General features: G+C 43.5%; 1 protein-coding gene across 1 annotated transcript; it reads right to left on the bottom strand.

Moving 5' to 3' along the window:
- Positions 1–27,945: 27,945 nt before the first annotated feature.
- On the bottom strand, positions 27,946–68,667 carry Wnt2 (Wnt family member 2). Its single transcript, XM_050145957.1, has 5 exons — positions 68,196–68,667; positions 66,033–66,259; positions 60,807–61,084; positions 44,892–45,156; positions 27,946–28,755 (listed from the first exon to the last, which is right to left on the bottom strand). Exons 1-5 carry the CDS (start codon positions 68,276–68,278, stop codon positions 28,526–28,528), a joined length of 1,083 nt encoding a protein of 360 aa, XP_050001914.1. The 5' UTR covers positions 68,279–68,667; the 3' UTR covers positions 27,946–28,525.
- Positions 68,668–72,089: the final 3,422 nt, after the last annotated feature.

The raw sequence follows: 72,089 nt of genomic DNA, 5'->3' as shown, positions 1-72,089 counted from the left end.
GCTGATGGGACACGGAGGGAGGGGTGCCAGAAGCCATCATGGCGACTGACAGCAAGCTACAGACTCTTTCCTTCTGCAGTATTAGCGTCAGCAGGAGTTTCCGTCCGGCACAGACATGGAGGTTTCATCTCATGTGGTCAGCATACGCTTAAGCATCTGTGTTGGAACACCGTTTAGTGATGGTTTTGGGGATTTCACAGGATGTAATCTTTCTAGTCTCTTCAGTAAAGCCCACCACGACAACACAGTATTATTTGCCTTTACTGCGGAGCCACCACCTGCTTTCTTCACTTCCCCCAGGCAGCAGACATTGTGCACGGGGCTCCCTGCCGCTCTTGGAGTATCGCAGCAAAAAAAAAAAAAAAAAAAAAGTCAAGATATATGAGCTCACCACATGAGGCTAATGCTTCTTGGAAGCAAGTTGCCCAGTATTGGGATGCGGGTTTCGCAGCTGATGCCAGCGCCTTCCCTGCTGCTGTGGTTCTTCAGTGTGGTAAACAGGCAAAAACCAGAGAGCCCGCATCGTCCCCGAAGGGCCTTGTGTAATACTTCCCAGTGGGCTCCAAACACCTTCCAAAGGTGAACAAGTCAAGAGCCTCTTCTCTCTTGGGAAACTTTGCCAGTTCCGATCTCCCAGTATGCTTTCTTTCACATTACCCGACCGCTCCCCAACACAGTGATGAGCTGCAGGCACTACTTTCTTTCAAGATAAGCGGGGAATCTTCAGAGAAGTGCTCACGGTGGGACCGGGGCACAAGAGTCCCTGGAGCCCGCAGCAGTTTCCCTTGATTGCAGAGCTGAAGACCTGAGACCCTTGACAAATGAGAATCAGATTGCTTCCAAAATACATCACAGACTCTTGGGGCTTTCTGTCGCCATATAAGGAGTGGGTCAAGAGTTATTTATCAGAGGTTCTTGAGGGCAAAGAGAAGCTACAGGGCACTTCAATTAGCTGAGCAGTCCCCAGCTCTCACGTGCCTACAGCTGTCACCAGGAGGGGATATCAGCCATTCAGAGGGCTATTATTGCCATTCATATGCAAGAGCTGCAAAGGGCCCATCTTTTTTGGTCAACTCCTTTGAGTAACTTTGCCAATAATGTCTTGAACTTCTGAAACTATTAGAGTCTAGAAATAGCCAAGCTATTAGCAAATAGGTATCTTCACAAAAATGTCAATCAAGACTGTTCAGTGATAACTGGCCACCTCAGCCAAAGGCAAGTCAAAAGGTCATTGGGGAATCTGCCTGCCTTCTCCGATGATGCTAATAAGACAGCCAATCTGAGCCCCAACAGCTGTCCCAGGTTTTATTTCAGTACCATACTCAGCAGAGTTTACATCCACAAACAGTTCAAACCCAAGATTTCTAGCTTCCTAATGAGGCCGACACATTCCTGTTGGGTCACAGTTGGCAATGGGTTTACACAGAGGCCTTCTCAACCCATTAATATTTGCCTTCAAAATTCTCTTGAGATGCCTTCCATTCAGAAAGGGTTAACCAGGCATTTAAGAAACATATCTGAGTTGTTAAAAGTCAACAGCTTTACTTATCCCATAAACAGGTAAAGAAAACATGATACTGTAAACCTAGCCCACAGTTGGGAGTTGGAAAAGTCCTAGACCCTAGAGAAGAATGTGCTATTACTGCCCTTTTCTTAAACAAATACAGTTCATAACTGTATTTCAAATATTTTTCCTTATATCCACAGAAAAATATAGTTCTCACCCTTCATCAAAGGAAAAAAAATTTTGTGGATAGACACTATTACAGAAAACCACAAGTGGTCAAAATGAAGAGAATAACTGACCATGGGGTTCCCAGGCCAATTAATACACCTATATAATACATATAACTCCTGTACTTAAGACTTGGGGAACATCATTGTAGAAAAGGCAGAAATACTGTAAAAGCCAGACGACCAGGACCCCTGAATTAGATAGTGACTTCTAGACATGACAGGGCAGCTACACCCGTAACATCTCAACAGTAAAGCTACCGAAACAAGGCCTGCATAGTGACAATACCTATGACATGCCAGTTTGGATAGGGAAATTGCACAAGTCCTTGCTTCTAGTAAAGCAAGAGCTATTAGCAATCAAGGAATCAATGACTGCTAAGAGAGGACGAATCTGTCTTCTGCAGGAATAAGCTCTCTAAGGGTATCCAATTCCAAATATCACAAGAGTAACACTAAATAGAATAGACTAGATAACACACACACACACACACACACACACACGTTTCTCTAGTTGTAATTTTATCATGGTGTTTTTAGGTTTTGGTGGTAGATAAAAGTGGATAAAATATATTCAATACCGGAAATGCAAAATTTTCATGAAGCTCCACAGCTTCCTTTAATAATGCCTATTCTAACTGTATAAAAATTAATTGAGGCCGGGCAGTAGTGGTGCACACCTTTAATCCCAGCACTCGGGAGGCAGAGGCAGGCAGATCTCTGTGAGTTTGAGGCTAGCCTGGTCTATAAGAGCTAGTTCCAGGACAGCTAGGACTATTTCACAGAGAAACCCTGTCTCAGGAAAAAAAAAAGTTAATTGAGTTGTACATAATTAATTTTAGCATGCAACATGTTTTTGTTTATTTTATAGTTTCTCTTACAATAAAGTATATAAAAATTGAGGTATCTATTTTTATTTTAAAAAAGCAACAATAATTATAGACAGTCAGGTCATGAATTTAAGAGAAGATGGAAGAAGGGTCTGAAAGAGTTGGAGCAGTGAAAGCCTGGAAATAATGTAAATACAGTACTTGAGTATAAAATTCTCCATACTTGACACTATTAATAAGGTCAAGAACCTGAGACTATATAGGGCATGGCCACTAGGGAGAAAACCTGTTCTGTTTACTATTCTGTTAAAGAAACATGGCAATAAAATGATCCCTAATGACATATTGTTATACTCATGGATCAGTCTGTCATCCAACCATCACTGGAGAGCTTCTTCTCACAGTAAATGGCAGTTGGCAAGACCTACAGTTGGACAATGTGCAGAGGGTGAAAGCCTTTGAAGCACTCAACCATAAAGGGGATGCCTTTATCATACTTTCACTCAAGATTTGGGGAGCTAACAATTTATACATGGAACTCACAAAACCAAAAAACTTCTGTATGACATCGGGTGCCATCATTAGGACAGGCAACACCCTATAGAATGGGAAAATAATTTTTATCAACTACACATCTGATAAAGAGCAAATATGAAAAAATACATAGAGCCCAAAAATCTAGACAATAAGAAAAAATGTAAAAAATGGGACACAAATGTAAACAGAGAAATCTCAAATGCCTGAGAAACACTTAAATGTTCAACATCCTGAGCCACCAGGGAAATGCAAATCAAAATGACTATGAGATTTCATCTTACACCTATCAGAATGGTTAAGATCAGTAAAACAAATGATAGCTCAAGCTGGCAAGTATGTGGGGTTAGGGGAATATAATCTATTGTCGGTGAAAGTGCAAATTTGTATGATCACGATAGAAATTCATGTGGCAATTTTTCAAGAAGATAGGAATTGATCTACCTCAAGAAAAAGGTACACCACTCTTGGACATATACCCAAAAGATGCTTCATCCTACCATAGAGAAACTTGCTCAACCGTATTTATTGCTGCTCTAGTAACAATAGCCAGATATTGGAAACAACCTAGATATCACTCAACAGATGAAAGGATAAAGAAAATATGGTACAGGCTGGACAGTGGAAGCACACGCCTTTAATCCCAGCACTTGGGAGGCAGAGACAGGTGAATCTCTGTGAGTTGGAGGCCAGTCTGGTCTATAAGAACTAGATGGAGGGCAGCCAGGGCTATTACACAGAGGAACCCTATCTTGAAAAATTAAAAAGAAAAGAAAGAAAAGAAAAAAAGAAAAGAAAAATGTGATATATTTACACAATTGAGTATTACTCAGTTGTTAAAAAAGATGAAATCATTAAATAGACAAGTATATGGGTGGAGCTAAAAAAATCCAGTGCGAGGTATCCCAAACCCAGAAAGACAAATGTGGTATGTATTTGCTGATATGTATTTGCTTACACGATGACATTAGCTGTTAAGTCAACAATAGACAAGGTATAATCCATAGAAACATGGAGGTATGAAATAGAGTGAGGGACTAGGTAGGGCACATGGATCTCCATAGAAACAAGAACTAGAATAGACAATTATGAATGGTTATGGGATGATTGAGAGGGTAAAGGGAGAGAAGAGTGAGAGAGACAAAAATTAAGGTCTTTTTGAAAGACATAAAAATGTAATACAACAGAAGTTTTGTAAAATCTATACATATATGAAGGGGTTCTAAATAAAATTGCCCAATACCTGGGAGATGGAGCCGCACCGAATTATCTCTTGTCACCAAATGAAACTTTAGGTACCAAGACTGGGTTACATCTAATTGAGCTGTTGGCCACATGGCTCCTTGGGAACTCCTAAACATCTCAGTCTGTTGCCAAGACTGTAAGTTGCTCTCCATAAACTGATGCCAAGACCCCATGCTGAAGAAGACACCTACACCACTCATTGAATGTGGAGAAGTTAGCTGGTGCCTACATAGAACCTTTGCTCTGAGTCTTCATGGTGTGTGGAAATCAGGAGGAGACCCCATAGAGAGCACTGTTCCACACAGATTTTCTGATGTAATCGACAATGAGTACCAAGAATATAGACAGCATTCTTCATGTGTTTCTTCTGCGGGATAAGAGGGAGACCTTCGCCCTCAGCTGCTGGAACCTGTTTCTCCACATCTTCTCGCGGTGTCCTGTCCATAGGGAACTGTGCGTGTATCTGCTTGTCTCCACATCCTTTTCTGGTCCATTGGATATTTTACCCCTAAATTTTAAGGCTGGCAACTATTCAAAAGCAAGGGGTGTGGGGCATGGAAAGAAATTAAGACTCTTACTGACATGAGCCCCGAATCAAATTCCAGCGAAATTTCACGGTGAGAAAATGTAGTTAAGCAGCATGGGCCACAGTTAAATTCTAGCCCTCTTGTCTCAATCCCTGCTTGTCTGCCTTTGGTGAGGGCGCCCTACTTCTTAGAATTCTTCTCAAGCCTGTTTTTTTTCACTCTGGCGACTGCTCATTCACGTGACTTATTTTTGCTAATCTCTCCCAGGGCAGAACTCAGACAGACACTACAGTCTTGGGTAGAGAATCCGGGGTGCTTTGGAGAAGGGGAGAAATGTGTAAACAACCAGGTCACACACCCCGAATGCCCCTCACTGAAGGTGTAAGTCACAAACAATGCCACACCAGTTTGGAATTATGATTATTAGGGTAGTATTTATTTAAAGGGGAAAAAACTTACAGATAACCATCCCAGACAACAGCCCTCTGCGCAATCAGGAAGAAGTCTAGTCGCCCGGAACCGGAGCAGGAAGCAAAGAGAGCGAGAGGGAAGTAGCCGCTTTTTAAAAGGGAGAGAGACCACGCCCCAATGGGCTGGTATCTCAGCGGCTATTGGTTGGAGGAGCGGAAGGACCTCCCGCAACACCCCACTGTTCTTGTAGCAGGCTGTCACTGCCACACATTGCTCCCAAAACTTACCAGGAGGGAAAACTCAGCAGGTCAGTTGCCCCCCTTTGCACTATTCATGATTTTTCTATTACCGCCAAATTTACAGAAGGAAATTTGAAAAGTAGACTACCAGTTTAAAATATTTTGTTCCATTAAGATTTTATTTATGACTTTTAATATTGGATCCTGTCAATGTAGAAACATCACCTGATAAAACCGTGCTGTGAATTTGCATGCCCATCCCATGTAATGAGTAGAATCTGCATTCTGACCAAGTCCCAGGAAGCTTGCGTTTTGTTGCACTCTTAGGGAGCAAACAGCTCAGAAGGGCTTTCAGCATCTATGGAGCCATAAAATGACACATTCCCATTGTTATTGGACCCAGATGTTAGTCAGTGCTAACAGCCATCCAGAGTGACAAGGAAGTATGAGAAAAGGTATGCTTAAAGTTCTGGGTTATTGAATCATTCATTCATAAACTTTATATGGAGTCTTCTTTTCTCTGTGTGTCTACGCTTGCGGTGTTCTCAGTATATATCCAATGTTTCCACTCAAGTCCCTGAATCATGGTATAGTGGTCCCCAAGATAAGACCTGAAACAAAGTCAAGCAGTGTCCAGCAAATGAAAGCCTAGGAAGGAACGGAGACGGAGAGGATGCTGCTGGGCCTAAGGCAACTGGGCACTAAATACAGGTTTAGGCACAGTGCCTGCCCAGCACGAACCCACATCGTGCCTTTGATACACTGCGATTCATTGTCTCTAATTGTAAGAAATGAGGATCATTTCCCGAGGTTCCTCCTAGCTCTGTGGCAAGTACAAGAGTCTTCTGGGCCATAGGACAGGCAGCCATAAAGGTATTCTTGTAATGAGTATTCAGCCTGGAATGGAGAAGTTGTGGGACGGAAACACAGCAGACCAATTATGGTGACAAAGACAGATCAGGAGATGAAGAGGAGAAAGGGGGCATAGAGGTATGACAAAGACAGGACACACACGAGACAGCTGTCCCTGAGAGCGGTGAGAGACAGAGGGGAGGGAGGCTGAGACTACAGGAACGTGGAATGTGAATGTTTGGATGAGTCCCTTGTGGTGGCGCCGGTGCCACTAAGCGCCACGGGAGCTAGGATAGAGCGAGGAAGAAAAATGCAAACTGTTCCTCCTTGTCGTTGTGGGTGCCAAGGAAGAAACACTGCTATTCCTCTTCCTCCTCCAGTCTCACAGTCCCCTCCTGTTCCTTCTTCTTGAATAGTGGGGCCAAGGGCTGCTGTGTGCTGGTGTTTCCCCTCAGCAGCAGAGCCCAGCCCAGGGTGTGGTTCTGAGGAGAGGTCAGGTCAGTAAGTAGCATCAGAAGGACAGACATGGGGTATTTTAAAAGGTGCAAATCCTTTAAGTGAGGCAGTAATTACATCCATGACAGCCAAGTCTCTATTTTGTAGTTTTCTACCCGTTCATTCCTTAATCCTCACAGATGCTTTATAAAATCGGTATTGTTATTCACCTGTAGATCAGAGAGGTGAAATAACTCTTTGTCCTTACCCAGCACGCAGCAGGCAGAATGAGGTGTGAACTCAGGACTGTCTGATTTCAAAGCTCTTCTTAACTAAAAGGGTGCAGCGTATGCTGAATACATGCTTGATGCAAGGCCATACACAGTGCACAGTCCGAGTAGCAAACTGGGAGCAGTCGTAGCGAGTTTAAGCGAGATTGCTGGAGAGGGTATGTGGTGCCATTAGGACATTGGAAGCAGTGGTAGCTCCGGAAGATTACGGTGCAGTGGTTTAGAATGAGTTATGGGAAGATTGGACAGAAGAGAGGAGAGTTACATGAGTAAGTTCTCGTGAGCATCGGGTAGAGAGCCTCGGAAACAGCTGATAAGGGCCTTGCTTTGGATGCGATGCAAAGGAGGAAAGGGAGATGTACTTCGAGGAACAAGAGATGGGAAGGGTCAGACATGGCTATCGTATGGAATTTCTGAAGTTTGGGAGTGGAGATAGTGAGCAGGGTGATTCTTCCTTCAGGAAAATAAAACCCTAGGAGTCTTCTCTGTTTCCCCAACACACTGGGATGGCACAGGTTTTCCAATGCTTTTGTCTCCCCTTTGATGGGCTTCAGCAAGCTGACATCAGTAACTGCTGACCGTGTGGTCAGGAAAAGTACTAGGTTACATAAGAGAACTAGATTCTCCTGCCATGGATTCTCCTGCCAATCAAGAAACTTTGAAAATACGCCACTCCTTGGCCCGTCTTCAGAAAGTCTGATTTCACTAGTCTATAGACCTGGTTCTCCCCAGCATGGGTGGACTGTAGCTAGGCCTAGGCTTGCTAAGTTAGGGTAGTCAGAGGATGGGATGAGGTAGAGGATGTGGCTCAACCCCACTCTGCTTTTCCCTTCCTTCCTTCCTTCCTTCCTTCCTTCCTTCCTTCCTTCCTTTCTTTTTTTCTTTCTTTCTTATCAATGTTTCTGGTTATCTGCTTGAATACATTCTCGCATACATTTCCTAACAGCCCTAGACAGTTCCTCTCATGGACAGGGATGTTAGCATAGGAGAACTTGCCCAGACTGGTTTACTAGTGGCATCTTGTAGGATGTAGAGACCACAGAATGAGCAGTTTCTTCTCCACTGTAGAGTCCAGTAGAGTATTTTGAACTTGTATAATCTCAACATCAGACAAAGCATCCACAATTTTAATTGGATTTACAAGTAGAAAAAGAACTGACTTCACTCTCTTTCTGCTTGTGAGCGCCATGGCCTTTCTGTGAGTGAAGGAATGCTCCAGGCCACAATTTTTTAAAAATATTGCCCAAGCCTAGCAGAGTCTCAGTGAAAAGTTTTTGTACCCGATTAACCTCTCTGCCAACATATTAATCCAAATCAGAACAAATCAAATCAAATTAGAAAAAGCCCAGGCTTAATGGATGCCAGCACTTCCCGGTGGCCTTCCAGACCCTCAGAGAGGAGATGGGAAGGAAGACTGGGAAACCATGGAAAGGGGAAAGGAAGACCGAAAAACCACATGTTTGTTCTCTGGGAGGCAGTTTAAATACCCTGTGGGAGTGGTCTTGAGCATCTCTGGGAAGGGGTCACTGATTGGCTGCTTTTCTCCAAGGTGGAGTCTGAACTAAAGTCAGGGGAGGAGGCCAGGGATGGAACTTTGCACCCAAACATTCCAGACTCTTTGGATATAGGTATGCCAGGGCCTGGGGTGATGCTTCCAACCAAACACTCAGTTTACCCAGAAAGCAGACACTAAATTCTACACTAAAGGTATATTCAAACTACATCGAAAAGAAGCCTTGAACTTCCTTTACCATATGCAGACAGCAGAGGTCCCATGGGTCGACAGTATTTCTTCTCTCATTAAAATGTTTCCTGCTCTGCCCTGAACCTTGAAGGAGTAGTTGGTTTATGCCTTAAAAGGGCCATTTGTACCTAAAAACAACATCTTTAATATAAGATTCACACCCAGCGTATAGGAATGCTCAAGTTGAGAGGAAGACTGCCCAGGGGCAGGGGCACTGATTGTGGAAAGGCAGGTCCATTCCTGTCCCTCTCAGCATCCTTCCTGATGGAGCCAACAGCCTTCGTTTCCTAAGCCTTCATCTATACTCTCTCTCCTGGCTGTCTCTTAAGTGGCTTCCAGGCAGAAGCTTTCAAGGCCTTACTATTGGACAAGACTTCTCATAAGATGGTAGAGTGCTGGTTAGTGGTGGGTTGGGGCTAGTCACATCGATATACATGCCACAGGCTTGGTACACATGCTTTAGGGCTGGATCAGTATAGCTTTCTGGATATCAGGAAGCATGATGGGAGCACATGGAGCACGGAACATGTATAGCCATCCCTGTCTCCACCTACGCCACCTCTGCCTCATCACCAATCTACAATACATGTGTGTGTGTGAGAGAGAGAGAGAGACAGAGAGACAGAGAGACAGAGACAGAGAGACAGAGACAGAGAGAGAGAAGGGAGTGAGGAAGGGAGAGCCCCTATCACTGGTTTCAAGTCACCCCCTATTGTTAGCATGATATATTTAAATCTCAAATTCATCTGCGATCACTCTTTTTCTGGATTGCCAACCAGTGGAGAAAATGGATGTCAAGCAGACGATTTAGGAAAAATCAGTATTTTCCTGAAAAATCAGTATTTCTTCTCTTTGTTAATTCTAAAACCCATCAATGTTCTTTTGAAAACCCATTTTTGAGACTCACTCTTCTAGTTGATACCACAGAATTAGCTTAGTTACTAGCAGTGTGAACAGAGGAGGGCTGTCCGTGAGGAAAGTTCTCAGTGACAGTGTAGATGGTTTGTGCTTCGGGAACATGAGTCCTGGGTGACCATTAAGCTTCTGAGTTCCTTTTGATCATCTACAGGAAATTTACCAGAATTTCTGATGCCCATAGGTCATGCGGTATCTGACATGTTACGTGTATTTGTGTGTGTGTGCATGCACACATATATGTGTGTGGATGTGGAGGCCAGAGGTTAATGTTGAATGGCTTCTTTGATCACTCTCTACCATATTGCTTGTTTTTCAGTAGCTTGTCCATCTGACAAGAGTAGCAAGCCATTGGCCCCCAAGGATCCTTTTGTTTCTGCCTCCCTGGCACTGGGTTTACAGTTTGCTTTTCAGTAGGTGCTGGAGATCAAACTCAAACCTTCATGCTTGCTTTTCAAGCACTTTACCAACCACACAATCTCTCCAGCCCCTGGATTCATCCAGATAATTAAATATTGTCATCTATTTGAGTCTCTCAGAAAACTTTCTACAATGACTTTCCAATTGTAATCAACCATGCCAAGTTATTGACTTATACGGATGAATCAAAAACTGGGTACTACCTTCATACATAATGTTCATGACTGGTAGAAAGTAGTCTTTTAAGTTAAATCAAAATTGCTTGAAGAATAGTTAAAGCGCTCTTTTATTTATTCTTTTATTTTAAAATGACACTGGCTTATTAAGTGTCTACCAAGTGCCTACTTTCCCCCCTGAAACCAGGTTTCTCCATTGCTTTGGAGCCTGTCCTGGAACTAGCTCTTGTAGACCAGGCTAGCCTGAACTCAAGAGTTCTGCCTGTTTCTGCCTCCAAGCGTGCGCCACACCGCCAGGCTCAAATGCCTACTTCTTTGTTTGAAGAAATGCACCGCAAGGTGGAAAGGTTGGTAAGGTCTCCTAAGGGAAGCGGTGCTGATTGTTCCGTCTGGTCTTGTATTTGAAGGGTCACTAAAGAGGTAAATTTTAGCAAAAACTTGACATTTTATATTTCTTGTGGTATTCTTTCTATGTGTTCAAAGTCTTTATTTCTAATGCTAAAGTTTAATTGGTCTTTTGTTGGGATACTTTGCATTTAATACATTCCATAGGTTAACCACAGATACAGTCTTTGCTTTATGAACTATAGAACCACCTGTATAAAGTTGTCCTCTGACTGTAGTTGGCTGAGGCCATCAACCAGTTTAATCTACAGTTTTCTTGTTCTTTCTATGGCTATTGTTTTTCTCTGTAGCAATTCAATTGCTCTACTCTTTCCGTAGCTACTGCTGAAGCCAGAGCGTTATAGCCAGCTGTACTCTGCGGTTTAGCCTTTCCCATTCTAAGGATCAGAGCTCTGTCTTTATATGCTCCTGCTTTTCGAAGTTCAGAATTTAGAAGTTATCATGCTTGCTAAAGACCATAGATGTTTCTATCAACACACAAATTGTTATATTCTTGCCAAACACATCACAACTGCACTGGTTGGTTTTGTCAGTTTGACACAAACTAGAATCATCAAGGAAGAATGATCCTCAATTGGCAAATGGCCTCCCTCAGATTGACCTGTGGAGCCATTTTATAATTGGTACTTAGTATAGTAGGGCCAAGTCTATTGTGGACAGAGCTATTCCAAGGCAGGTAGCCCTGAGCTGGGTGAGAAAAGTAGCTGAGTGAGCCAGAGAAACAAACCAGTAAGCAGCATTCCTCCATGGTTTCTACCACTGCTTCTTCTTGAGCTCCTCCTCCGACTTCCCTTAATGATGGACTGTGGTCAGGATGGGTAAGCCAAATTATCTCCTTCCTCCTCGAGTTTGTTTTGGTCAGTGTTTTATCACATCAGAAAGTAACCAGGACAGAAATCAGTACTAGAGAGTTAGATGCCGTGATGGCGGACCTGACCACACTATTTAAAGGCAAGAAGGTTGAGTATTGTGGAACTTCCGGCAGGCAAAACTAGTGAGTATTCAGAACTTCATGGGCTGTGCCTTTAGAAACTAGAAGGCTTTAAGTGAGTGATAGATATCCAGCTATTTGTACTTCCAGATTTTGGTTTTGCTTTGATTTGACTGTAACTGTGGCTTGGTTTTTCCATTTTGGAATACGACCTACTTAATTTAATTTAGTAAGATCTATTTAATTAGATAATAAGATTAATTTGTTTTGATTCTATAGGAACCAACTGGTAAGAAATTAAATGTTTTAAAGAGACACTGAATTTCTAAGAGATGGAATTTTTTAATGACTTGGACTTCTAAAATTTGACTTGGGTTTGGGTTTATATTGTGATATTAACATGGTATCTTGGGTACAAACAAGGAAGGAAAAGTTATGTTTGAATAATGACATATTTGTGTCTCATGTTTACAACGGTCAGTTAATATAAGAGGGCCAGGCCCACTGTGGGCAGTGCTAGCCTAGTACAGATAGGCCTGGCCTGTATAAAAAAAGTAGACGAGCAAGTCAGGGGAAGAAAGCCAGTAAGCAGCATTACTCAATGATTTTGCTTCAGTTCCTCCTTCCAGGCTCCTGCCATGAGTTTCATCCATGATGGATGATGACCAGGAAGTTTCATGAGACATGGTGCTGGAGAAATAGCTGAGCCTTCTACATCTGGGTCCACAGGCAGCAGGAGGAGAGAGAGAGAGCCATGGGTCTGACTTAGGGTTTTAAAAGCTCAAAGGCCACACCCTGTGACATACTTCCTCCAGCAAGGCCATACTTCCTAATCCTTTCAGACAATGTACTCCCTGATTACCAAGCCTATGGGGCCATTCTCGTTCAAACCAACACATCTATGACGTGATGAATATCAAAAGCTACAGAAGCAAACTTATTTCTCCCACTCTGGTCAATAATGCTTTTCATTAGTTCAGTGTTCCTATATTTCTACAAATAAGTTCTTTCAGGTCTTCCTAATGCCATACATAAATATCATGTTTATAAGTAGCTATTTTGTTTTCAGTTGACAGATAAAAAAATCATATTTATGAGGTATAAGATGATGTTTGATAGGTGTATACATTATATAGTACTCAAATCATGTTAATTAGCATATCCATCATCCCCAATATTTATGAATTCTTTGCTTTGTGGTAAGAATATTTAATTCCTTGACTTACCATGAGATAGTTTCTGATGGACCAATCTTACCTTGAGAATATTGTAACTCAAAATACTCTGACAATATTCTACATACTAAACAGCTTGTCAGCGCAGTCCCCTACAGGGTAGGTATTAGGTGCTTGTCATGTTAACATGAAAGACTGAAAGCTACATTTGCGGCCAATCACATGATGCCCGGTCATCATGTGAAAGAGAATCCTTTGTATTGCTAGGCCAAGGAAATATCAAAATTGAAATCTGTAGTCTGATTCATACTGAAATTTTTTTTTAGTTTTACATTACAACGAAACCATTGTAAATTGTGGGGGCTTGTCAATTAACAGATCACTATTTCTAAAATCCATTCATCTGTTGATGGATACTGAAGTAGACTCTATATTTTGGCAAATATGCTGCAAAGACTATAGGAATGCAGACATATCTTCACATGTTGATTTTGATTTCTTTATATATGTATGTATGTATACACACATATACAGAAATAGGACTGCTTGATCATACGATAAGTCTGGATTTAATTTTTTAAAGAATTGCCACAGTTCCCAAAATGTCTGTACTAATTTAAAATACAACCATGAGAGAGTATTTAGTAGGCACTTCTTGAACATCTTTTTCAAGATCCTCTTTTCACGTCCCTACTTTTCTGCTTCCTATAGCCTTTTATTTATGATGGGTCTGCTTTGCCATGGTGGGATATGGAACTAATTCAAGAACTGGAATGTTTGGTGCTTAATTATCCTGTTCAAGATTTTAATGAAGAGTAATGTAACTTTAATATTTGATATTTTGGGAAGTCTAAATATATAATTTGTTTTGTCTTGTGATTATAGTGGCTTATTTTGGTCTGTATTTTGCAATTCTGGGCTATGAACTCAAGTTCCATTCAGTTTGATATGTGAGAATCCTCTTCTGCTTGGTTGGAAATGTCACCTTCGAGAAGGCTTTGCATCAGCTAGGCACCTCAGTCTAAAAATGTTTCCTTAAAGCTAATTTCTTGTCTAGACTACTCTTGAGACATACAAATTATACGAATTCCAACACTAACATTAGAAGAGGTGCTGTCTCTCAATGGCCAGCAGACAATTGTCTCCACCGCAATCCCATTTCACAACACACTAGTCATACACTCTATGATATTTTATGATATCGATGATGAATCCTTTGGAAGACAGTGATCTCACAGAATTCTATGACTCAATGGCATGTAGCAGTCTTAGCCTGTGCTAGCTACACTGTGTGGTGTTGGCACAAGGACAAAGCTGCCAGTGCCGCATTTCTCATGATGTATCTCCATTGCTCAGCAGTGCCTACCCACAGTTCCGTGTTGATGCCTTCCACTGCTCTCCAGAATTTCCCTTTCCTGCATATTTGGCCTTTGGAAGGTTCTGGCTATATGTACATTGCCTCCTAATTTCAATTCTTCTGCATTACAAAAGGCTATGTCTTTATTTCCTGCATCAATATGGTCTTTAAAACCTCAAATTCTGGGTGGAAAATTAGTAAACCACTACAAAGCCCCCAAGCCGGGTTTTCAATTTCTTCTTTTTCTGGCCTGAGAAACACCCTTGTGCCTGTTTGTGGGCGTTGGTAGAATCCCCATGCTGTTCTGAAGGAGGCTATTTCACCTGTGCCTGGTTGTGGGCGTTGGTAGAATCCCCATGCCATTCTGAAGGAGGCTTATTTCACCTGAATCGGGGGCCTTTTGCAGCAAGATTTCCAGGGGGGCAGGAAAGCAACATTTGGTTTGCAATATTAGTAGGAATCCTTATTCAATGATAGGTTCCAAATACTAGAGGAAATTGTAGACAGTTATGCCAGGTGGTTATTGAATAATGAATTAATAAAGCAGAAAATGTAGGTCTGGGGTTGTTGGGTTTCATAGCCTTGGGTTTAGTACCTGGCAAAAAGTAATATAAATAAATGCATAAAATAAAATCCATAAAAAAATAAAAATAAAACCCATGCATTTTCAAAAGAAATTTTTGGAAATAGTGTCTATACCAGGTAGCTTTGTTAATGGTGAAGTTTTTCTTAATTGAAAAAATTATTTTCAGGTAATATATATGATCACATTTTGTCCTCCCTTAACTTTTTCCAGGTTCTCCCCACATTTCCATTCACCCAGCTCCAGGATTTTTATTTTTCTTTCTTTATAAAACAAGCAGTTGGGAAAAGAAGCAAGTAAGCAAGCAAACAAACAAACAAAAAACCCAAAAACACGAACAAACCAGGATGAAGAAAAAAAAACCCACAAGAAAAACTCATAAAAACAAAACCCATAAAAACAAAATCAGAAACCATAATAAGCAAGCAAAGGACCATTAAGACAAACGAAACAAAACAAAATGCCCTAAATAAAACAATATAAGATGAAAAGTCTACAAAAATACTGTTGAGTTGATTTTGTGTTGGTTATCCTCTGCTGTACATGAGGCCTAGCCTTCAGTATGGGTGAGATTTTTAAAGCTCCATTGAAAAGTAATAAAAAGGAAATGACCAGGAGGGGGCTCATGCTTGGGAGGAGCTAATTTTTCTCCCTCCTAGCGTCACTAGCTGCCTATAGTTCTTTGTGTAGGGGTGTGACTCTGTGAAGTGTCCCCTCCACTTCAGCATGTCAATTGGCAATGCCCTTCTTCCTATCTTGTTGACGCCGCCATTTCTAGGAGGGGATGTTTCACGGAAGCCTTCTGGTTTTCTGGCTCTTACCATGTTTTCTCCCCCTCATCTGAGACGTTCACTGAACCTTCCATGTAGGAGCTGTGATGTAGATGGTCAGCTGAGAAACCACGTACACACAATCACCAAGCCAGAATGAGCAGGCTGTATCTACATATGTGTGCACATGTCTACATAATATATATAATGCATGGAAGAAAAAGAATGGGAGCGGGGGAACATGTGGGGCTTGAAAAGAGAGTACTGGAGGGGCTGAAGAAGGAAAGGGAGGGGGAAAGTGAGGCAATTGTGTTTCAATAAAAATGTATTAAAAATAAATAAATGAATAAATAAATAAATAAAACGACACTTGGGGTGAGTTTCCTCCCATGGGTGTCAATATAATCTTTGAAAGACTATGCTATAGTTATAAGGAAAATTGCTCATGTGTCCAATAAGTGGAAAAATTGCTTTTGGATATCATTGCACTGTTTATTGCTCCAAAGCAATGAATCATGTTCTAACCGGGATTAAATTTCTTATATTTTATTTGCTTATTTGTTTATGTGTTTCTTTGTGTGTGTGTGTATAGTACTACCTTCTCCATGACCTCACACTGCTTAGCAGTTTTCTCACAAGTCAACATGCATGTCCGTGGGCAGTTTTTCGACATTATAAATAAACATGAGTGTCAATCTGTTCCATACACTTTTAGGAAAATTGTAATAAAACTCCTCCACCCTGTCCCTTGACCCCTCGTTTAAGATTCCATTAGACAGGATTGGCTCCCTGGCTCTCACTAGGCTCCTCACATATTCAAGTCAGGACTTGCCCCAGGCTTCCTCCATTTCTGAAGAGACTTAGCTCCGAGGAATTTGGCCACCCTCAGAATAATCCCAGCCACAGGTTAAACGGGTCAACTAGGGGTCAATTAAAGGTCACTACTGGAAACCTACCTTATTCTTCCAAGCTTGCTGGATGAAAGGGGGGGGGGGGGACCTGTTGTTCCTAGGACCCTTGTCCTGGTATTATAAACATTTTCCCAATTTTCCTTATGGAGACAAGAGTACCCACATTTTATGTCAAGCAAAGTAAAAATGTTATTGCAAACGCATGCCAGATTAGGCGTATATGCACTTTGTGCCTTTAAAAGTATTCAAAAATACATCATTACATTTGAAGACAATTCCGAAAAGTATTTCTTAGGCAGGCATTCTTGCTAAGAAAATTCTGTCCCCCCCCTTTTTTTTTTTTTTTTTGGTGCGAGAAGGAAGACTACTATGAAAGAATATATATATTTGCAAGTTCATTTCACCTAATCCTTGAGGCATTAGGAAAGAGCCCAGGGAAAATTTAAATATATCATAACTCAGGCTACTTTCACATCGATAAGTGATGTTTTAGAAGCATCTTCATCTATAGATTGAATCTCCACATCCAAGTAGATTTCTCCTGACTGTAATCTAGGTTTTTCTAGGCGTACCTCATTTGAGTTTGAACAAAAGCATCTTTTAAAATATGTGGTGAGAAGTGACCTATTTCCTGGTAGAGCTCTGTTCATTGTGGCTCTATGAAGGATTTTGTTGTCTTATAAATTGAATTAAAAATCATATTGATTCTTTGGTTATACGCCTGTTTCCAAGATTTTGAGTTCTTTATGCCTTTAAGCCAATTCCTAAATCTGTCTGAAATTTGCCTCAGCTCAAATCTGAGGATAATTATATCCAGATCTAAGAATGGTTCTAAGCATTAAGCCCAAGCATGCTCCTGAACAAACTCATACAGTAATAAGTTCTTGGTGTTGGCAGTGCCTGCAGACACTCCAGGTCTGCCTCGGTCTCTGCTGATCTCTCGTAGGTAGTACACAGTCTGACTCACAGGGGATGCTCAATACAGAATCACTTAGTGAGTAATTACTGTCTTTTCTGAGTATGAGCAAGCGCGTGTCCTTCTCACTCCCCGCTGTGTATTTAGAATGTAACACACTGGCTGACTCACAGGGGATGCTCAACGCAGACTCACGGAGTGATTAACAAATGTTCTTTCTAAACATGATTCACAGTCTCTTGCTAACATCATACTTCAAACCATGGAGTTTCTTTTGTTTCACATTAATGAGATGTAAAGGTTGGAACAAATGATCTGCGAAGTTCCTCACAAATGTGACACTCTGTGATCCCAGAAATCCTCACTCTCGGGATCCCGAAAGTACCCTGTGATCTCACTGCACCTATGTGTCATCTCCATGATAGAACAATCCAGTTTTCCGAAAATATTGAGTGATCAGTCTATAATATGCGAAGTAGAGACTATCTTGACTCCGTCATCCACTCAGTTTGAGAAAAAGTAAAAGGTTTGTTAATGAAGAGTTACCAGGAGGACTGTCCAAATTCATTTGTGTAGACGATCTACTGAGTGATTCTCGTGCCAATTACTAAACCCTGTAGAAGAGGAAAATTTCTCATCTGTGAATCATGATTCTGAGAAAATCTCCAAGGGCTGGTGTAAATACTTTCAAAAACACCAGAGCTTATTATTTCGTGAGAACTTTTGCGATGATAAGGCATTGTTTATAGTTACAGCAACGTATAGGAAAATGAAACCTACACTCCCTTCTCTGTCTAGGGCTACTTTGGCTGGGAATATTGTCTTTTTAAATCACAATTCCAAAATAAGGACTCAGAGTTCAAGGCCTCCATTGCTGTTGGAGGACAAGGAGTGAGGGGCAGGTGCCAATGCGTCTGCGGAAGGGTAGGTTTTGGGAGACTCCGGTTTAGATTTGTCTGTTTCACCTGAGAGTGATTTGGGTGGCAAATGACCTCCACCTGTAACCCCAAGTCCCCAAATATTTACAGATGGCTTGGTGAGGGTCTGCTAACTTGACTGTTGAGAGCAACTAGCTGAGGGGATACCAGAGGCATTCCTGTCATTTGATTATGTGAATTGGGTTTGCAGACAGTAATGTGATTCCTCTGAGAACTTAAGAAAGCCCATGATGCTATTAAAATAGGAATGGGTGGACTGTCTGGGGAAATCCAGAGACTGTAATTCAATTACAAAGGCGTTCACAGGGCCAACTGGTACTCAGAAATGCAAAATCAAGTGGAGTCCAAACACAGCCCAAATGTGAACTGATTACATTGATCAGATTTTAAAATCTGTTTTTTTTTTATTTTTTGAAATTAAAACATAATTACATCAGTTTCTCCCTTCTCTTTCCTCCCTACAACCCCTCCCGTGCACACCTCTCCCCTACTTTCTTTCAAGTTCATGGGCTCTTTTTCTTTAGCTTGTTCTTACAAATGTTAATTTTAATTATACTATTATCTAGAACTAGATGATAACATGAGGGAACGGACTGTGAACTATTTGTTGATTCAAGTGGTTCTCACTGTTCATTACTTTTTTGGGCAGCATTAAGTAGGAATTTAATTTGGTCCATGAAAAAAAGATGATCAAATCAAAAAGTTAGGCCTGCCCCAAGTTCTCTCGTTCACAGGGCTAGGGGTTCTGTCATCACCAACTGAGCTCTTCTTTGCGGTCCCTTATCTTCTCTGGGCCTCTCATCTACATCACACCTTGCTATCCGAATATCACTAAGGTAAGGTTAGGCTCAGCAATTCTTATCCAGCTATCTGAAGGCCCTCTCCACTACTTGAGTAGAAATTGTGAGCGGGAGACAGGAAGCTGTGTTCATCCTGGAAAACCTAGGTCTCAGAGTGCCTCTGATCTAAAGGCTGTTTAACTCTTCCTGCAGCAGAGAGTTCAGGGCCTACTGCTCTAGGCTTTAGGATCCAGAGTCAAGCAACTCAGGTTGGAGTCTTCTTGTTCTGGGCTTTGAAACCTAGTGGTGCCCAGAACTCAGCAGCTGTTGTAATTCTCGGCTCACAGCAGCAGTAGGTGTTAGCAGCAAGTGGCAGCAGGCGGTGTCTCCCACTGCCATAGCTTTCATGGCCTTCCAGAGCAACAAGTGTTAGAGCTCTCGGGCCCAGCGAGTTTAGGATCCTTAGCTCCTTATAACATCTAATACGATAACGCTTCATACACTGTCATGGCTATTATAAACGGTTGCTAGGACCGAGGTCTTTGACATTTAAGACTTAGTAGCCCTCTGGACCTCTTCTGTGAGCAGGGTCCACAGTTTCTCCTCTTCAGCTCTTCACAGCTTCATCTTCTTTGTTGTGTCTCCTTCTAGCCCCTGTAGCTCGCTGGAACTTTCCAGGTAGTCTCTCATTGTTTCTCTTGTCATTGATGCTGCTACTTCCGCTTCATCGCCGAGGTTGCACTACCGTTTCCATCTGTGTTATCTATCCGTTTAAGCTGATCTAGTGAGGAGGAAAGTAAAAAGTAGACAAGAAAAGACCACTCAAGAGGAGGGCATCTCTCAGCTGGCTTACAAAGGAGTCGAACCTCTTTTTTTATACAGCCAGGAAGAGGATGCAAAAAGGTCACCTGCGCCAATTACGGCAGGCTTCCATGGAAATGAAGTACCATGCTTCTACCAATCCCAGGCCTTGTCCTGGAAGCAGCCCTGGGTGAAAATGTCTGCAGAGCAAGAGAGTTACTTTTTCATACAGTGACATTTGTAACGGCAAAAATCAAGTGTGTGCTGTTTGAAATAGTCATGTCTGGGACAGTGTCTTTTAGGAGCCGGATCAGTGTTTCAGTAGCAGGCAGCTATGGTTGCCATGTAGCTTCTTCAACGCTTCTGTAGCATGTCCATGTTAGCCAATGCTGGCACAAGTAGTCTAGCTGGCTGATACCTCTATCAGTACAGCAAGGACACCAAGAGCTAAGAGCTGTCTGGGAGGTAAGTAGTCCAAACTCCAAGCACCTTACCTCATTAAAAGAAAAAAATAAGCATTTAATGGCATACTTATAAAAAAGTATTTTTGTTGACATTAGCAGTGATTTAAAAGTATTTTATAGTGCTGTGATGGTTTAATTTTGATTGTCAACCTAATTGGATCAAAAACATCAGATGATACATAAAGTCCATCCCTAGAAGAGTGTGGGCTAATATTTCCAGAGGTAACGGATCATGAGGACTCTTACCCAATGAGTGATTAGACCCCTGAAGGAATCATATCCTCACGTTAGTAGAAGGAGGTAGTAAGGGTAAGAGGTGGGGCCTCGCTGGAATAAATATATTACTGGGTGTGTCTTTCGAGGCTGTATCTTGTCCTGGCACCTTGGTTAGACCCTGTTCTTTGCTTACCGACTGCTATGAAGCAAGAAGCTTCCTGCATCACGTGCTCACACTGCCATGTTCTAACCAAACACCTAAAGCCAAGTCACCATTGACTAAACATTCTGAAACCATAAACTACAATAACGTATTCTTCCCTAAGTCACTTATGTAAGGCACCTTGGTCAAAAGAAGGATAAAATCTCTAATACAAGTGCTTTAATGATGGTTGGCTACTGCCAGTGGGGGGGGGCAGGCTCCCTGCAATCTACAGCTATAGTAAGAGCAGCTAGCACTGTAGCCTTGACTGGGAACCCAGCTCTCCTTACTTGAAAGTCAGACCTTTCGTGTTCTGCAGTTTCTCCTTTGTTCTACCCTCCTCATGAGTGCCCCGAGGAACTCAAAATTACTCAACTAGCTGATGCTAAGGTCTAATGCTCTTACTCCCCTGCCTTCCGGGACACATCTTGTGGATTTTGTTTTTTTGCTTAAAAAGAAAACAAAAATGAAACATTGTGAAGTTGAAGAATTCCTAAGAATTATGCTTCCAGCTGCTAAAAACCAAGACACTTTGTGCTTTCTTAGACCCCTGGGACATGTAGCATAGGCCTTGGTGAGCTTCCATGCATAGCCCCATTTCTGTGTGCTATGATAGGCTGAGGGTTCTAAGACTGCACATTTCCAAGAGGATTCTTTCTCAGCCTGTCTGATAGACCAATACTGAGAGTCCTAGGGTAGGGAAAGGGAAGAGAATTCCTAACTGAAATCTTATGAGGACTAGTTCAAAATGTTAGACCACCGGCACTTAACAAAGAACCGTTTATACCACCGTCTCCCTTCCTATTCCATCAGGGGACATCTTCTTAACATCTGGATGTCCTTGGTTGTCACAATTAGAAGTGAAGGACCTTGCTTCTGGCACCTTCTAGCTATAGACCAGACTATCTTCTGCCTACCCTGTATAGATCATTTCCCTTACAAAAAGGGTTTAAGAACAGGGAAATTCTATTGACAGCTTTTGGTTTAAAATATTTTGTTGAAATGTCCTTAGATAGCTGGGCAGTGGTGGTACATGCTTTTAGTCCCAGCACCTGGAATTAATCCCAGCAGGCAGATCTCTGTGAGTTCCAGGACAGCCTGTTTTACAAAGCAAGTTCCAGAATAGCCAGGATAATATAGAGAAATTGTCTCAAAAAACAAAAACAAAAACAAAACAAAAACAAAAAACCAAACAAACAAATAACAAAAAAAACTTAAAAAAAATAAAGAAGAAAAGAAAGAGAAAGAAAGAAATGTCTTTATGCAAATCATCTCCTTTCCAGATAATCTGGAAGAGACAACTGAGTTCTAGAAGGCTAGTGATCATCTCTACTGTGGAGTCCCACCTTGAGATGCTTAAAGTTTAGGAATGTTATTGCCAAGTCTTATCATGATGTGGAAGTGATTTCTTATTAATAAAGAAACTGCCTAGGCCCCTTGATAGGCCAACCCTTAGGTAGGTGGAGTAAACAGAACAGAATGCTGGGAGAAAGAAGCTGAGTCAAGGAGTCGCTATGATTCTCCCACTCCAGACAGACACAGGTTAAGATCTTCTCTGGTAAGCCACCTCGTGGGCTACACAGATTATTAGAAATGGGTTAGATTAATATGTAAGAGCTATCCAATAAGAAACTGGAACTAGCCGGGCCAGGCAGTGTTTAAAAGAATACAGTTTCCGTGTAATTATTTCGGGGCATAAGCTAGAGCTAGCTGGCGGCCGGGAGCTGGGGCAGCAGGGAAGCGGTCCGCAGCTCCTCTCAACATTATCATCCTTAGAACATAGGCTAGCAGGGACGAGAAAATGGAAGAATGGATTGCCTTTGCTGGGGGAGTATCCATGCAACAGACTTTTCCTGCTTGAACTAGCCTACATTATGGGCAAATTGCAATGAAAGGTCGTATGGTCTCACCTTTCTGATCAAGGTGAGAAGATGACATTTCAGTATCCATGCAGAGCAGTGATCGGGAGGCTGCTGAGTGTGCAGTAGGTACCACAAAGAGACACTCTGTTGATGCTGCCTTTACATAGCAGCCATAGTGAAACACAGGAAAGAAAAAAATAATATTCCAATCCTGAACGTAGTCTTATTTCTTATTTATTCACTCCCACGAAACAGCCATGAGTAAAGTGAGTCGGGTGTTTTCCTGGAACTCTTTATAAACATGAAAGATGTCTCTTGATCATGGTCTTGAGAAAAGACGAGAGAAGAGTTCACATAACCTGATTTCTGAGCAGAGGTTTGGCAAGATTGCCAAGAGTCTAAAATAACAAAGTTAACACCAAAAATTCACTTTATTGTGTTTTGATTACACAGAAAATGCCGACTTCTAAATAACAATAGTTCTTACTAACAACCTACGTGACACTTTTATTAGCTTATGGAAGTGGGAGTTTGGTTAAACAGGAATTCATGGGAATATCGGGGCAAAAGAAAAAACAAAACAAACCGCCAGGGCTGGAATAACTATGACTTAGAAAACTCATGATCAGGTTGGATTTTGCAAACTACTTCTCATGTTGCTGATTTCTAGAAAATTGTCAAGACCATCCTAATGGGTGAGAGAAACTTTCCTTTACCATGAAGAATGTCAAAGTCGACTTGCCTTACCTGTCAGCTTACAGCATGTTCAACACATGCCTGGCAGAGGCCATGGAAGTGGTAGAATACACTCACTCTGCTGAGCACAATCCTCACTCTTCAGATAAAGAAGCCCAGATGGAAATGCAGTAACTAGGCACAAAACGGAATTCTGGTCCATGGGACACATCTCTGAGCCTTTATTTTGAAAGTGAGCAAGAGGTAGTGGAGGTGGTGGAGGTGGTGGTGGAGGTGGTGGAGGTGGAGGTGGTGGAGGTGGTGGTGGAGGTGGTGGAGGTGGAGGTGGAGGTAGTGGAGGAGGAGGTGGAGGTAGTGGAGGTGGAGGTGGTGGTGGAGGTAGTGGAGGTGGTGGTGGAGGTAGTGGTGGAGGTGGTGGTGGAGGTGGTGGTAGTGGAGGAGGAGGTGGAGGTAGTGGAGGTGGAGGTGGTGGTGGAGGTAGTGGAGGTGGAGGTGGTGGTGGAGGTAGTGGAGGTGGAGGTAGTGGAGGAGGAGGTGTGGGGGTAGAGGTGGTGAGGTTGGTAGTGGTTGTGGTGAGGTGGTGGTGGTACTGTTGGTGCTGGTGAAGTGAATGTATTTCAACTGTGTGAGACATCAGCCACAGACCATCCTCTAAAAGGATGTAGAAGCACAGTCATGCAGGGGCTTCAGGTCTGCTACAGTCTCCCAAGGATGATAAGGGGTCTGCTGTAAGTTAACAGGACCCAGGATAGTCACTGGAAGGTTTGGTTTTTTTTTTTTCTTTAAAGATACTTTTTTTTTTTTTTTTTTTTTTTTTTTTTTTTTTTTTTTTTTTTTTTTTTGCAAAAGCAACGTAATGCCTGGGTTTAACATAATAGTAATAATTTTAAGATGAAGGAATAACAGTGACAATTTAGAAACCATCTTGAAATGAATGTTTCAAGTATGGAGAGCTATCCAGTGAGTGAGGAGAACTTGAGTTCTGGCCAAGGGCCTCTAACCCTCAGGAAGAAGGTGCTTGGTGCTAGGGACAGGGGAGCTACAGCAACAGCAGGACATGCCCAGCAAGAATGGAGAACGCCACTGCCTGTGATTACAGAGCTCACCAGTTACATGGCCGAAGCAAGTCGGTTCTGATATTCATGCTGCTTTCCATCATCTGAGGTCACTCGTCACTCACACTGCGCCACTTCTGACAGGCCTCACCGCTCCGGGACCTGTTAACCTGCTGACCCCCAGGAAGGAACTGTTCTGGGGAGCGAGCACTCCGCCCCTCCCACTTCCCCCAGGAATCTCCTGGAGAGCTAAGACGCTGAGAGGGAACTGAGCAAGGCTATGGCTCTGGGGTTTCTCAGCTTAGGCTGTAGACGTTTGAGGAGAAGCCTGACCTCAAGTTAGAGCATTGGTTTCAGACTCAAAGGGGCGGTGTGAGGGTAGTGTAACTGGAGGATCACTTGGCAAAGCATGTGTCGGGACGATAGACAACTCTCGGTCAGCAACACAAACAAGTTTAGTGAAAATAATCTGTTGAAAAAAGTCTCTCATAGACTGTTAGGATCATGTTAAGCTTATTCTGTGGAAAGCCCTAATAAACTAGCTAAGATGTATTGTCGACATGTACTCAGATAGTGAGGAAAATTAATTAAAATTGACCAAGGCCTATGGAATCAATTTATAGTAAGACTTTTTCCTTACAGGGGATTTGACCTGAGCAGACTTCTTCCTTATTTTGGATAATTAGCATCATATATTTTCCTTAAAAGCCCAAGAACTTAGTGTATTTCAGTCGTCTTGAATAACAACTCTCTACTAAGCCCTAAAGTGGGTTCAAAATGACTTTTACTGGTTTTAATTCTTTTCAAATATAAATGTTCTCTTTCCTAAATAAAATCCAATGAGAGCATTTCAGTTGCTTCTTTCCCTCCCCTCAGTGAAGACCACTGCCCTCTGCAGGGACTGCTACCATGTCCTCACAAAGCAGAGCACCTTCTACAGGCTTCATATAAACAGGCCGTATATCCTTGATGCTCATCAGGGGGACAAATCTCAACAAAAAAAGAAATTTAGATCTAAATGTCTCAGAAATAATAATAATAGCAACAACAACAACAACAATAATAATTATCTACTAGAGGCTAAAACGATTTCAGACCCTGCTCAGTTCATCTGTGAGAAACTTGTTCCATTGAATGGACAGACTAACTTTTTTCAGGTTCTCTCCTGTCCTCCTTATGTGGAACCCTGGGGTTCAGCCCATATTTATGGGGATCCCTTCACTTCTCTTGATTTTAGTTTGCTTGAACTGAAAGGAGCTGGTATCCTCTCTAGGAATCTTCCCCACCCTAAATATACCAAGGATTTAAGATTTCACCATTCCAGCCTGGTCTACAGAGCTAGGTCCAGGACAGACTCCAAAGCCACAGAGAAACCCTGTCTCGAAAAACCAAAAAAAAAAAAAAAAAAATTTCACCATTCCTCTAGTAGCCAGAAGTGCTAGTGGAGTTGGGCCTCTCATGAAAGCTTCCCAGGGACCCTGGACACTGGGATCTCTGAGCTAGCCTGATCCCCATGCGAACCCCAGAAGAGCCACTTTCCTGATCCGTTATTCCTGTTTACTGTGTCTGTGACATACAAAGAGGGGGATGAGAAGAATGGGATGGTCAAGTTGGGGGAGGGAAGGAGAGGGAGAGCAATGAAGGAGATATCTTGATGGAGGGAGCCATTGTGGGGTTGGGGAGACTCCTGGCACTAGGGACATTCCCAAGAATTCACAAGGATGACCCAGGGCAAGACTCCTAGCAATAGTGGGGAGAGAGCCTGAACTGGCCTTGCCCTGTAATCAGATTGATGACTACCTTAATTGTCATCATAGACCTGTCATCCAGTAACTGATGGAAGCAGATGCAGAGGTCCATAGCTAAGCACTGGGATGAGCTCCCAGGAGTCCAGTCAGAGAGAGGGAGGAGAGATAACATGAGCAAGTGGGGTCAAGATCATGTTGGGGAAAACCACAGAGACGGCTGACCCAAGCTTGTGGGAGCTCACGAACTCTGCACCAACAGCTGGGGAGCCTGTATAGGACCAAACTAGGCTCTTTGCCTGTGGGTGACAGTTGTGTGGCTTGGCCGGTTTCTGGGACCCCTGGCAGTGGGACCAGAAGCTATCCCTGGTGTATAAGTTGGCCTTTTGGAGCCCATTTCCAATGGTGGGATGCCATGCTCAGCCTTGATACAGGGGGAAAGGGCTTGGCGCTGCCTCAATTTAATGTCCCAGGCTTTGATGACTCCCCATGGGAGACCTTGTCCTTTCTGAGGAATGGTTGGAGGGCAGAGTGGGGGGAGTTGGGGAGAGTGGGAGGAGGAGAGGGAGGGGGAACTGTGCTTGGTATGTAAAATGAATAAAAAATTTAAGATAAAAATAGAGGAAGGCTGTAGACGTGGCTCGGGGGCACAGCACTTACTTGGCAATGACAAGGCCTGGTTTCACCCCAATCACTAGAACGGTTGTTGAGAACGGGAGGTGGGGAGGGGAGAACTCGAGTCAAGTCCTTTCTAAGAAGGCTAGGAGACTAATATCAGATCTGACAAATAATACCTGCAGTTCGCTTCCCATGAGCCTCAGGCTGAATGACTTAGACAAGGATGGAAAGATGAAGCCCAAAGCTTGAAGCAATGAGCAAGCGGCAGTTTGATGCTGGGTACAACAGGAGACATCCTGTTAGTTAGTGTAGCTCTAGGGGGAAACTATATGTCGAACAGGAACCAAACTGAACTGCATGCTGAGAAGCAGCCTTATCAAGTTCACTTTCTTTCATCTAGCATAAAAAATTAAATTAGGCAGCCTCTCCATTTTCTCTGAGTGTCATCTCCTGGCAGAAGTCAATCACCATCTCCACATTGCTATTCTCATAACTACGGCTGGGTTGGTTAAACATAGTCTCCCAGATACAAATTGCTTGCAATGTAATATAGTAGTGTTGCCAACCGAAAGGCCAGGCTGTGTGCTGTGTTCTCTAGACTGTACTATCACATCAGCTTGTAAACCTTAAACAAACATAACGGAAAGTGTCGGGGCTTAAGGTTGGTGGGTCCTAGCCAATGCTCCCCAATAGCTCTCCTGAGTGTCTGAGTATGGAGAGGGGGTCCTGGCTCTGCAGAGCTCTCTGTCAGCATCAAACTGGCCTCACTTCTCAGTTTGCATCCACAAGGTAGTCTTAGCCAAGAACCCTGCTGGTATTGTGCGCACGCTCACACTGGGACTCTGTTGCCTTCTTTTTCTTTAGTTGTGCAAGCACATTTCTGATGTTCCACTCACTAAGTTATTATTATTATTAATATTTTACTATATTTACCTCATAGTTAAAGAACTCTGCCAGATCATCATCCATCCCCCTTCAGATTCTTTCCAGCGCATATTGAGAAGTCTCATCTCTTAAGAGTCCTCAAATGGAGGGGACAGTGAGGAACAACAATCACTTTCTGATGTGTTGGCTGACAGGAAAGTTCAAGATGAACACTGGCTCGAAGGACAAGCATTCTTACCTTGTTATATCAGAGTTTAGCACTGAACAAATTCTTTGGAAACATATGTGTTTTAAGCCCGATGTTTATTGAAAGCCATTCTTCTCCAGGCAATCATCAAGGATGGTAGCAACAGTTATTACTTAGAAAAGCCCTTGCTTGGTCTTCTTAAAAAATACAAGTAAATTTGGTACAGTTGATTCTGTTTTCCATACCCACCCCCAACCCCAGAGGGAAGCGTGGACTTTCTTAACTATTAGAATCTGTGGGAAGACACAGAGGAAGATCCTCTACTATGTGATGTTGTTTCTCCCCATGGCCAAAGAGGAAAGAGGAAATGTCTAGGTGACAATGGTGGGGCCCGTGACCCTCTTCCTAACACATCCTGTCACGCCATTTCCAAAAAGAAATCAGCAGGAAGAGAGGTGACCTCAAAATGCCCAAGATAGATAGAATAGGGTGTACTTATATGCAGCATGTGGCCCCCAGTCCTGGGGCTCCCAGAGAGGGAAAGGGGGCTTCTGTGGAGATAAGATCATATGCCTTAAGAAACAGCCCCCCCCCAAGACAACCCAGAAGTCCAGTGTCCTTGCAGGTGCAATTGGAGTCCTTGAGGGAAGGAAGGGAGACGATGACCTCTGCTGGGGTCATGTCGGGGTCGTCCAGTCGGCGCTCTTGGGGGCCTTGCACGTGTGCACATCCAGGGCCTCCAGGCAGTCCTGACAGCGCACAGCACAGCACCAGTGGAATTTACACTCACATTTGGTCATCCGGGTGACATGGGACGTGTCATAGCCTCTCCCACAACACATGACTTCACAGCTGTCCATGCCTCGGGAAGTCAAGTTGCACACGCGGCCTGCTGTACCCAGAGAGCCTGAAAGACAAGCCAGAGAGACATGGCTGACAATGTCTGGGCAGAATACAAGAGTCTGGACAGCAGAGTCACGAGGTCCCTCCTTAAGAACAGAGCCTAGTCCAACCTCCTCATAGCTTGCTGAGCCTTTGTCCTATGGGGCCCTGTGTTGTTCCTCTATGCAACTGAGAGGTGTCCAGAGGGCAGAAGCTAGGAAGGGTGGGCCTTTGGATTTTGGCTTTTCTTTTGGCAACCTGAAGCTGGCGTTCCTCCTTTCCATTAGATTGACCTTATCTGGGCTTAGAATGAAGGGCTACTGGGAGACAGGGCAAGAAAAGAAAGAAACATGGATTTATTTCAGTTCCTGCTCTTCTGCAAATCACAAAAAGGAAGCTGTGGCCAAGGCCAGCTTTCTCTGAGTGAGGGGGTATTGAACCTTGGAAAGGAGAGGACTCAGTTTCCCGAGACTTGCTTACACGGGCTTAGTAGGCCTGAACAGTAGTTGGTTGGGAGAGGAGCACTCATTTGTATCACTGAGGAGGGAGAGCACATTACCACAGGAGCTCTGTGAAGCACCTGTGTGAGGCCCAAGTCCCATCCTTCAAAGGAATGTGGCACTGTATTAATGCCATCTTAGTTAATCATTGTCACATTGCTCAATGACAATCTATATTTGTGTATGTGTCTTCACAAGGAATTTCAAAGACAGAGTTGGCTGTGGTATCTCACACCCGCCAGGCCAGCAGTCGCTGCAAAGTTCATGGCTAACCTGGTCTATATACTAAGTTCCAGGGCAGACCAGGACATAGTAATACCCTTTCTCAAACAAAGAAATAAGAATTTCAGATATACAAAGCATTTTTAATTCACTCCATCTGGGGGAAACAGACAGAACTCTCTTGCAACTTTATCCTTCCTATCCCTTCTATACTCTTGGTTTATAATCAAGAGTAGTGGACAATTTTGGAGTTTTCTCAGCTTGCAATGACCCTTTCTATATCAGTCTCTCCTACCAAGATAAGCCATTGGAAGCCATGTTGTATTATAGCACCATCCTCACTGGACCACGGGTAGACACCTGATTGATACTGGGCCAATAAGGTGGAGTTCCAGGAGACGATTGCCATGCATAAACTCAGTGTCTCTGGCCCAGAGCCACCAAAAGACACAGATAAACAAATGTAAAGGGACAGACCAGGAAGAGGAGTCCTGCTCAGTCTGGACTATTGCTTGGTTCTATTTCCATCTCTTCTGGGAGCCTAGCGACACATCAGCCTTGGAGGTTCTTGAGACATGGCGATTACTCTTATGATATGGTTTGAACACAGCATCTGACATATAACCCAGCTACAGTCCCAGCCTAGATCTCTTTGTCCTTCTACCGATTCCTCTTTTAGCTTAACGGCTCTGTTTCTATTACAATCAGCAACAATAAATAACTGCCAAACCTACAGAAGAAAAGGGGGAAAAATAATGATTTAGCTATTTTTTTCCACTCACACCTCATGACTCTGTTTATCACTCTCTGCTCTGTATGAAAATTATCTCCGAGGGTGTCATGTTGTCCTCCCTCTGCGGAATGACCAGGGAAACAGCAGGGTTCAAGCTGGGTGTGAGGTCAAGCAAAGGAGAGGGTGGACCAGACTTGCTGTGCAAGATCAGCTGCCTCGAGCAGGAAGACAGACAGAGGAGTTTCCTGAGGACAGGAAGGATGGCAGAGGGCCGGGCTGGGGTGGAGGGTGGGTCAGCCAGGGATGGCCCTGAGCCTACATCATGCTGAAGAAGCACGGGGTTAGAAGAGGCAGCAGCTGGGCCCGGATTCAGGACGACCATCAGAAAAATCTCCTCAAAAATCACTGATTGTGCAAAAAGGCCTGACTGCCAAGGGCTGCCTTTGAACACGACTCCCGTTGTTTCATCTGATAAACATTTAGTTGACATAAACATGTGTAAGATGCTGTGTTGACTGCCTGGGGTTTGGGAGACAGGGAAGACATAAAATAAACAGCCCCAGCTCCTGTTCCTACCACACTTGTAAAGTAGTGGAGAGATAAATGTGTGGAGAGGTACTGCTTCAATCTCCGCATTATTATTTCATCTGCTAATGACCGCTGGAAACCACAGTAGAAATCCACACAGAGTATCATGGCGGACAAAGCTCAGACTGTAAAGCCAAGATCATAAGTGTGTAGGCAATTAGGGGTTTGCTTGTAGCGTCGCCACGTGTCAACAGTACAGTTGTGGCAAGCTTTTTTTTTTTTCAAAACTCTCTTGTAAAGTTGGCACAAAGCCTGCCCCTTCTTCATAGGGCTTCAGTGAGGATGGGCTAAAATTACACACGAAAGCATCTGTCAGAATAAGTGCTCAACACATGCTAAACATCCTTTCATTTATCTAGCACGTGTTGACTGCGACCTATGAGGTGGTGGGCGTCGTCAGAGAACAAAGTGAAGATGCTGTCCTGGAGGGCTGCTCTTATTGTCCTAGTGAGATTTCTCAGTATGAATATTCATAGTGGGAAACAGGACCAGGGAAAGAGGCCTCCACTACATGTTTTGACCAAGAAGGTGGCATTGGAGAGAGAATGTAAAAGATGAGTTGATGTTTAGGGAAAGAATGTGGGAAAAGGCATTTCTAGCACAGAAGCTCCTAGTGAAAATGCTCCAGAGAGCTTCATAAGAGGGCAGATTGGCCATGACTGAAGAACAGGGAGTGTACTCTGCAGAAAGCATAGGAAAGAAGACCACAGCAACAGATAAAAGAGCCCTTTGCCTTGGTAGAGCTTTGATTTTATTCCATGGTGGGTGTGAAACTAGTGTAGATTTTAATTTAGGACAAATATACTTAAGTCTGTTGGAATGACTGGGGGTAAGAAGGCCAAATGGGAGTCCTCAGAAGAGTCCAGACAAGAGGCCATGAGAGGTGACAATGGGACAAAGCACAAGGGGCCTCAGAGGGCGAGCCACTAGAATTTGGCAATCTCTTGAAGTAAGGGGGTTGGATGTGGAAGGGTCAAGTAGAAAAATGACCAAAACATGTTCATTTGGCTTCACAGTGAGAAGGGGAGCATTCGATTGGCTGATGCAATGGGCTGGGGGTGTGAGTGAAAGACAATCCAAGTCCTCAAGGAGCATGATGGTAAAGTTAACTTAAAAGACAGCTGCAAGGACGGAGACGGATGAAGCTAGAACCTCAAGGTCATCCCAGGCCATAAGTGTTTGGGTGAATCATCACACATCAACAGAAAGCTGACCCAGGCTTTCGCTTCGGGCTAGTTTTCATTTAGACAAAGTATAGAATCGGAATAAACTAGCCATGAATATCTGATAATTAGTGGTTTTTCTCAGAGGTCGGGCCAAAGAGCATGAGGGAGCTTCCAGCGTACTGGGCCTCTTTCAGCTCTTGATCTGGACACAAAGTATGTGGATGTGTTTAATTGAGAAAGCTCACCATGCTGTGGTTATAGTGAATGCAGCTTGTGTTAACTGAACTTTTCCACAGGTGTGGTGTATCTTAGTAAGAAGAATATGGTGGAGGGAGAAACAAAGAGGAGGAGGCTACGTGGGCCAAGAGCTCTACGTGCGGAGCAGATAGGCATTCCTCCTAGCTGGGATTCGTATGCAAAGGGGAGAGCAAAAGAACCAAGGCTGAAGATGTGAGTAGAAGCTGTATTGTCAATGGCTTAGATAACTGGGCAGGGGTTTACATGCTCCTGTGTGAGCAACTGATTTCTATTGAAGGTCGTCATGCAAAGAGCAACATGTATTTAATTTGTGTTTGAGGAGGCAAAGCAATGTGCTGGGACTGGATAGATTGAAGCAAGAAGGTAAGTTAGAGACCCATAAGGAACTATGACCCAGGTACAAGATGGCCTAGATTAAGACACTGATGGTAAGGAAAAGAGGCAGAACCAGAAGCCAGGGACTGATGGGTGGACTGGAAGGGAATAGAAGAGTCCAGAGGGGCGTTCAGGTTTGGGTCTAAGCAGCTGTCCAATTCCCCAGTGTGGAAATGCCTGCAAAGGGAATTTGCTGACTGGGGATTATCAAAGTAGAAATGCTCATTAAAAACATCCTGGATTCAGAGCCGGGCAGCGGTGGTGCATGCTTTTAATCCCAGCACTCAGGAGGCAGAGGCAGGCGGATCTCTGTGAGTTCAAGGCCAGCCTGGTCTACAAGATCTAGTTCCAGGACAGGCTCCAAAGCTACAGAGAAACTCTGTCTCAAACAAACAAACAAACAAAAAAAGATATCCTGGATTCAGGAAAAAGGTGGGATGGGGGAATGGGGGTCATGGTCATGAGCCTGGCCATCTTTTTCAAGAAGTAAGGACTGAGGCCACATGTCTGTGAGTGAGCTCCTAGCACTCCAGTGTTGACTCAGTTCGTATTATGTTGTGTTTTATCTTGTTTTGTACACCAATTAGTATTCTCTCATCTCACCAGACTGCCATATCAAACTGTGACAATACCATGACACGTTTGAATTCTCTGTCCTCCCCATGGGAAGGTGACATGTCTTGTTCCCAAATCGGACTACTGATTTATAACAACTTGGTGGTCTTTCCCCAGTGACCTGAAGCCTAAATATGTCAGATTGTAGTTTCACTTAACCCCAGGGAAGTGTTATGGTAGAGTTTGTTTCTCAAATGCAGAAACTTTTGAACTGGACTCCCTCTGAACCCAAGGATTATTTATCAACTTGAATTGAACACTCTCTAAGTTCAGGGAGAAAAGGCAAGAGAAGACAATGGTCATTGAAAAAACTTTGTCTAAAAGCAGATTCAGAGTCAGGCGTGGTGATCCTGGCCTATAATCCCAGACTGGACTAGAATGATAGCAAATTAGATACATCTGAGCTACATAGTAGGCTCAAGGTCTGCCTGAGCAACCTAGTCAGCCTTGTCTCAAAGTAAATTGTGCAAAAAAAAAAAAAAAAAAAAAAAAAAGAGGGCCACGGATATGGCTCCCTGGTACAGTGCTTTGGGCAAAACCATGACGTCAACCCCTAGTGCCAAAATAAGAGAGAAGGACAGAATGTGGCTTTGGTGTGTGAGACAAAAACAGGCCATAGAGTGTACTGTTCATCTACCAAATGATCAAAGTCAAAAGAAATGCGAACATGCCACCTCTGCTTCCCAAATGGGGCTTAGTGAGGCCAAGAAGAAGAAAGATAGAGGAGAGCCTTTGAAGCCAGAGAGCCACTGATATGAAAACAGTGGTGGGGCCATAGCTAGAGCTGTCACAGAACCTCCTGAGGTACCGGGGTGCAGGGAATGGGCCAATGGGAAGGCATAGAGCAAGGTACAGTAACTTGCTTAGGCTTACACAGCCAGCAAGTGGTGGGTACCGTCCGAACAGAGCATGAATACTTCGTTATCTTCCCTGCTCTGCCCTTAACTTTTTTCAAATGAAATGAACTTGGAAGCTTTGTGTAGTTGAAAGCATCTAAAATTCCAGTGCTAGAGAGGCTGAAACAGGAGGATCACGAGGTCTAGGTCAGGCTGGACTACATAGTGAGACTATGTCCCTACGTCCAGGTGCGGCAATGTAGCTCAGTGGTAGAGTGCTTGCCTGGCACAGGTGAGGCTGTAGGATCCATACTCAGCACTACACTCCCCATCCCTAGCCTCCTCCCCAAGAACCCACAAAGGGCCTTATTTATAGCTTTTGTGGGGTTGAGAGGAAGGATCTTTTTCTGCAACTCGCGACATGTTGTTGGCTGTTTAGTCACATAGGGTTTTGTGAGAAAATAAAGAGGAATTGTTAATACGGTGGTTTATGCTGCATTTGCCCTGGACTGGTACACTCTCTTTTGTAAAAAAAAAAATTGTACATGTTATGTGCATATGGTATCTGTGTATGCATGTAAGAGTGTAAGTACAGTGTATGTAGAGGTCAGAGGATGACCGTGGGTACTGGGCCTCTGCTTCTACCTTGTTTGAAACAGGGTCTCCTGCTGACTTCTTAACTACATCAAGCTAGCCCATGACCTTCCAGGGGGATCACAGATACACCCACAATTGTGTCTGACTTTTATATAGTTCCCAGCTCAGGTTGTCAGGCAGCATGGATGGTGGTTTCAAAATACCAATTAGACATTTGAAAAATAGCTTCAGGTCATGGTCCTCTCGCTCAGACCTCCCAGATTGTCATCTTTTAAGGACGCGCATGTATTTGGGTGCTCTTTTTTTGAATTAACACACTTACTTTGAAAAGTCATGATGCTTTATAACGTCCTCTTGTTATGCTTTGACTTATGTAGTTCACAGGTCGCTCTGCTTTGGTGGTGAAATCCGCCCAGATGTGTTGCCCGCCTGGCGACAGAGCTCAGTTCCCTGACACAGAGACCTGTGGGCTCAGACTCCTGCCTTCCTGTCATACCCCAAACAGTCGTTCAGATTGGCTGCCTACACTCTGGGACCGTCCATAAACAGACAGTCTCTGCCGACGGGGAGGGCCTATGTCATGGGAAGGTGGAGGGTGCTGCTTCTGGCTAAACGTGCCTTTCTTCCCCCTGGGTTGTGCCCTCATTCCAACTCACAATAAGAGCTCACATGTGTTTGGGAAAAGAAGGGAAGTTTCTAAATCGCATGTTTTTTGGACCACATATCATATTTGGTGGGGCAATATCAAGGGAACTTACAGAATCAAGCATCCCATCCCCAGAGCCATAAAATTAATAATGGAGTCAGGGTTCCCAGTGTAAAAACATTTCTGTCTCCACCAACATGCATCTTCCTGACAGCAGAGGAGGGACGGGGGGCTTTGGCTAATAGTTCCCAGACCCATACCTCTGAAACCTGGAGGAAGGGTGCGTCTCTCTCTCTCTCTCTCTCTCTCTCTCTCTCTCTCTCTCTCTCTCTCTCTCTCTCTCCCTCCCTCCCTCCCTTCCTCCCTCTATCTCTCACTCCCTTTCTCCCTCCCCTCCCCCTCCCCACTACCCCTTCCTCTCCCTTCCTCTATCTTCAGAAATTCCTGCCACTCAGTCCAACAGAGGCCCCATATGTTGACCATTAGGGCCTACAGCAAGATTCACTTAAGCCTGTCATCCAATAGGCTGTTTCTCCTCTGCTTGACTTACACATTGTCATTAATGACACAGATTTATTGAGGGAACAAAAGAATGTTGCAGAGCAAACGTTAGAGACCGCACATCCATCTGCTTGCGGGCCTTCCCCCTTCCTCACGTGAAGGATTGCAAAGCTAATGCTACTTAGGAAAGGCAATATCTGTACTTAGCTCAGATGATTTTACTCATTTTTATTCATCTTCCCAGCTTGGAAAAGTTCGACTGGCATGGGAAAGGCATGTCCTTTTAGGCTAGGAAATTCTACAATGGAATTAACATTGCTATGGCCAGACTCAGACTTGCAATACCTGGTCTATCTAGTCTTGTCCAAGTCATTTCCTGTTCTCCCTCTCCCAACCCCGACACTCACCCGGCTACATGTTCCTTGAACTCCCAGCCTGCATACTCTCCAAATAGGCTCTCTCCTCCCCAATGAACTAAGTGACTCTCTGGCATCACTTATAGCCCTTAGATTGTGCTCTTTGAGATTCCCTGCCCTCTGTAAACTTTCCTCTCCCTCCATTCCATGGGAATTCTTTTCACCTTTTTAAGATTCAGGCCCGCATCAACATCTTCCACGGCGTATACTCTGTCTGGACAAGTTCCAAGGACCTACAACACACTCCCTAGTAGGCCTATAATACACTTCCTGCAGTTGGCTCCATGTACTATTTCATAATGTCTGAGCCCACCTTCCTCGGGATAAAAGATGGGCCCCATGCTTTCTTTTACACAGTGTATAGTACTCAGGTACCAATGCACAATTGCTTGTTTTCTTAATACAATATTAAGGACAGCTTATTAAACACTAAGAACAGTGGGCTGGAGAGATGGCTCAACTGTTAAAAACTAGGCTCGCAACCAAAAAATTTAAGAACAGCTTTCCAATTGTCTGGAGAAGTGTCTTTTCAAAAAAAGTGTTTGAAGTTTGCAGGTACCCAGTGGAAGCCCAGCAGTTAAGCCTACCCTTCTTTAAATGTCTCCACTTAGTGTAGAGAGTGCATGCCAGAAATGTGGTACATTCTTATTTTTTAAATTGTATGCAGTTATTTGGGGTTATTATTATTTTTTTGATGGTATGATCTTATGCGTAGCCCAGGCTGACTTTCAGCTCTCTGAGAGAGGTGAGATTATATATATTTGCTACCATATCAGAGCATGGCTCATATTGAAATAGGAGAAATTCATATTGATAACTTAAGTGAGTTTATGGCAGCAGGTTAGGGATCTGTACTACAGCAGAGCAAAATGAACAATTTAATCCATTCTCAATCACAAGAGCCATAGAAATTACAAGGTGAAGCATATATTAAGGAGAAACAAAGCTTCCCAATCAACATAAATAGTAGTAGAGAATAAATTATAGACTCTGAGATGTCTATCCATAATGCAGGGCTTGGTTGTACTCTAATAATGTGGAATTTACATAAGCAAATTTCAATGGGAAAGCTAAAAAATCAAATTCATTATCTTGTGTACTTTAAAAATTTCTCTTTGTCTGCAACCATTAATACAGCAGTTAGCAATAAGCTTTGCTGTGTATCACACACACCCCCCAAATCCACTCACCTATGCCGTGATTAATTTGTTGTTAGTGGTTCAAACGATGTCGAGGAAAAGAATCTACAAAATGACTTATAAAATTTGTTTACCGAATTTTACATTCATTCCGACTGACAGAGTCATTTTAGCATTTTTATATCCTAAATTTGTGTTTTGAAAGATAACATATGTATTTGTAGATTATATATACTTACATATGTTATATATATATATTGTAGCTATATGTATAAATATATAATGAATGGCTTTGGATAGGAAAACACTTTGTTTTCACTAATAGTGAAATCAGATGGAAATGAGGAGTAAAAGAACGGAGCGCACGGGGCGGCAGGAAGCAGAGATGTAGTCTGTTACTCTGTGTGTTTGGCATCTTCCGTCTCGTCCGGGGGAAAGGCTGACAAGCAGCATCACATAACCATGAATCTCGGGAAAAGCCCACTAAAGCAGGAGTCCTATTTAACACTCAGTTAACACTGCAAACTGGCCATTTTACAGGCAGAGCCCTTTAATCAGTGCTAAAAACAGAAAAACATACAGGCTTCGTAATTCTCTGCAAGGAAACCAAGCTACCTTTAAGCTGTCGAGTACATAACTGAGCTAGCGAATGAACATTGGTTCAGTCCATCACGTCCATATACTGAGTATTGGGCAACATGGGAGTCCCAGCTAGGCCGGCTGGGGCCGAGAGGTAACTAACAATTAACCACTGGCCCATTCTATAAATGCAGAAACTGAGCTGCGCTTGGGTCTCTGAGATGACGATGAACATGGAGAAGCAGAAAGGTCCTGCATACATTTCAGAAGTTCTGATGTGGGCGATACAGGCAAAAGAGAAGGGAGGATTGCGACTGGCTTGCATGTTGCTGGGTTGGCCTCCATAGCAGAGGGTGGATCCATTGGAAAATAGGGGGAGACAAGTTTTGAGAGTGGGACAAATCAGCAGTCCAACTTGGAAGGAAGTCAGTAAATAAGTTTATTAGGCAGGGAACTAAACACAGGATAAAGCAAGAGAACAGTATTGATAGAGATACTTAGAGCTGAAAGGAGGGAAAAGATCAGACCATGAAGAAAGTATGGAAAGGAAAATGAAGGTCCTGAGAAAACTCTGAAAAAAGAATCCACAAAACCGCAAAGTAGAAGGGAATAAAGTAGCCACTGAGGTGTAAGATGAGCTAACAGGACAGGACAGGCCGGGAGCCTAAGCAGTACACTAGACAACGGAGTGTTTTGAGGCTCAAAAGGTTTCCATATGTATTATGCATCACTTACAAACTTGAAACAATGGTTTGCTAGATTGAAATTACTATTAATTGTGCAGCATTAATAATTTTTTGTGTAAATGATCATTTAGAAGTCCCACTAAAACCTTCTCCATAGAGTCCTGTTTGGGCTCTCTTTGCACCCTTTAGATATTAATTCATTAACTTCTGTAAGTCTCAGAGCATAAATTGGTGAGCGACTTCCTTATATTGTCAAAGTAATGAACATACAGGAAGCAAGGAGCAAAGCCTAGGACCCCTGTCTCAGACTGAGTGCTCCCTGTCACAGTGTAGTGTTGCCTGGCTGCTGCCTGGGTCCCCTATAGAGACCCCATGGTAGGTGAAGTCTTGATAGCAAGGACCAACCAACTCTGCCTTCCTGGCACTGCCAAGGGTTTATGTGTCCGGCATATTGAACAATCTCCATATTTCTTCAGTAAAGAAATGAGTGACTTAAAATGTTCTGGCATTAGGTGCACATACTAATATTTAAGTAGACTTTATCCATTGGTTAGAATCTTATTTCCTTGTTTTTAATTGCATCCCAGGATAGAGTCAATGCTCACGAGTGTCTGCAAGTCAGGTCACAACACAAGACTTATCCAGAATACCAGTCTCTGTACATTTTGATTTTAGGAACCGGGTTGCCATGGACTTCAAGGGCTACTTTACCAAATAGCTTGCATAGGAATGAAGAAATAGTGACCCCAGGAACAGCTGCCCGTCCGGCTTTGGGGTTTCAGAGGGCAGCACATTACACAAGCGCTTCATTTGTTTTTGAACTTGACTGGAGTAGAGATGGAGGCTCGCTTGTTTCCTCCGGTTGGAGAGGAGACCTCGGGATGACCTCTGGCCCCGGGTGAGAGTTTTACATCATACCCAGTGAAAGTGGTCTGTGATTAGGTGCAGACACCTCCTCTGCAGGGGAGGGCAGCATTCCTTCCTTACAGATGTACCTATCTCTAACTGAAGGGCTGCTTTGATTTACAGAGGCCTGGGGGCAATCACCAGACTAGATAACTCCAGAGCCACCGGAGTGCTCATCCCAGAAGTCCCTCTCTAAGATGCGGGCTCCAATTTGGCCTGCAAATTATCACATGCCCAGCCTCACACAGGTCCTAGCGTTCTGTGAACCTGGCGGCACCTCAGGTATTTATAGTTGATCAGCAGAAAACACTTGTCTTCTTCAGCTACAGAATAAGGGGTGTGTTTGGTTATTGTTTCCACAATTTTTTCTTCAAAGGTTTCTTCTTATTTATTAGGAAAAAAGTAAAGATATTTCCTTAAAAATTTGAAGTGGTAGGCTAGGGAGATGGCTCAATGCATGAGAAGCTGAATGCAAACCCCCAGCCTACAGATGAAAGCCAGGCACAGATTGTGCGTGCCTGTAACCCCAGTGGTGAGAGGCAGAGATGGGTGGGTCCTGGGAGCTTCCTGGCCAGCCAGTCTAGCCAAAATGGCAAGCATTAGGTTCAGTAAGAGATCCCGCCCAATGGGAATAAGGCAGAGGATGATAGAGGAAGACAATATCCTCTCTGGCCTCCACACGTGCACACACAGTAATGTACACATTCACACATGCACACTACGCAAGGGGGAACAAAAGGAAAAAGCCGTGGAGAGCTTCTAACTGAGAAGGGCTTTGACATAATCCAAATGCGGCTCTTTAATTCTGATCAGTTTTGAGCCCCCAGTTTTGTGGGTTCCCCCATTAAAGGTCCATGTCTTCATACTGAATCTCTATTACAGAAGACCACCCTCCCCGATTTCCTAAGGATCCAAAGAGGGAAAGTATAGTGAGAAAAATATGCATTGTTTTGTTCTGATTCTTATCTACTCCTTTTATTCTGTTAACTAGTTCCAGCCCATGAAATCTTGGACAAATCACAAAACTTTGGGAGTCTGTTTTCTTGATCTGAAAGTGAGGGGACCACTGCCAAGAGTTAGGGTAGGTGCAGGCTTGACCTGTCGGGAACTCAGCTGTGGTCTCAGCATCCTTACCAATGATGTGTTCTCACCAGAAACATTCAGGGCCAGCCACTCTGTGAATCCTTGTATCAATGTGTCAGGCTTTCCTTGGAGAAATGACTTAATAACCAAGATGTCACACTAATTCCAACAGAAGTCTTAATGGCTGGAATCATTTAAAAAGTTAGTTACTTGCTAGAGATGTTGGATCTACATGTTGAAAAAAATCAAGGCAGGATGCATTTTCAAAATAGACATGGCTTGCTCAAAGTGATATCTATTGAGAGCTCTGCAAAAAAACACTTTTCACCCTTTCTAAGTATCAGAGATGCTAAGAACAAAGTGTCCTTGGATTTCCTCTTTTCTGATAACAGGGCTAAACCAGGACTATGGACAACCAAATGATTGGTTTTCTAAACTTTAATGAGAAGTTTGAAAAGTAAGGGAATCCCCTGATTCTGGTCATATGGGTCTCTGAGGAGGGCCCCACTATGGAGAATAATGAAGTGGACCCGTAGATGTATCCACTACATAAACACAATCAGCAAATCACTCCAGTGCACTCCTCGGCACTGTTATCAGGATGTAGTGGGGAACAGCAAGACCATAGGCAATTAGTTCAAACACCACACTCACCCATAACCACCAGAGAACCACGTTTGGTCTTCTAGTGCTCTCCAGGGGAAGGTGCCCAGTAAACTGAATATTAAGTGTTCATTATTTCAAATCGACCGTTAAGGGTGAGAAGATGAAAAATAGGGAGCACAGGTATGACTTTTAATAGAGTAAACAAAACCATTAAGAAAGAAAAGCAATGTATGTGCAGATTTAAACATTACTACAAAGTTTTGTTCTGTCTTGGAGCTTGTCTGGCCCTTTTTTAATTAAAAAAAATCGTTTTAATGATAGGTCATTTTAAGCACTGAGAGTTCTATTTACTGGAAACCAAACTCTTCCTACAGTAGATTATTCTAGCACAGTGAGTGTTCATTCTGTTACAGACTCAGGCTGGCTGCTTCTCTCCTGTAGACTGAAAGTCCCCATGCCTTACTTCCACCAAGGGAAAGACTCCTGCCCTCACTGTGAGTTAGATACAGGAGACCTCCATTCTCAGGGCTCTCAGAGCTATCTTTCACCTCTCTCTCTCTCTCTCTTTCTCTCTCTCTCTCTCTCTCTCTCTTTCTCTCTCTCTCTCTCTCTCTCTCTCTCTCTCTCTNCTCTCTCTCTCTCTCTCTCTCTCTCTCTCTCTCTCTCTCTCTCTCTCTCTCTCTCTCTCTCTCTCTCTCTCTCTCTCTCTCTCTCTCTCTCTCTCCAGAGAGGCTAGCGGCTGCTCTGGGAAGACTGAACCCGGAAACTTCCAGTGTGGTGTGGAGCAGTTTAGTAGAGCACACACCACAGGAGCTTATCCCAGTCAGGGAAGATCCTCCTTTGAAGACGGCCATGACCTCCACCCATGAGAGGCTGCAGTGAAGCTCTCTCCACCTCACCCCTGTGGCTATTTGCATAACACTCCAAGTATTTGTGATCAGAAATACTCTTTGAACAAAGTGGACTTTTGTCTAATGGGATATAAGATGTTCTGAGCCATAGTTTATGAAAATCATCGCACGTAGTTACCAAAATTAAAAAAGAAACTTTTCAGGTCACATGAATGACTTTGGCATGTTCTTGGGCACAGCTACAGAGGGCATTATTTCTATATATTTCATACAATTACAAATAATCTGGTAAACACATTGGAAATGTGATGTATTATATTGGAACTGGATACTGAAAAAGACCAGGACGGCTCCTGTTTGATCAATAACACCCAAGAACCAAAATATTCACTTATTTTTCAATTAGATGAACTAAAACATTTCTAAGAAAGTATAGAAATAAAAGATCAAATTATATAGCTTACTTTGGAAGCCGGTCCTCTAACTATGTGCCCTTCTGACTAAGACAACTAGAGGCAGAGTAAAATGACAGAAAGGGCAGACAGAGAGTTCTGCAAAGTTCTTGCCCCCTAGAGCTTCAGTCCCCACTCCTATAAAACAAGAGGCCCATAATCCATGAAAGCATACAGACCGAGCCTGGGATACAATGGGCACTGAACAGATGATGCCTATGATTTTATGGTCAAGATGCAGACTGCCAACATTCAGTAGTGTCTACTGCTCTGGCAGGAGATCCAACCTTAGACCCCTGGGATGCATGCAACCACCTGTATCTCCAGCTCCAGGGGTTCTGACATTCCTGACCTCTGGCAGATACTTGTACTCTCAAGCACCACACACACAGAGACAGACATACACACACACACACACACACACACACACACACACACACACACACTTAAAAACAGAAAACAGAATCCCATTCTAATACAAATGTGAAGAATGAAGTCTGTAAGAGTAATTAATTCAATAGCTTAAAAGGGCATGAGAGTTACATTCAGAAACTTCTGTATGATGAGGAAGTATGTTTTTCAGTTCCCAGGATACCAATGAGGAAGAAAATACTCAACAGGCATTCCCATTTCCTTCATTATGCAAACTGTTTCAACCCAAATAACCAGAAAAGTCTATGGTTTTTTAAAGACCCGATATGAAATTTTGATCTTTATGTCTTCTCACAGTCATGCTTAGGAAATAGGCAAAACAGATGTGTTAGGCTCAAGGCTCAGGCCAAGCATGGAGCCAGACATGCATTCCCTTCCATATATGATGCCGGAATAGGGCGTTCAATTTTAACTGTCTAATGTGGACAGGGATGTTCAAGGCTGGTCATCTGACTCTATGAACTGGGATGAGAGTTTGGCTGGTGCTGATTGCTAAGGAGCATTCATCATTTTGTCCCGTATTCCTCGGGTAAAAATTTACAGTCTTGTTATAGTGCTGGAGGCTTAGGACTGCCTCATAGATTCTACATGACCACGGAGGTGCACAGTGATCTTAGGACAGTGCTCAGTACACAGGTGTCTATTCTTGGGACCTAAAATGATTAAGGGGACCCCATGTCCATGGCCTGCGTAGAGTCGAATAGTTAGCTAAGGGGAGAAGCGAAGCCCTGGGTTGACTTATATCAAAGCAACAGTTTTCAGTGTGGTTCCATTTAGCTTGTTGTCTGGAAGGTAGGATAACTTGGTAGCAGTCCCAAAACATGACAGGAATGCAGCAGGGTACAGAATCAGTATTTATGCTCAGCAGTGGGCATTTATAGTCTACATGTACAAACATGCTAAAGGCTGCAGGCAGCTAACTCATCCAACTCCAAAGGAACTTTAACAACTAAGGACAGAAAAAGAGCTCCAGGCTTCTTATGATGCTCCCTGGTAATCTTGCCTATCAGTTAATCTAGCTTTAGCAGCTGGCTGCATCTGCCTTGTCTCACTGACTCTTTTGCAATTATTTCCGAATGGAAAACAAACCCAGAATCTAAAGTGAAGGCTATTTTTTTTTTCTGATAGTAAATGCCATTGCTTCCCAGTAAGCAAACGTCTTGAGCCAAAGTGTGTTGTGGGTTCCCATCACCTCCTGTCGGCTGAGGCCTTTTCACTCATTCTTATTTTGCTCTAGAATCTTCGGAGTCGTTGCAGCCTAATATTGACCTTGAGGGCGAGAGGTGGGGAGGACACATCTATGAAAGCAGACAGGTGGAGACAGCTGCTATGTCCAGGCTAGAAGTGTGACTCTTGGAGTTCAAGATAGAGCACATGTTGTTTGCAAGGGAAGGGCGTGGCTTGAATAATGAGGCACCACTAATCACAACTCCCTGTACACAGCCCACCTATGGCCAAAAGAATGGGGGTTCATCCTTGCTCTTTAATGTCTGACAACTGTAATTACACTGAACAAAGCATGGGATCGAGACCCAGAGCAGGCTTCAGGAGAGGCTAAATTCCCAAGCCCTGGGGTCATCTCCGAGTCACAGTGCTGGGATGTGTCATGGGGGAAGATTATTACAAAACTGTCCCCTGCTCAGCTCAGGAAAGATGCTGGGCAACCACACACAACCTTTCTCTAGCCCCCTAACTAGAATTCTGTGCAAGCAGGAATTCTGCCGGCCTGCGTGTTTTGACTCTTTGCCACACACCTTCTTGTTCATTTGTGTTTCTTCAGAACCTGCACAAGTATCAACCTCTTTCTCTAGATACTTTGGAGAATTTTCTGTGCAGTTTCAGTATGAATTAGAAAGGACATGAGCCTGTAGCCTGTAGGCAGGCATCTGCAATTATACAAATGGCCTGCTGAAAAGTATAGGTACCCAGTTAGATTGTAGAGCATTGCTCCCTGAAGGAATTCTCGGAACTTACCCGCCTCCCGGTCCCTGATACAGTAGTCTGGAGAATTCTCAAAATACACGAGGTCATTTTTCGTTGGCTTCTTAAATCTCTTATTGGCCACCGTGAAGCCAGTGCCATCCTGGTTCATGACGACCTGGATGGCCCCGTTGTACTTCCTCCAGAGATAGTCGCCTGTTTTCCTGAAGTCAGCCATGGCCAGCCAGCATGTCCTCAGAGTACACGAGCCGCTCACACCGTGACACTTGCATTCTTGCTTCAAGAACCGCTTAACAGCCTACAGGAAAAGACAGAGGGGAGCTCAGTGGGGGTGGACCTAAGCACAGGACTGAGCTATGAGTTTTCTCTACCTCAGAGCCTGGGGCTCTGCATCATCCTTTGTCACTTGTTGGTCGTTTTGGCTACACTATGGAAACTGTAGCCTTAGGTAGAGAAAAGATGGGAGACTCTGTGAACCCCATCTACAATCCATGTAACCAACGCTCACTGTTTTATAGGGTATAAGCCAGCTTATTTATTTTTAATTTAAAGCATTTTTCATACAATATATTTTGATAATATTCTTTCCCCTCTCCACACTCCTCCCGGATACTGCCCCCTTCCTTCTTACGCAATTTCTTGATCTTCCCACTTCTTTCTCAAAAACAATTTAAAGACAGAGGAAATGAAATATTTTCTAATACATAATAACTTATCCATCTTAAAAATGCATACTATTACAATGTTGAGCACCCTCTATCAGAAACCAGAAGTGTTTTGAATTTGGGGGATATTTGCACATATAATATGAGATGTCTTTAAGATGGGATCCTAGTGTGAACTGGAAACTCATTTATGTATAAGTTTTGGAAACGGAGCTGGAAGATAATTTTATACTGGAGTTTGGATTGCTTCTGTTTTGATCGCAACCTGTCTCATGTAGCCAGGTAGAGAATTTTCCATCCCACCATCATGCCATTATAGAAAATATGTCAGATTTGGGAACAAATTTGATTTAAATTTTTTTTTAGAGTGAGGGATGCACAACCTGTACCCAAACCTGATTGATAACACAATTGCTAAGACTCATTGTCCAGTGACTCAGATATTGTGACCACATATGGAATGTTGTGTACACTCGGTCTCAATGCAGTTATATGCCACAGTAGTCCCTTTATAAACTGCAACAGCCCCTCCTGCACTGCAACAGCCCCTCCTGCACTGCAACAGTCCCTCCTGTACTGCAACAGCCCCCCTGCATTGCAACAGTCCCTCCTTCACTGCAATAGTCCCTCCTACACTGCAACAGCCCCCTCCTGCACTACAACAGCCCCCTCCTGCACTACAACAGCCCCCTCCTGCACTACAACAGTCCCTCCTGCACTGCAACAGCCCCCTCCTGCACTGCAACAGTCCCTCTTGCACTGCAACAGTCCCCTCCTGCACTTCAACCATTTCAACTTTAGGAGGAGAAAAAGTCAATCTTAGAGAGAGTAATTCTCTTGCCCAAAGGAACACAGCTATTGGGGGATAGGCCAAGCTGTGCTGAGACATATCTTATCTCAGAGGTTATCCCACAGCTCTGGCCAAGTGATATAGCTTAGATGGCCCAGCTGTGCCTCCTTTGCTCCTTGTAAGGAAGCAAGGGAAACTGGGACATGCTGGCTCCTGACAAGAAGACTGCTCTTCTGTGGGGGTGAGTGCTGTGGACAAGGGAAGGCCAGGTAGACCCCAGAACTATCCAAGGAAATTTCTGCTCTGGTGTTGGGACACCATTGACAGAGAGAGTTTCCCCTGCCTTGCCCCACTGCCCCTCAACATATTTAAGTAAGGAGAATAAATCATGTTCAAGGTCTGCAGAAAAACCTCAAGCTAGCATCCTTCCCACTTTACAGAAGGGAATTCAGGGCTCAAGGAGCCACTGTGACTTGTCTGAGCTTCAGGGATGCATGCAGAATGGGTGGAAGAAACCCAGACGGGCAAGAGTACACATTTACCTGTATGCACTCTTGCTCATCAGGATTTCAAAATGTCACCTAACAGCAGGTGTCTGCTGAAAACCCTCCCCTTGTTCTCTATTTCACGGGATTCCTATTCCAAGAATGACAGACTTTCTCTAAGTTTTTTCTCATCTTTTGTTCATTGTTTTTCAACTCTTTTGTTGTTTTTAAAAATAATATCCAAAGACCCCTTAATATGATACTGGTGCTAGTGGGTTGTGAGTATTGAAAACTCAAATCCAGAGACACCAAGAAACGCTATTAAAAAGACCAGAAACCCTGGGGATCCACCGGTTTCTGTATTTGGTCCTCATTCAAAAACAGCACAGCAGAGCCTCTCTGCCAACCCATTTGAATCCCCAAACTAGAGGGATCTTAAGGGAGGACGGAGGTAAATGGGGTAGTGGATCCCTTAATGGTATTACCATTGCTCAAAGTGTTACCTGAGCAAAACCTTCACAGTCTCTCTTCCTAAGAAACTGAAGGCAGGACTCTCAACCCTGTGTGCACTCTCTCTGAGATTCTGGTGTATCTGTGGGGGATGAAGTATCAAGTCAGATGACAGAAGGGTAGATGAACTATGCTGCCGGGAGCTCAGGTCTCAGCCAGCCTGCACTGCCCCTCACATGTTCACGTTGTTTTCAGCTGCCTCTCCCTAGTGACCTCGCCATGGTCGTTTTGCCTTAGTGCTTGACCTGGCTTTTCCTCTTGCACAGACTTGCTGTCTGACCAAGATATGGTAGAGTCAGGTGTACAGAGAGGATTTCCATTCCAGAAGTCAGTGTCTGTTTACTCACCAGCCCGGAAATATGTCAAAAGCATTCAAGGGCAAAGAGAACCACAGTTACAGGCCAGGTGTCACAGTGGCCTCAGGTTGTTTGGTTATGTGGCTGGATCGTTGGTTGTCTTCCAACTTAGAGTATTGGCATCCACATAGTGTTTCCCACTTTGCCAGGCATAAACAAGACTGTGCCCCCGTATACCTGGGCTAAGTCCTTCTGATTGTGGACCAGCAACACAAGGCCAAGAAAAAGAATTGGATTCTCTACATTATGGGAACTTAGACGTCTATAGAGGGCATCTTAATGTAAAAATTATCCTCTTGCCAATGATTTACATTCCAGGTGTTGGGGATGAGGCTCACTGGACTATCCAGTGGTAGACAAACACAACCCAAGGAATACCTTCTAGGCTCCCCAACTTTGTCTAAAAGCTTCTCTCCTAAGATCTGAGAGCATCCTATAGAACACACTCCATGCCAAGTACTGACTCCACCCTTTCTCTTCCTCCCATATTCCTTTTTGCAGCTAGGCTACTCATTTGTTAGTAACATTCCCAGTTCTAAAAATACCAGGAAACATCCTTGCCCTGCCTTTGTCATGCTAAGTTTCCAGGTGACAAACTGCAAAGCTGACATTCTCATATGGTTAGTGGGAAGATTTGCATACTAAGTTTGGATCTGCAAAACACACCTAAGCGATGCCTACAGAGGCACATGGTAGAGGCAGATGCTGCTGATCTGGGTAAACACATTTCCTCCCTTGCTGACTACCTACCGGCTTTACTTAGGGGTTGTGAAGCTGCATGCTCCAGGCCTGACCAGGGCCTCTCTGATCCCAGAGCAGCCTAAATCACGAATGTTCATTTTCCTGCTCACACACTGACTTTTCTTAGCGTGTGGACCATGATGATTCAATTTGTATTAATGGGATTCCGGGTAAATGGGTGTCCGGCTTGGAAGGAAGTTTCCTTTACTTTTTCTAAGAGACATAAGGAGAAATGCTTTTTCTTTGTCTCTTGATGACTTTTTTTTTGGTACTGTACGACACAAAGGACACAAGATCAGCAACAGGATAATCAGGATAATGTATGAAGCTGTATGCGTAGTCTTGAAAGATGTGAGGAACTGGGTTCTGGAGAGTGTTGTGGAGATGCTCAATGAGCCCTACTAAGATTTGCCCAACATCCAGACCTCTTGTGATCCAGGACAGTAAGTTCTCCTCATTATTTAGTGTCTATCCACCCCGGTGAAAGTACCCAAGTCAGTTCATGTCTGTGGGTTAGTGACAGACCATAGCGGAGAGCTCACACTCCCTTACTAGCTTGTGCCACATCTCCACTCCAGTTACTACACGGCATGTCCAACACTTGCACTTAGGATCCACCTGTACCTTTTCTATTTGCAGAATTTATAGCTTTTAAAATCACAGCCTTAACCCTGAAAGCAGCAAAGCGCAACTCAAACAGAGAAGTAGAGGGTTGATCATCTGTGCTCTGAGATTCTGTTCCAGACTACGTGAGGAGAGAGGAAAGCATGGGGCCACACTATGAGGGGCCACACTATGAGGGTCTTGAATTCTAATAACCCCATTGCTTTTATTTTAGACAAGATCGCATGTAGCCCAGGCTGGCCTCTGCTTCACTGTGTAGCAAAGAATGACCTTGACCTGTTTCCACCGGATTACAGGTATCTGTCAGCACACCCAGTTTTTATGTGTTGCTGGTAGTTGGATTCTGTCCAAGCTTCGTGCAAGCGTCTAGCAAGTGCATCACATCTCTAGTCCTACAATAGCATTCACTGACCACAGCAACCATTTACTGAGGTCTTAACCAGACTGAGTCAGGCTCTACACACAGTGATTTACACGCACTATCAGGCATGTAAAACAATTAAGCGAAAAAAATTAGTTTTCCCATTCCAAAATCAAGACAATAAGGACAGTAAGATCTCTAGTCACTAGCTAGACCGAAAAAGAACTCTGTACTCCCAGATCTGCAGTCTTCCTTAACAAACATACAAAATCCTCAGTCACATTGGGATCTTCCGGAAACTTCCATCTCATTTCCCTCCCTTCTTAGGAGAAATCAAAAATTCACTCTGTTGTATTTGCAATAGCAAACTATGAGACCAGGATGGCATCAGTGGAAAAATGGCTATGTAAGTTCAGGTACCTGGTGAATGTCGGCATTTTGTGGCTCTTTAAATGACGAGGCAGGTCAGTGTCTTATGCATGAAAGAAAGTCAAGTGATGAAAACAAAATGCAGAACAATATATACGGTATGCCCCGCTTTTTAGAGCTCAGCATATGTGTCCACGCAGAGAAGGAAGGGAAAATGTTCTTTTACAACCCGGCTGTGGTCTGAGGAAATGCAGAGTCTGGCAAGCGAGGGGAAGACTCCAGCTACTCTGTGTAGTAAAGTTTCGGGAATCCGAGGACTGTTCCCTGGCAACTGGAGAGAGCAGAGCCGCGGTTCTTGTTTCTGGCGGCGCATTAAAATCACCTGGGGATCATTTGCAGCTCCTTCCCAGGCCGAGTAAATCAGAACCTTGAGGGGGTGGGGCAGGCATGAAGCCCAGGCCCTGAAAGGGAGGACTTGCAGTTCTTCAGGTAATTCTGATACACAGCCTGGGCTGAGCGTCAGGTCCCCGGACTGCAGGAGAGAGGGCAAGGAGTTCCTGCTCTGGAAGGCAGAGCACAAGAAATGGCCTGTGGCAGGGGTGGGCACTGCATTTTTATGGACCGGGAAACTAGTTATCTAATTACAGTTGCTTCCCACTCTGTGTTTCTAGGATATCTGAATTATCATGAAAGCATTTCCACAAGTAACCATCTCCCCTGTGGCTGTTTTGGGGAGAATGAAAGAAGGCGCCCAAAGGTGTGAGACCCCCCAATTCAATGGCTTTGCGTGTTGGTAGACCGCACAGAAGAACTGAATGAGTGGTGGGACACCCCTGAGGTTTTCAGGCACACTGGATAAAGAGTTAGAGGTCTCCCATTCACAGCTGCTGATGGAGGAACTGGTGACATTTTATTGGATGACAGGAGACTGAATAACCAAATCAGAGCACTACCGTATAGTTACAGTTAAGTCTTCCATGATATATCTAGACGCTTATTCGAAAATTTGAATACAATAATACTTATTGGCTCTCTATATCTACGGCTTCAACAAAGTGTGGATTAAAAAAAATTAGGAGGAACTTCAGGAAATTCCCCCAAATTAAAACTCGAGTTTATATATGTGAGCTCTGCGTTGAGTCCACTCCCATGAAGCACTGTGTAGATGGGCTCCGCCAGCACACACGTCTTCAGTCTCCGCCACTCACCGTTTGAGCACTGTTCATGAGCATCGTGTTCATGTATGTAGTGTCAGATCTATGATGCTGTGTCCTTACTGAACATGCTCACACTTTCTCTGATCGTTATTCCCTACTCAACATGCCATAGCAGCTATGTATCATCTAAATTATCAAATGATGCTGATTGAAGGAGATAAATATGTGTACATACATATATATATACACACATACATACAGACACATATATGTAATATGCAAATAGTACTCAATTTTATGTAAGGGATTTAAACATCTCAGATTTTGGGTATCCACAGAAGATTCAGAAATCAATGGACCACAGAAGCTGAGGGATAATAATGTCGCTAACTACTGTTAAGTGTGAGGTCAAGTGCAGGGATGTCGTGGGACTGAATTTTATCTGCTGTCCTGTAGCACAGCCTCTCTGACATGAAGAAGGCTCGTAAGACAAAGGACTAGCTTCAGGGCTGAGATTTAACATCATGTCCTCCTACTCTGCACACACACACTTCCCCGGATGCCATGTTTTCCTTTTGTCTGACTGCTCTTTCTGCTTGTAGTACATTCTTAACTCCTTGATAGAGCACAGAGGGTACATTTTCGGAATTCTTCAATGTCTAAGGTCTTACTTCGGCCTTCACATTTGATTAATAGCTTGCTTGGGTATAGAATTCTGGATTGGAAATGATTTTCTCTCAAGTTTGGAGGTGTAGCCTCCAGTGTTGTAGGTGGGAAATAGGATTTCTTATTGATCCTTTTAATATGGATTTGTTTTGGCTTTTGTTTCACTTTTTTTCCTTGCACAAAAAGTTCTAGAATATTTTCTGTGTTCTTGGAGTTCTGAAATAGCACACCTTAGGAGTTTTCCCCCATTTTTCCCATTTCCTGACAGTTATCAGACTTTTTCAACTTAGACTGGTAGACTTCAATGCTGAAATATCCTCTTTAAATTTGCCTTTCTGCACTTCCCATAGTCTTTGTGGCATTCTAATTGGTTCATAGACCCTGCAAATACATTCTCTGTGCCTTTTTAATTTTAATTTTTTTTCTTAAAAACTTTTCTTCCTGGCTTGTTGAGGGGGAAAAATGTACTAGAGTAACATTTCTAGTTTTTCTCATCCCTTGTTCTTTTATCCCCAGAATGGGGAAATGGACTTGTCCGATTGGTGAGTTTGAAGGAAGGACTAATGGCTCCTCTCTTCTACGGTGGCATCTGCTAGGCTATTAAGAGAATACACTATGGCCAAGCCTCACAAACCAGCCAGAGAACTCATGAATGGGATTCAATGCCTAGCCTTTGAAAGGGCTGGAGAGTCCACATTGTGTGGTCTGTTTGGAAGCACTGTGTGGCACAGGGCTCCATCCCTTGGTGCAGGGTTTTTCCAGTCAGCAGTGAAATGGACATGGTTGCCCCATCTGTCTGCTCATTCGGTACCTGGTTTCCAACCCAAGTGAGAAATGGGGGATTGTTTGTGGGCCTGATTAAACTCCACTTGACTTTACTTTCGGGAGAGCTCTTAGGTTTCCTCATCCAATTCTTGTCCTCCTATCATCACTATATCAAGACTTCCACTTTTGCTTACAGATGTACTATTTTCTTGGATCTCGGTGAGAAGACTAATCAGGCTTTGTGAAATTTCTCCTCCCATCCGTAAATTACTGATTTTAATTTGGGAGTCATTTTCCATTTTATTGCACACACTTTTCCATTGCTCAGTTTATCAATTTTATATCTATCTATAAATATTGTTTTTCTCTTTTTGCTGCCCTCCTGTTAAAGAAGAATCAATTGTAACTTGTTTCTCTCCAGTGGGAGACTGACAGCTTCATTCACAACCTCTGACACACACTGCCATGCATTAGACCGTCACTTCTCTGTCGTCCCCTGAAATCTCTCCTAAAAGCTCTCATGTTCTATTCCTGTTTTTGATTCTTACTGAAGGCCATTGGCCCAATCCTGTTAGGCATCCCTAGTCAATTCCAGAGCTCTCACGGATCTTTATAGCATCCGACTGGCCAGAATGATCCTTGAGGATTTCCTCCACCACTGCGTACCAGAAAGCCAGCTGATTTTCACTCTGTGGTGTCCTGTTACCCTGTCATTGTAAGCTGGCTCGGGTGCTACAGCTAGTTTCAGAAAGACAGATAAGGTAGGACACTTCCAAGAACAGTAGCCCCCCTTATTTTGGTGTTTAGCACTAGTACAAAGAACAATTTTAGCTCAATATATAACCCTTTATTCCCTAACATTCTCCAGTTGCAGTGTTAAAATCTTACTGATCATATTTTTTGAAACCCTTAAATGTTTGATTTTGAGCATTTTAAAGTTTTTGACTTAGAATCTATTTTCTACTTTTAGAATTTAACATTTTAAACTTCCAAGTATAAAAAGGAATTTTAGATATGAGCATTCTGTATCACAGAGACAAAATTCTGTATGTTAAAAGACAGAGAAAGTAGGCTGGGCAGTGGTGGCACACATCTTTGATCCCAGCACTTGGGAGGCAGAGGCAGGTAAATCTTGGTGAGTTCAAGGCCGGCCTGATCTATAAAACAGGTTTCAGAAAAATCAGAGCTGTTAAACAGAGAAACTCTGTCTCCAAAAAACCAAAATCAAAAGCAAATGAGAGAGAGAGAGAGACAGAGACAGAGACAAAGAGACAGAGACTATAGAAGGATACATGCATTGTGTAGAAGATTCTATTTTATACTTCTTTGCCCAGCCTGCTGTCAGTCTATGATAAAGAGGCATAATATTCGTTGAGTTCTTGTTCTATGCCAGAGCATGTTGTGCATCTAGAGTAACTATTTTATTCAATCAACACAAGCATGTAAGGTCTACTACTAGCCCCCTTTACAGGTGAGGATACTGAACTCTCAGAGGCTGTAGTTGAGATATACAGGCAGACAGTGCGGACACCTGAGGTGTCACGTTAACTCGCTTGATAGTTTTCTTATCCTGGGTGTACGAAACCCTGGGTACATGTTCCCCAGATTCAGTGAGTCCTACAGCTTCCTTCACACAATGTCTGCATCTTTAAGTAGGTTCAGAAAAGAATTATTTTGCCTATTGTAAGAACAAACTTCCCTCAATGAGAAGGTTCCCTACATAAACTTTTATGAAACTCAAACAGAAGGAACCACTAAGGTGACCTCATCAGGTTTCCTTAAAGAACAGAAGAATGCTTTACATGCATATTGCCAAGCTTGCAAATTCTAACTTGAGTCATACTAATTTTCCAATCAGAAAAAAAGGCCATCTATTTTATGTTACATAAAATACTTGCCAATAATCAATTGACCTTGCCTTAAAAATCAAATATATAATTTGTTTTAGGTCTCTATGTGGTGAGTACTTATAAACTGAGGCATTTGAAGAAGTGTCGCTGCTCCAGTTTTTAGTTAGTTGTATTTCACAAAGCAGCCAACATATTTCTGGTCCTATCGGTTTTCCTGAGGAAACACACATTAAAAACACATTATTTAATTTCCAGATTGGCTTAGAGCCAAGCGCATTTATTACCAATTAAATCCTTTTGACAGGCCCACATCTCTAAGATAGGAGTTCCTGAACCCCCGAAACAATTTATATCCTTCAACTGTACACGCACTGGAAGCAGGGAAGGCAGGAATGCTTATTAGAGAAAGTGCAATTGGTTAGCTTCTGCAAACGTTTATGACGTTCAGTAAGGTCCTGGGATTGCTTCAGTTCTGTCGGCTATTAAAAATAGTGACTGTAGGTGGGCTTGCTTGGGTAGAAAATATAAGGTGTGGGATTTGTATATGTGGGACTTAGCATTTCCGTAGACCAACCATCTCTACAATAATTCAGCTGTTATTCTCTAATAACAGAACCTTCATGGAACTGAACTGATTTTGTTAAGAGTTATCCTCTGTTTGAGAACTTTAATTTTGGTTGGGTTTCGGTTCATATGGTATAAGGAGATGTATAGTGTATCGAATACGCACTAATTGGGGGTTTAATGAGACGGAGGCGGGTGCTCACTCTGATGTCTCAAGATCTGAGTTTTGAGTATTAAGGAGATCAGCTGGGAAACAGACTTGCGGGCTGAACTTTGTGTCCTGTAGAGATGCTGGAGGGTGTGAATGGGAAGGGCAGGGTGAAGAGGAGGTAAACACAGTTTGGTTTTCCTCCCTTGTTCATTGATATTCCTTATTTTTTAAGAGTAGGGTTTCTTTTTCAGCATATTCCAGTTCTCTGAAGTCACATCCATTATTTGTTTATTACCCATTTCAAGTGGTATCAGGGCATCTATTTTTTGATATCTTTATTAGAATTTAGATATTTTAACCTTAAAGTTCTGCCTATAAGTTATACAATACTGATTTTTTTTATGTTTACTTTGGAGGCATTTCCTATGGATGAACTTAAAAATGCTTGCTGTTTCTTGGCCCCCCCTAAAAGGGCTTGGTGCTTCTTCTTTTCAATCTTTGCCTGGTACTTGTTTGGGCTGAATGCTGGAGTCCCTCATTCCAGAAGGTTCTCCCCTACAAAATGCAGGATAGCAACCGAACTGAATTTTCAGATCACTTCAATTAGTAAATACTCCTGTTTTCTCACATGGAAAATGTACTTAACTTTTAGGTTTTCTTGAAACCTGGTGCGTATGTTTGGACATCTTGTTTTCTATGGCGATGCTATAGAAATGTTATAGGCAGCCTGTCCAAGGCTGTGTTCAAGTATTATAGGGTTTGCCTTCTTATTGCCCCAGTCAGGAAGACATCTATAGCTAGAAATTGTTCATGATTACCATGGACAATATTAAGCTTTATTATTACAAATGTCAGTGTCAGCAAAGTTACCAAATGCTCTGTTTTATAGTTAATATCAGAGAGCAAGCTATAATAGTCCTGAGACCAAAACTTGAGACTCGTCAAAAATTCAAGGAGCTAGAAGAAATCTTGCAATTCTCTTAATAAATCCATTTTATCATTAATTCAAATATATCATAAAAGATTTGAACTTTGATACCCATTACTCTTTCAAAGCAGAGTTAAAAGGAATTGAAGAATATGTAAAAATTGAACTGAAGTATTGTGTCTTTCCAGGGGCATCCAAATGTCTTGGCATAGGTATGACAAAGATACATGTCCTGTTTATGGTCCCATTAAGTCTGTAAGTAGCTTCTCTATGGAACCCTGGTCATTCTTCACCTTTATGGTGTTTCTCTATGGGAAATCTCTTGTCTCTAGTTTGTCGGCTTCATGTGGTGTGTGTGTGTGTGTGTGTGTGTGTGTGTGTGTGTGTGTGAACGAGAGAGTGTGTGAGAACATGTGTGTGTGTGAGTGTATATGTGTGTGTGAGAGAGAGAAAAAAAGAGAGGGAGAGAATGTGTGTACTGTGTGTGTGAGACATTTATCTCCTCAGCTAACAGCCCCTTCCCTACAATGCCACCAGAGGCAGCTTTTCTTGCACTTAAACGCCACCATTACTCTAAGAGCTATTCCTGTGGCCATGCACTTCTCTCTTCTATCTGCTTTCTCATCTGAGTCAGTGCTCCCCAGTGTGTTTGTCCTGGAGGCTTTGACAAGCCCTCTTTGGAACTAAGTATCACCCAGTGGGCCCAGACTTGCAGTGTCGTTCGCTGACATTCTGTGAATCTTTCAAATGTGATCAAGTTGCTTAAATGGAGCTCACAATGACCCACGGCCATGTTTTCAACATTAAAACATCATTTCCCTGTTAGAATCAATTGCTATTTAGGAGTCTTTGTTAAAAAAAAAAATCAGGTGTCCCTTTGTGTGTGGCATTATGTCTGGGTCTTCAATTCTATTCCATTCATCAATGCTTCTGTTTTTATCATTATAAATATTGTAATATTTTGTAATATCTTATTACAATAGCATGTTTTTTATTGCTAAAACTTTTGTATTACAATTTCAAATCTAGGATAGTTACAGACACAAAAGGGGTGAACACAAAATCTCACCTCTAGTTAGGAGGTGTTTGCGATTGATACCTACTGGGTGCGGGAAATCAGTTTTTATCCGTGTAGTGGCACTGGGTACATCAACCACACTTCCAGGCAAGTCTCGTGCTCGGGAGTAGTTGATAGATATGCTTTGTTGTTGGCTTTTTTTTGTTTGTTTCTTATTTGTTTTTGGTCTTTTAAGAGAGAGAAAGAGCACAATTTCGTGGGTAGGGTGGGAAGGAGCTGAAGGAGTGGAACTTATGATCCAAACAGATTGTATGGAAAAAAATTAAAAACACAAAGATTAAACAAGGGGCAACCTCATGGTCATTGGGAGAGTCTGAGAGATGAAGCTGCGCAAGGGGAAATGTCCTCACCGAAGCCACCTTCCAAAGACAGGATGCAGCTGCTGTTGTTCTAGAAGGTTCAGAAATAGAGACAATGTGGAAATACAGACATGTGCCTACAGGCAGACACAATGGTATTTGAACCCCGAGTCTGGCGTCTCATCATCTGACCCTACGTGGGCCCCTTAACTCCTTGTGGGCAATTTCCCACCTGAAATGAGACATATTGAGGCTCCATTTATTCCTATGAAGATGTGGGAAGACCCTCTTACAGGACAGTTAGGAGGACTCTATAAATCAGCAAAACTATGCTCGTCTTAAATGTGCACTGGACTGCACAGAAGAGGAGTCTGTAGACGGATGACTGACCAAACACTAACAACAATTCATGTTCAGTTTGGGCCAGCTTCTCCCATCCGAGTCCTAAACAATGTAGGCTCCACTAACGGGAAAGAGACCTCTCTAAGTACCTGCCAGAGGCTTGAGCTGCTTGCTTATACCTATCTTCCCATATCCTGCATATTTCATTTAATATTACATCGGACAAAAACAGCGAGCAAGGCCACTGTTATTGCAAGACGAATGCTGAGGTGAGTCTGACCACTGAATTCCACGTCCTTTCTGTTTCCACCATAATAAGAGAAGGCTTTGGAGAAAACATTTTTATAGAATTCTGTTATGGAAATTCATATTCTTATGGAAACTTCTAGAGTTGTTAATGAGCAGTATTTGATTCGATTGAAAGATTATTCTGATTCAGAGTCTCTTAATAAAGTTTAACGAACTTGTGGTTATTTCTTCTTAGAAAAAAGAATAGACTAGCTGGGCAGAGGTGGCGCACGCCTTTAATCCCAGCACTCGGGAGGCAGAGGCAGGAGGATCTCTGGGAGTTTGAGGCCAGCCTGGTCTACAAGAGCTAGTTCCTGGACCGGCACCAAAGCTACAGAGAAACCTTGTCTCGAAAAAAAAAAAAAGAAAGAAAAAGAATAGACTAATTTCAAAGCCCCTTACAACAAGGTCGCGGAAGAGAACAGGCAGTGGCTTCTGACCTGGTGTTGTTTGCTGGTCATTCACTGAAAATTGTCTTAATTTAACTTGCGAGTCTTCGCAGCCTGGCTTCTTCAGACTCACAGCCTGAAGAAACTGCGGAAGAACATCCTAGAACCAGTTGAACTTACTTCCTAATTCTATTTGGAACCAGAAAACTAGAGGCAATGAAAGACAAACTTCAAGTGAACATGAAAGCAGAAAAATAAAATAAAGTCTTTTGAAAATGGTTAGAAAGAATAATACAGACTTAGATGGTATTACAGAAGAGAAACACATGAGGGTGCTCTAACCAGCTGTCATAATAAATTAATTAACTGTAGTTATTGGGGGAAATTGAGGTCTTATGTGGATGGCAGTGTTGAGTTGTGACTTAGCATTGACTAAACAGATATATCTCGGAACAGATGACTTTTCTTTCAAATAGAATAGATTATCCCTTCCCCTCCCCCCCACGCACACCACCAATACCCTCATTTTAAAAAGTAGATGGTGTTCTTATCAGACAGTTTGGAAAGCACTAAAAAGCAACAGAAGAAGACTCCTGACTGATGTTGCTGTCAGTCCTGGGGGCTGAGATTTTCTAGAGCTGGGCCAGTTGGAAACTTAGCTCAGGAGGCTGCCTTCAAACACGAGCTCAGCCTGTTCTCATTTTGATCCCACAGACCTTCTGCTGGTGAGAAGGGGGAGTTGGTACCGGGGGCCTAATGACCGCAAGAAGAGAATTAGAGACGCATGTTTATCTCAATACATTTACTCTTATTAAAGTTCATATTCACTGACATCATGCATCTCCTTGAAAAAAAAATCTGCCCACCCACCATTAATTAAAGCCACATTTTAAAAAGTCAGTGTGTGCACTTTTATTCCAATCAAAAGGAGCCTCCTAAGTTCTGTGGAGTAGGCAGGAGAACATCTGAGGCCCGACAGCTGTTCACCTCTGTGCAGTGAGCAATCACGTGATTTACATTAAAACACTTGTTTATGTAGGACCTGGTACAGAATAGCTAAGATCTATCGTTTTGAAGATTCAGTGTCTAATGAGCTATTAGAAAAGCTTAACATAGATTTTATGTTACAGTCTTTCGGATACAATGTTGCCTATCTTTCCAAATAGAGAGATGCAGTTAAAATACCCCATTCACATAATTAAGCAGTGTGCTCCTATCCAAGACACCACACTTTACAACGTACACGCGCTCTAGCAGTGTCCAAACAAAGGCCAGTATAGATTATTTTTATCTAAATCATTGCGCAAACAGCAGTTACCAATTGGAGGATTGCACAACCCCAGCCTATACTCTTGGCACTGGTCACTATAAGTCCGCAGCTTCGCGCGAATGAAGAATGTTAATGTTTAAGTTCAAAACAGGCACTGTTTGTAAACAGCTCAGGCCACACTCGTCCTATTTCAAGTGCGGAGTGAGAGTCCCTTTCTTCAACTTCTTTGAAATGAGGTTTGCTCTTTTCAGGAGCGCAGGAAGGGGATTTCATCCAAACAGTTCTGTTCTACGCTTTTCCTGTGCTTTTGCCTATCAGTCCCTCCTCCACACCTTCTACTTTTTTGCTTATCTTTTTTTTTTTACAAATTAATATCAGGCATATTTCATGTTTTATTGACAACAGACAAATTGCAGCTGTTTCTTTTGGCAATTAGATTATCTTTTAGTGGTTTAGACCAAATATTTGTTTATCTCAGCCAGTTTCTACTTTATGACCAAAGGCAGAGATAATAACATTCTGGTTCTCTTGTTGGCCTGGCCAAGATGCCATCTGAGCCGTCCTACCTCGTTAATGCCTTGACCACGGGCACTGGTGCGGTTTGATCCTAGGCCAAAGTGCCTGAGTTCTAGTCCTGACCTCTGACCAATTCCTGGTGAGAACCTTCAAGGCTTCACTTTCCTTATGCACCACATGGGTGTTTGAAAGGTCCTTGCAGACTAGATTCCTATGGACCAGGAGGTTCATCAGGATGAAATGATAAGGGTGTTTCTTTGGCTCTCTTATTCAGCCAGTAGCATAAAAAGTGGGGGAGGCTTGATAGTTAGTACTGGGTCTGGCTTCCAAAGAAGCCACTCAGGAGACACCAACTCACCAGACTTGGTGAACTGCTTTCATGGAATATCTAGGAGAAGATGCTCTGGGTATTGGGGCACCCTACAAGTATTCAATATTCTATTGCTATTCAGGATGAAGAACTATCTGGCTGGCAGACGACATTATCTGCCTGGACTCCACATTATCCAGAGGGATCATAAAATACTTGACTCACTCCAGTGTGCATAGCAATGGGGTGGACTCCTTGAACTCAGCTGTGGGAAAGAAGGCGCGGCATGGGTGGGGAAGTCTCAGCCCAGTTGGTGGTACTCTTTAGAACAAGTGGCCCTGGACTGGGGGTACAGTGGGAAGGAAGCTGTGTCTACACAGCATTTAGTCAACTCCAGGAAATTTGAAGGTAAGCTCTGTCTCAATGAGTCCCAGCGCCACAGGGTCCTCAAATGAGCAGGAGAGTGGTTCCTACCTTCCTTCCGGCTCTGTTGTTGTGAAGGTTCATCAAGGCTCGGGCATCCTTCCCTTTCCTTTCCTTGGCATCTACAAACGCCCGGGCGAACTTGATCCCATAGTCAATGTTGTCGCTGCAGCCACCCCAGTCAAAGGTGCCTTTGCTGTCCTTGGCACTTCCTTTCTTCTTTGGGTCGCAGGAACAGGACTTTAATTCTCCTTGGCTACAGGCCCTGGTGATGGCAAATACAACGCCAGCTGAGGAGATGGCGTAAACAAAGGCAGATTCCCGACTACCTGAAACAAAAATGCTTTTCTTAAAAGAGGTCAGAGAGCGTCTCTTAAAGTCTTCCACTTTGCTGTCACATGGTGCATCTCCTATGGTGTTCAAGGATTCTTTTCGAGATCCGAGACTATTTCTTTAATATGAATCACTTGCACTTAAAGTAGGCTTTGATGCATTTAAACATCTAATGTCCAACTCCCCTTAAAGACAGAGTAGAAAAGATTAAAAAAAATAGCCTTGCTCCTGGTTTCAGCAAGTCACATTCACCCCAAACCCTAGATGTCCCATAAGATTAGGACTGGCATGAGTCACTTCGTTTCTCCTTCTATAAAACAGTCTGGATTCTACAACTCTATCATTCATTCCATGGTATGGTTTAGAAGTCATCACAGCTTGGAAAAAACTGTCAAGACAGATACTGTTGCGTGTGACTATAGTGTTGGCTCCTCCAGAGGCTGGGGTGGAAGACTGCTTGAACCCAAGACGTGGAGGCCAGAGCAAACAAGCACCCTCCCACATCTCTCGGCATCACCGAAGATATTAAGGCAAATTTGACCTATAGACAGTGAAATACTGACATCAAGGACATCTTGGCACTAGAGTGGGAAGAGAATTCAGGCAGCCACCAGCTCCTGGCATTAACCTGGGAGAGCCTGGCTTGCCATCAACTCTCACAAGTAAACTGGAAGATTGTTGAAGGCGATATGCAATATCCTTGGGTTGCATACTGTGTCTAACTACTAAGGTGATTTCCCTTGCTTCTGGAACACCTGCACTAAACACTGGTATCGGGTCAAAGACAGTGAAAAGCTTTTCCTTTGGTTTTTCTGAAAAGAAACAAATTTACCAGCTATAATTAGACTTGGGCAAGAACCCTTTGGGGGCTTTCGTAGACTTGTTCTTTATTAGAGAGCAGCCTACTTTCACTTGCAGGCCGAGAGGTACATATTTCAGGGCAATAACTACATTAAATTATTTTAATAATCTGTAGTAACTCATAATACAGTGTTGTGGTAGAGTGACAGATATAAGGCTCTTTGGGGGTCTGCGTGCACCTCATTTTTCAAGTGGAACTGTATTTCATTGTTATTAGCATAGCTTTTTATTAATGGCTGCTGCAGCAAATATATTAACAATAAAAATAGAGGCTGGACAAGCTAATGCCAAGGCAAGGCGGAAAGCAGAGAACCATTCAGTGGTTCAATCTGTCAAGAGCAGTGTGACTCTTTGAACCACACCAGCTGGGAGAACAGACCACTTTTTCACACTGAAACCTTGCTCATTTCCACTTGTCACTTGGCGCTACAGGTTACTGGGCATCGCTTGCAAAATTTGCATTGCTTGTCTCATTATTAAAAACCAGGGACTCAAAGCTACACCATATTAGGTGGCACTTACCCAAGCCTTTTAGGAATATCTCCACCCCAAACTCTAACCATCGGAAAAGGGAATCAGTTATTTTCAGGGATAATCACTTAGATGAGTGTTTGTCACAAGTAGCAAGCAGTGCTCTAGACAGAGGACTGTGAGCTCCCAGGAACGCTTTCAAAAGTTTCAGCTTATGCTCTCCGGCTCCCACATAGGTGAGCAGGAATAGAGAGGTGGCGACTAATCTGGCTTGATTTTGTCTACTGACTTTTAGATAAACAACACTTTCATTATATATCTATTTTTTATAGTTTTGAAAAATTCCTTGCTCATAGTTGTCTGTTTTTATCATTGAAAGTCTAGTTTGGGATTTGAAGTTCAGTGTCCATATTTACAGATATCATATGTGGGAAATAATCCCACATGATTAATGTGTTAGCCACTAATCTTATAGTTTGAGTAAGACATTTTGTAAGTGAGGAAAAGCATGGAAGATGTGCACCATAGCATGTTAGGAACTCACAGTATTTTAAAAGCTGTAGAGGTTTTAAGGCACAAAATTCATTCTCAAGTGATAGCTAAACAATCACATTAACTTATTGACTCAACCAAAAATATAGCAATTTTCTATAATTCAACAATAATTTCCAAAGGAAAACATCATCTCTCTAAATATATGTTATCAGTTAAACATATTCATTAATGTCTAGATATTGCCACATCACTTTTTGTTTTACCTCCAGATGTTGTAAGTTCATGTAGACATGGAGTGAAGATGTTTTCAGTTAAGTGTTTTAGATGATTCGCTAAAAGGCTGTGTGTGAAACAGTAGCATGTTTTGGGATCTGGCCTTGTGACAAAACAGAATTTGGTCATGGGTTTCTTAGAAACCCTGATTCTTCTTTAGCCCAGCACAACTGAAATAAAGTGCTAATGTAAATGGTGATATGGATGTCTCCTGGCGTGTTACTGTTGGAGTTGCTATCATTTGAGGACTGAAATGCACCGAGCAGTACTGGGCACATAGTCAGGGTTTATTCAGGTTTAAATGCTTTCTTGTATCCTATCTTTACTGTCCTTGTTTTCTTTTGTCTTTTCCTCTTGAAACTTACAAGGGTGAACCTTCCTAATCCCTTTTTGTTTTTAAAGCCCATTCTAAAATTTCAGAGGTATCTACTTAAAAGACTATGTTTGGGTTTTTCACTACCTGTGAAAGGTCTATTCCAAATGTTTTCAATAAAATTCATTCTGTTTTACTCAGGTCTCTGGGCACATGAGGCAATTGCTCTCCACTTCTTTGTAATCATGGGAGATTTTAGTAGCATAATCAGCTCCTTACAGTGGTGCTAACCTTAGTCCTCCTAGATCACCTAAAAGGACATTTACGTTTCTAACAGAGAGTTCTTCGCAACTGTAGATTGAAATGCCCCCTCTACGTAATTAACTGTGAGAAGTCTGTGGATTACTTCATTGGAATTTCAGGATTATTTCCAGGATAAGCTGCTGTAGGCCAAATTCAGCCTTCCACAAACCACTGCAAAATCGCCAGTGACAGTCGCAGGGAGCTGGGAAGAAGCTGGCCTGCGGTGAAGAGTGGAAACAAATCCTGGGCTGCTTTGAGGGTTTTAAGTTTTGAGCACCTTGGCAAAGGGCTCAGCATTGTCTGTAGGAAGTCCCAGTAGGAAACCCTTGTTTACCTGAGGCCAAGTCAATGAGGCCTTGGACCAAGTCAATGGGTTCAGCTTTCTCCCATTACAATCTCTTTCCTCTCAGTGACTCTGCAAAGTGTTCTATGAACTGACCCTCAGTTTTGGCAGAGATGCCATCTTTTGGATCATTTGTTGAAGCTGCGTCCTTTTAGGCCAGTGTCATGGCTCAGCAAGAAAAGGCTGAGTTGACTCTCAGGACCACACGGTGGAAATAAAGAAAGAAACCAGTTTTAAACTTGTCTCCTCGCCTCCACAGGCCTCCCTCCCTGCCCCGTAATAATATTTTAAAAACTTAAATAACTTCTTTTCATTTGTGATTTAAAGGCTGTTTTTTATTCACCCATCCATAAGCAAAAAAACTTAAGAGGTCTACAGGTTTATCCAGTATAAATGGGAAGTTCCTCTCATTTAAATCACTGGAAACTCTTGATCTATTTTAATCAGGGAAAATACAGCCTGTGATGACTTGTGATGGATATTTGCAAACTCTCTTTGACAAGGCCCAGCACTAATTGATTTACTGGTGAACTAATCTAGGTGAAGTCTTAAAATTCCATGAGGCTGACATTTGCGATTATCCTTTCAAAAATTTGCGATGTCATATCGAAACTCCAAAAGGAATGCTTAAGAATATAGTTCTTAAACAAGAGAATAAAATTGCAGAACATCACAGTAAATTAACTTTAGGGATACTCTAAGAGTGAGAGTACTACGCCCTTGGGGGATTTTAGAGACATTCATTTATGCATTTGGCCTCATAAAAGCCTAGGGCTACGATGATGAAATGATAGAAACACCCTCTGGTAAGCATTACCAAGTGCACAGCCTGGATGATTTTCTTGGGAATGGGAGGGAGTGGGGTGGGCAAAAACAAGTGTAAAGTTCTCTGTGTCTGTCTTTCCACATAAACTGTTGTATTTCTAGTCAGACTTCCAACTAACAAATGGGCAGAGTTATTTCTTGAAGGATGCTCCTCCTGCCAGCATAGTGGATGACTATTATTTGAAAGTAAAACTTGACTTTAATTTATTTTCTCCGATCACAGGAGAATGGATCTCTAACTTTGAGTTACTTTCAATATTCAGACATTTAAAGACCCCTTGTATCAATTAGAAAACACTAATTAAATCTCCCTCTCAAAGAAAAAGAAATCTCTGCATTCAGGGTCCTTAGTCCTCATTCATAAATATTCTTAATACCTAAAATGTAGCTGGAAAAGCAATAGGTTCTCACGACAAGTTTACCTCGTCATTCATGTAGCCAGTGAATGAAATGGGTCCTACAGTGCACAGGCACTAATCAAAGTGGAAAAGGGAATCCAGGCTAGTCCCTGCCCTTGCGGAATTTACATTCTATGGAAAAGAGTGTTAAGTAGATACAGAGTGACTCTGATGTGGTTAGTCAAACAAGAGGTCAAAGGTGGTAAGGTAAGATTTGTCTCTCCTCACAAAATTTTCATAGTTTTCTTAAGTAATAACGATAGTCTTTGGATGATCTACATACTATCTTGATCTTCAGATCAAATTCTTCTGAAAGGCTCAAGCCTCAGAAAGACATTAAAAAAAAAAAAGTCAAAAGAGTTCTGTGGTCGCTTCTTTTTCTCCAAAGACAAAATTTGATCCCAAATTGTCATGCAGTTTTGAAGTGATGGACAGAGCAAAGCGTGGAAGGAGACTAGCCTGCAATCCCTCAGCCCGCGGTCTGTCAACCTGCTCCACCAAAGACACATAGACTTGAGATAGTTCCTTGACTGCTCCAGCTCTCATCTCTGGAATGAGATGATGCTGCCCCACAGCACAAGCTCACTGAACAGAATGTCACTAAGCACACCCAGGGGCTTTGAGCACTGGTGCAGAGAGTTGGGTGAAGGCAGGAGACTCACTTCTGAGTAGGACCCGGCCAAAGAGGCTGTGGTCTCTGTCCAGGGTGTTGCAGTTCCAGCGGTGCTGGCGGAACTGGTGCTGGCACTCCGCTGTCCACTCGGCCACACCCAGGCCAATAGCGCGCATCACGTCTGGGTGTCGGTGGCACAGCTGCCGCTGGCGGCTCACCAGGCCCGGCACATTGTCACACATCACCCTAGAGGAGCCACTTGTCGCTCTCATGTACCTGTGAGAAACCAACAGAAAGGCAAAAGTGATGTGAAGGGAGCTTGGTGCTCCCCAGGAGGCCGGCATCCAAAGCACTGTTTGAGTACGAATTAGCAGGCAAGGGGACAATGACCAATGGCCTGATCAAAGCTACTTCCAAATAGAGTGCCGACTATCTCCCGGATTTGGGGCCACCAAATGATGCTTTGGAAAGGGAGGTGGAGGTAGTAGCACTGTGAAGATCAGGGCTTGAAGGGGGGCAGTGTGTTTAGGAGAACACAGAAAGAATTTCAAAGAACTCTCTGCTCTCAGGGACTGCCATATGTCTGCTTTTGGCTTTGGAGGAAGCTGACCTTTAGAAGTTCCTCACTCCCATTTGTTTGACCTAAATGTCTTCAAAACTGCCAGCATCGATCCCATTAGCACCTGCTGGGACCCGAGGCTGCGTTCTTCTTACAAACAGGGCATTCTTCCCACACTAAAGGGTCCTTAAAATGGTTTTATTTTCTAGCTCTCTTTGGTGCTTATAGAAACTTTTTTTTTTGGGGGGGGATCCTTCTATTGTTATCAAGAGCACTAAATATTTGGAAGAATCAGTCCGATAACACCATAAAATACTTTTCAAAAAGAAACTTTAACAAAAAAATTGCATCATTATCTCTGGGCAGATGTTCTCCATTAGTTGTGAAACGTTTCAAAAGGTACCTTTTGGATAACCCAAGCTGCCACGGGGGTCTTTTGAAGTGATCAAACAAGGGGAATAGCTTCTTCTTATAGTGCCATTATTTTATATGATCATAAAATCATTACAGCTGTGACAGCTGAGAGACAATGTGACAAAATGCCGGAGCAACGACTAATATTTCTGCACAGATGGAAACAGAAATAATCCTTTTATTGAAAAGAATGGTCAATCTGATAAATGCTTCTTTGGTCCTGTGTTAGCAAAGGGAAGGCTAAAGGCCTCCCTGTTCAACTTTCTTAGGAAGGAGCTTTCACGCCCTCCTCCTCCCCCTGCCCCATTGGCAGCAATGATTTGAGTGATCTGCTGTTTCTCTCAGGCACTTGGATGTCTAAATAGTCACTGACTTTGGCTGAGAGTCTTACCGTTGTCCAATACAAAAAGATGTGTGTGGGGGATAGCCAATCTTTCTGAACTTTAATACCTACCCCGGTAGTCTATGTACAAGAAAGTTACAGAGCTCTCAACTCCATCTCTTTGCAAGGCCATGAAGTTGAGAGGTGGAGATGATTTCTGCATAGGCAAAGACTACACAAAATAAACGATAGATCAGCATACAAAGACAGCAGCCTAGTTACACTTTAGGAAGACAGTTTCGAGTGGGCTAACATCTTGGGTACCTCAGGTCTAGTAGTTTTGCATCAAAGTAATAGTTCCTACCTGGAGGCTGCCTTGTTGGGGTGAAGGACCAGGAATGTGGAAGGACGGGAAATAATACAAAATTCCAGGCTTCAGGTACTACAACTCCAACTGCCTGGACTGATTTATCTTGAGGCAGTTTTTTTTTTTTTTTTGAGGATGTTGGGGTGGGTGGTGGCTGTTGTCGTTTTCAAGGTGAACACACACACACACACACACACACACACACACACACACACACAGAGTCTTTACTACAGTTGGAGACCAGGCTAGCACATTTCTCAGCGGAATAAGATAGTGGCTGCTTTTGCTGTCATTCAGCTGGATCCAAACATCCAAACATTAGAGCTCTCATTTGTGGGGCATGGGGATGTTTTTGGAGTTGTCAAAGCTAAACTGGGTTTTGGAGAAAAGCAAAGGGGTTAGGCTCAGGATGCTCTGAAAATACCGTGTTGCTCCAGAATTCACAACTACCAGGACTGGGCAACAGCCAGGGAGGGTCTATGCGACCAGTAGGGTCCCCCCTTCCATCTCCAAAAATCCATCAGCACCGCGCCCATATGCGTGGACTTACCACCATGAAGAGCTGACCTCAGGGGTGTGCCAGGTCAAGAGCAGAGGGAGCCAGAGCCAGATTCCACCGAGAGGGACGTTCATATTAACCCCCTTGCGTCTACATCAGGTCAGACTCCGTGTGCGGGCGCCATGCGTGCCCGGAGCAGAAGCGCTCAGCTCCGGGAGCGCCTCGTCACGACTGCCGGCGCCTCTGCGCCCCCGCCCCCCCGCCGCTCGCGTCTGCGGCTAGTGGTGAGACTCACTGATAAAGTTTCAAAAGACGAGCCCAGCGAGCGATAAAGGGCAGCCGGGACTGCCTCGCCCACAGCCAATTCCCCAGGCGATGCGAGCGCAGGCAGCCCCAAGCTCTGCATGCCTCCCGCGCACCCTGTCCTTTCGGTTCCCCTCCAGGCGCAGCCAAGGAAGGGGGCGCTGCGCCGGGCGGGGCGTGGGGGCACCAGGTTTTATAGAGGAGTGGGAGAAACGATGGCAAGGGATACCTCCGGGTGAGGAGGGGTAGAGGAGGTTGGCAAACCTCGGGGTTACCCCGAGCATCATTGAGGCAAAGGCACCTTTGGGGGAAGTTCTTAGCCAAAGAGCTTCAATGGGCTAGGGCCACCTCCGGAACATAGACTCCGCTTTGGCAAGGCTAGCAGTTTCTGGTAATTTGAAATCCCTGATCATGCAGCCTTCGGAGACAGCGGGGGGCATGAGGAGAAGATAATTGTGCCCTGGATTCAAGAAAACCAAAAATGATTTTCAACTCATTGTTTCAGTACTGGGACGTAGGACTCATGGGAATTGGGGTCTGCAGTGTCTCAGTGGGTTAGGCTGAGAACGGAGAGCCTAGGCCTCGGAAATGAAGACCTTTGGCCTTGATTCCTGTGTTCCATACACGAAGAGAGTGGAGGAGAGGAGGTGGGACCCAGAAGATCTCACGCAACAGTTTCAGCCTAAGTGCCCCTGGGAAGGTGCGGCTTTTGCGCACCCAGCTTCTCCCAGCGCTGTCGAGGGAGTGCAATAGATCACAGAGGGGCGCCTAGGCATCCAGGTGTCTGCTCCCTGGCTTGGATTACATCTCTCCAGCCAGGGTGCCCAACCTGTGCGTCTGGCCAACGTACAGTGACGCTAGCTAGATCTTAGACCCAGGTCCCCATTGAGTAGAGTCGGGGCTTGGGCCCGAGGGTGGAACATCTTGAACAGCAACTGGCTTGTAGCCTCGAGGTTTATCACCGGAAAGAACTCACAGCGACCATGAACTATTCCATTGCTCTTTTCCTGGGGCGGGGGTACCGCCACCACCACCCAGGAGCGTGCCCGGGGAATAGGGAGTACAAAGAGGTTGTATGGTCATTGTGTGTAGGGCACGAATGTTGATAGGAAGGACGATACTCCCTACCCACATCGCCCACCTCTTGGGCCGGGATCCGCCAGAACGTCAGCTATCGCCCAGCACCGAGCGGTGAGAGGCTGGACGAGGCACAGCCCAGAGATGCCAAAAACCTGAAAGATGCTGTCATCGCCCACCCCCTTCCCCCTCGCTGTCCGTGGCAGGTCCGGCCCCTCCCAGGCTGACCCAGATACATCCCCTTTTGGGTCCGGAAAGGGAGGGGAGGGAAACAAGCACCGCGCCACCCACGACTCGGGAAGAGCAGGGCTCCGCGCCAGAGCTGCTCCGTATCACTGGGCTGCGACCCAGGGGAAGTTCTGCTTCGTCTTCGCTAGGCGAGGGAGGGGGTGCGCTGCTGTTCTGAGGCTTAGGAGGAGCGCGCACGTTGGCAGGGGAGGGCTGGGATCACTCCCAACAGCATTACCACGTGCACCTCAATTTATGGTCACCAGCCTTCTTTCTGAGGGAAGCAGAGGGACAAGCTAAGATTTATCTCCACTCGCCATCGTCTCAGTTTCTGGAAGTACTGAAGTTCACTTCCAGCAGTGAATCAAACCAGGCAATACGTGTGACTTTCGGGAAGGTAGGCAGGTTACATGACAATGAAAACGTTAACTGCTTTTGAAACTCCAGCTCACAAGTCCCACCCAGCACATTTTGTCCTCATAGTTCAGGGGCTGTTAGGAACACGTGGAGTGTGACCATCAGTTTAGGACCCTTTCCTCTCCGCCCGGGGAATTATATGGCCGGCAGACCTGCCCTTTGGTTGATGGTGAGGCCAATGGAATGACCTAAACCTGAAACAGGCCTCCTAGAAAAGGGATGGCCCATCCATCCTCAGAGCCAATTAAATCCTCCCCACAGAGTTTCCTGGGAGGAACACGAGGAAGCGCCACATGCCTTGCAGAATACAAACCAGTTTTGGTCAAAGGCAAAAGGCTAAAAAAGTTCAAGAGAGGCTAAACCCAGATGTGAAAAAGGTCCACCCAAACACCCCTCCTGACCTGTCTGGAGGCAGTCTGGACGCGATGATGACAGCTCTCTTCCAGATCTGACTCCACTTCTCTCCCTGCTCCACCCCTAGCCACTGAGGACCCATTACGTAGCCTCACACAGCTTCACTTCCTACCTTCCTGCTTGTGAGCAATTAGTCTCTTAAATGCTCTTGGACAGGTAGTTGGGAAATGCCCAAAGCAAGCAGGAGGAGAGGCGAGCCTTTCTGTCATCATCAGAAATGACCAAAGAAAGAAGAGTTAGCCAATGGCAGGGTCAGTTTCACAGGTCACACTAGGTATGGCAGGGGTTGACAAGCAGGAGCAAGCATCCTTTTTATATTTATCAACTTAAATGTTTGAGTTTTCTTCAATAAGAAATATCAGAAATGACCATAAAATTTACTACAATATACAGAATCCAGTTGTTTCCACCCCAATTAAAAAAAGATGAATGTGAGTCTGCTTATAACTTCAGTATGGCGTCTTAGCCAAATGAGTCAGTCTATTTTCTTAGTTAGAGCCATTGTTTGTCTAATCTCCCAGGGCAGAGAAGAGAACGAAGTTTACTCCCAGACCATCTCCACCCTTTGAAAATGAAGTTACTTCTTCAACTTCATACTCATTTGTCTTTCAGTCTGAGTTATTTCTTGAGGCAGTGATCTCCAATACAACCACTTACTTTTAAAAAAGGTTTATTTTATTTTTGTTATTTTAAATTACATGTGTGCGTTTGCCTGCATGTGGGTATTGCACACAGCTGTAGGAAGCCTCCGAGGCCAGAGGGTCAGATCGCCTGGAACTGGAGGTACAATTATGAGCCACCTGAAAATGATGCTGGGGACTCTGGTCTTTGGGAAGAGCAGCAAGTGTCAAACACTGAACCACATCTCTAGCCCCCATAACCATTTCTTAACAAAAGGAAAAATCATTTAAGTCCCAGTGTGCATTTCAACCAATGATAACAAAGACTTGCTTCTAAGCCCAAGAGAGTAACAGGTACCTGATGTTTTATACAGAAGAGAAGTACACATCTGGATAAAACTATGAGATATCTATCTCTCCTGGCACTGGAGCAGCACACAGTGGACCCCTCAGAGAAAGGAAAACACATGATATGATCCTTACAACAACCTCATGAATATCTTGCCTTTTTTCCTGCTGAAGATCACCCATTGGGGGTGTACGCAAAAAAAAAAAAAATCCCCAAGGAAAGCAGGAGTCTTTGTTAATGAAGGAGAGAAGAGTTTGTGCTATAGCCCAAACAGACAAGGTAGAGAGAAATGATATCTGTCTGTGTACATATAATGGAGCTCACTAGCCTTTTCCAGATCTTTAATATATGTTAATAGGGAGAAGCTTAGCCAGTAAAAGCCCTGACTGATGACCTGAGTTTGATCCCTGGAACCTACATAAAAGTCCTGATGTCATGGTAGTGGCATGCTTCTGTAATCTCAGCACTCCTATAGTGAGATAGGAGACAGGAGAATTGCTCAGAAACCTGTAGGCCAGCTAGCCTGATGGAGAGAGT

This window comes from Alexandromys fortis, unplaced genomic scaffold, assembly GCF_014885135.2.
Source record: "Alexandromys fortis isolate MF-2015 unplaced genomic scaffold, M_Fortis_MF-2015_v1.1 scaffold_34, whole genome shotgun sequence".
In the NCBI taxonomy this organism is placed as follows: domain Eukaryota; kingdom Metazoa; phylum Chordata; class Mammalia; order Rodentia; family Cricetidae; genus Alexandromys; species Alexandromys fortis.
The sequence above is the reverse complement of the archived record's forward strand: the minus strand, read 5'-3'. Positions and strand labels throughout refer to the sequence as shown.

Bases quoted from the DNA above. Each gene is read 5' to 3' on its own strand.
- Wnt2 (XM_050145957.1), bottom strand. From the start codon at position 68,278: ATGAACGTCCCTCTCGGTGGAATCTGGCTCTGGCTCCCTCTGCTCTTG. The intron at 66,260-68,195 runs GTAAGTCCACGC...GGTTTCTCACAG, and splicing joins GAGGTCAGCTCTTCATGGTG to GTACATGAGAGCGACAAGTG. The intron at 61,085-66,032 runs GTGAGTCTCCTG...TTTTTGTTTCAG, and splicing joins TGGCCGGGTCCTACTCAGAA to GTAGTCGGGAATCTGCCTTT.